At 36.4% G+C, this 72,089-nt stretch overlaps 6 protein-coding genes across 6 annotated transcripts; 2 read left to right on the forward strand and 4 right to left on the reverse strand.

Annotated features, from left to right (window-relative positions):
* The first annotated feature begins 10,887 nt into the window (after positions 1-10,887).
* Positions 10,888-12,104, forward strand: LOC110874956 (transcription factor TCP12). The gene is made up of 2 exons (XM_022123267.2): positions 10,888-11,849; positions 12,034-12,104. The coding sequence occupies exons 1-2, from the start codon at positions 10,923-10,925 to the stop codon at positions 12,088-12,090; spliced, it is 984 nt and encodes a 327-aa protein (XP_021978959.1). The 5' UTR covers positions 10,888-10,922; the 3' UTR covers positions 12,091-12,104.
* A 17,692-nt stretch (positions 12,105-29,796) lies between these two features.
* Positions 29,797-33,794, reverse strand: LOC110879614 (nuclear-interacting partner of ALK). Its single transcript, XM_022128113.2, has 6 exons — positions 33,582-33,794; positions 33,078-33,267; positions 32,433-32,556; positions 32,048-32,340; positions 30,792-31,559; positions 29,797-30,182 (listed from the first exon to the last, which is right to left on the reverse strand). Exons 1-6 carry the CDS (start codon positions 33,674-33,676, stop codon positions 30,099-30,101), a joined length of 1,554 nt encoding a protein of 517 aa, XP_021983805.1. The 5' UTR covers positions 33,677-33,794; the 3' UTR covers positions 29,797-30,098.
* A 5,478-nt stretch (positions 33,795-39,272) lies between these two features.
* On the forward strand, positions 39,273-40,137 carry LOC110879616 (early nodulin-like protein 1). Its single transcript, XM_022128115.2, has 2 exons — positions 39,273-39,525; positions 39,627-40,137. The coding sequence occupies exons 1-2, from the start codon at positions 39,348-39,350 to the stop codon at positions 39,977-39,979; spliced, it is 531 nt and encodes a 176-aa protein (XP_021983807.1). The 5' UTR covers positions 39,273-39,347; the 3' UTR covers positions 39,980-40,137.
* A 4,094-nt stretch (positions 40,138-44,231) lies between these two features.
* LOC110879615 (protein MIZU-KUSSEI 1) lies at positions 44,232-45,266 on the reverse strand. The gene has a single exon (XM_022128114.2). It carries the CDS (start codon positions 45,150-45,152, stop codon positions 44,403-44,405), a length of 750 nt encoding a protein of 249 aa, XP_021983806.1. The 5' UTR covers positions 45,153-45,266; the 3' UTR covers positions 44,232-44,402.
* A 5,471-nt stretch (positions 45,267-50,737) lies between these two features.
* LOC110876770 (protein Dr1 homolog) lies at positions 50,738-51,518 on the reverse strand. Its single transcript, XM_035977127.1, has 5 exons — positions 51,434-51,518; positions 51,246-51,340; positions 51,096-51,164; positions 50,852-50,986; positions 50,738-50,746 (listed from the first exon to the last, which is right to left on the reverse strand). The coding sequence occupies exons 1-5, from the start codon at positions 51,516-51,518 to the stop codon at positions 50,738-50,740; spliced, it is 393 nt and encodes a 130-aa protein (XP_035833020.1).
* A 1,661-nt stretch (positions 51,519-53,179) lies between these two features.
* Positions 53,180-55,268, reverse strand: LOC110879617 (protein Dr1 homolog). Its single transcript, XM_022128116.2, has 6 exons — positions 55,014-55,268; positions 54,842-54,904; positions 54,113-54,202; positions 53,918-54,012; positions 53,764-53,832; positions 53,180-53,654 (listed from the first exon to the last, which is right to left on the reverse strand). The coding sequence occupies exons 2-6, from the start codon at positions 54,894-54,896 to the stop codon at positions 53,478-53,480; spliced, it is 486 nt and encodes a 161-aa protein (XP_021983808.1). The 5' UTR covers positions 54,897-54,904; positions 55,014-55,268; the 3' UTR covers positions 53,180-53,477.
* Between the last annotated feature and the right edge of the window lie 16,821 nt (positions 55,269-72,089).

A 72,089-nucleotide genomic window follows, 5' to 3' on the forward strand; every position in this document is an offset into this window, starting at 1 on the left:
CCATACTGTAACTAACAAATAATCAGTTAAAAGCATATAATCACATAATCACATAATAGTAATCAGGAAAAATTAAGTATCGGTTAAATACTTAATTAGCTTAACTCAGTGGCTCTGATACCACCTTGTTTCTGTCACGGCCCCCGACCCGGTTTGACCCGTTTCCGGAGCCGCGGGACAGAAACCCCGTGATATTTGTTTAATTGAGTTTTAGCAGCGGAAAATTTTGAACATCAGGATCGTTGCAAAGCTAAATTTTTCCCGATTATTTTTTTATTTCACAATTCGGGATAAAACCCCGATAATTTATAATACATCAGTTTAGTGATAAATTCTTAATTTAAAACATCTTTATTCTTTTTACATTGAGCCACTATTTTAAGCTTGGAAATGCTCCTCAGCACTTTTTCCTGATTTACAGCAGATCACCTGAAACATGTTTGAAAAAGATTTTGTCAGCGGGGAAATACTGAGTGAATCATTCATTTTACTGAAAATGACACATTTGTTATAATTTACAGTATTAAGAGTTTTTACATATGTTTATTATCAACCAACATTTCAAGAATAGGTATTTGTCACAGACCAGCTCTGTGACTGTGGTCATATCACCATTGGCTGTCCCAATGAGTGACGTATGTCACAATTAGGCTCGCCCACCTAATGTGAAGGAAACAATAATAACAATACTGTGCACAATACCCCACATACCGGCTGTAATTTGGTGATTACATAAACTTAATCACTGTAATTATAACTTTGAAAAATGATTTGGAGTATTGTAAAACAGTTAATAAAAAGAGAATGACTCACATTGTAGATTTAGTACTGACAGAATATGATTTTATCCCTGTTAACCTAATTTCACAATAATGCACACAAAACAGAGTTAGTGATCAATACAGCAGTTACGATAATTTCCCGAGATCAAATATTCATAATGAATGACTAAGTGCGATACTTCAACTCATTTATCAAAATGACAAACGACAAAGTATAGTACTTCAACTCGTGTATCGAATTATCGACAACGACAAAGTACAATGCTTCAACTCATTATCGAATTATCGACAACGACAAAGCATAGCCCTATGTGGGCGGCACTTAGACATTCTTTGGGTATATTGATCCTGGAAACTGAATCGTAATAGCGATCGAATAATTACCCTGTTCTGCGGCAGCGATTCGATAATTGTGTGTGTGTGTTGGACTGTTTTGCTTATAACTCGACCTACGTAACTCCGATTTTCGTCGTTCAAGTGCCAAAATTCAAGTCCCAACCCCTGCTATTTATACTGAAATTTTGACACCGTCGCGTAGCGCGAGGGGGTACCCCCTTAGCCGTCGCGCTACGCGAGTGACCACCCTATTTTCATAGAGTAGCCCTTCGTGCATGTAGGCTTGCTGTGTCAACGGTTTTGTTAATTTCGAATTTTACACAGAGTTATGAGGATAATCGTTACTAGGGTTTTGCCCCCCCTGAGTTTTAGGGGCCCTGATCCTGATTCTGATTGTTCTGGAAATTTTAGGGTTAGTGCAGAATTACTTGGGTGTCTCAATTAGGGTTTTCTTAATAGCTAATTACCATCCTAATTATTTAATTTTAATAAGAGTTGTTACAGTTATCACGCGCGCGTGGCCGCCCACGCGCCTGACATAGGAGACGTTTACACTCTTTGCTACAGTGCATTTAATGCCTCGGGCAGTGCAAACGTCCTTTCATTTCAGCACATGCCAGAAAGATCTCACCAACTTCCACCAACTCACACGTGAGATCAGCCACGTATGCAACAAAAAGCGACTACCTTTATCCAATTACAAGCGACATGCGGTTTCTCTGGTACCGCACCATAACCCATACCGCATGTCGTTTTTTTTACATACCCCTAAAAATAGGCAAAAATACCTATCTCCAAACTATAAGGGGGTATAATACCTGTCCGCACTACCCACGAGCACACGTGGAATATGCGGAAATGACACACACGAGCCCGTTCAGGTGTGTCAGATACTCAGAACCAGCGTTGTTCTTTGGACTGAACCGCATCTCAGAAACAGGTAAACCGCATTGCCTTCATTCTCTTCAAGCTTCAAACCCCTCCTGTCCGGTTCACAACCACAGAGGGTGCATGAACATTTTCTTTAACAAGAAGAAGGAAGGGAATGTACGCGCGCGCACATCAGCAACCCTGACTCCTGAACCTTCAAGAGCCACATCCGAGCAACACACCCGTTTCGAGCGAATATGGGAATGCAAAACCGCAGACACTCATGAGTCACTGCGGACATAACCATAGCTTCCGCAAATGGTTGCTATGGTAGAGCCACAACTAACTCCACATCGAGGTGTAGGATCGATTGTCGACCCGAACGAGTCGTTCAGAGGTTGTCTCTTGCAATTCAGATGCGGAATGATAAGAAAAGCAAGTAGATATAGTTTGTTTTTCTTTCTAACTTCTTGTTTTACTGATTTGAAACGTTTTACAGTTCGATCTTCACACCGGCAGAGCTTCGGCGTGGAATACAAGGAATCACTATTAAGGATCGCTTCAAGCACATCTATATATAGCAGTTTGGGTCCGCTCATGTGGACATGTGATGCATGAGCGGTCCAGACTTGACCAAATAAGCGATCCAGATGCCATATAAGCGATCCAGGCATCTCAAGACCCTATAAGCGATCCTACCTCCTAAAACCTATACAGACTCCTGTTTTCTCGTAAAACGTGCCCTATGCTATACAATACAATGTAAGACCTGATCCTAGACACCTAGACGGAATCAACAGATGTAGTGCACCAACAGACTCCCCCTCAGATGTTGATGGAGTCGCCAACACACCTTGACTTCAAAGTTGTGTCTTCACATCTTTAGTCTAGATCAGTTTCTGGGCTTTCTCTTTCTTTCTATCTTCAGACTCCCCCTCTCGATTTACTGGCATTCTTTTGTTCTTCAGTAACATCTTCAGGATCGTTGTCTGGCTTTAAAACACTCTAATTCTCTTGATCAGATCTCTTGATTCCTTAAGTTCATCAGCATCAACAATAGACGTGATCTTCAGAAACAGAATCTGACTCTAAACAGAAATCTTCAGAATTGATTTCTAGGATCGAAACTTGGCTACCTGCACAATCTCAACCTAGAAATAAATTTCTTTCACTAACATTTCAAATCACTATGCACTAATAATTTTCTCTCAACTATTTATGATAAACCACTTGAAGAAGGTTAGACTCAACAAATACAGTTAGATTTACACAAACACTCCCCCTCAAATTTTGCTCATCATGTTTAGCATTCGGAATTTTGAAAATCAGTTTTCCAACATCAGTTGTCGAAAATCTTTTTGACTTTTTCAAAATTTAAGCTAAAACACACTAAAATCTTTTTGGATTTTCTGAGAAATATTTTCTGACACCACTTGAGAACAAAATTATACAGAAATATAATATGTACAGACAATATTTTTTGTGAGTTCGTGCAAGAGGATCATATCAGTTCATGAGACAAATCACCAACACCGTTAAGCTCGATTTCATTTTAAGCTTTAAACAATTTACATAGATTGTCAGTATGTTTGTCCTCTTAAATTCTCAACACAAATTTCAATCGATTCGAGATACGATACTAATGTTTTAGAGACTTAAACTTAATTGTGTATCACTCCACTTGAATATACTCCTGTATCCAGATCCCAAATATTCAGTCTTACAGGTGAGTATACCACAGCTGATATCTGTAAATGGGTTAGGTGCGAAACCGTGAGAGCTCAGGTCAGAACTTCCGTTCAGCAGAGAGATAACGGCTCGACTTTTGGTGGGTCCCCTTTAGAGGATCTTTTGCATTTCAACAGCAGCGACTATCAATTTTATTGTATCATCAGCATGCTGAGGGCGAAGCTTATGTTTCAAAGCTTTTGCAGAAAGTATTATCCAGGGACTAGGTCAGTACTTCCATACAGCAGAAGTCCCGGGATAATACCCCAGATATCACTGAGCATAAAGACCTAGTATCTCAGAATATGGGACCTTTCAAACAAGATTTCGGGGGTTACCCATATATTCAAGAATAGTTACCCACGAATCAAGCAAGTTTGAATTAGGTTTATATCTCGTTTCAATTTACTAAATGTGTGAAAATCTACTGACACATCCACAGTAAGATTGTTTATCACATTTTGACTTTACAATTCTTTAGCGTGCCGTGATAGTCCACTGATGTACTATCATTTCCTCTTTTTCGCAACAAAACTCATTATCGAATTTTATCATATTTTTGGCTTTTCAAGTTTGAATTAGGTTTATATCTCGTTTCAATTTACTAAATGTGTGAAAATCTACTAACACGTCCACAGTAAGATTGTTTGTCACATTTTGACTTTACAATTCTTTAGCGTGCCGTGATAGTCCACTGATGTACTATCATTTCCTCTTTTTCGCAACAAAACTCATTATCGAATTTTATCATATTTTTGGCTTTTTCAAATTTTCAAATGTTTTTGGATTTTCTGAAATTTACTACTCCCCCTAAAATGCAAATACAATTTAAAGAAAATTTGAAAACTTCTAGACTCTTGACCCACTAGAAACATAAAAAAGAACTGTACAGAAACTTGACAACTGACACTGAATCGCATCAAATCGCCATTCACTAGGCATAAACAATCTGAACTCCCCCTATCACAAACCATTTTCTCATTTAGATTTCAAAACACTTAAGTTTGTTTTAATCGAAATGACTTTTTCGGAAAATGAATTTGTGTTGATAACAACCACTTGTAGGATTATCAATTTTAAGAACGGGGATGTGGTTCATCATTTTGTCTATCTTTTGCCATGAATAGTAAATCAAGTACAATTTAATGTCCCTGATTTACCATTTGCATTTAATAATCTTCTGTACCACTTGTAAATGTAATTACTTCAAAGTATCCAAACATCTCAAAATTTAACCACAAATACCACTTGTGGGATCAAGATTACCACTTGTAGATATCCAAAAACTACCAATTGTAGGAATGTTACGTCTACATCACCATTTTACCAATCAAAATGCCGACTCCTGCTTCGCAATTAACCACCTGGAAGCTCCGGCGTAATCCTTTCACCTGCAAAACATTCAAAAATTAATCACAATCATTTAAACAAATACGTCAAAAACTAGAATGATGCCGATTCCTGATCCACGATATAAACTTGGGATCTCCGGCGTAGTCCTTTCAACTATTTTGGGAAACAAACTTCCCTCCAAGTCTTCTCAGACTTGAGGCCTTTCAACTCTTCAGCTGTAGGGTTGTATGTCGCCTTTTTAGTTGTGTAAAAATCTTTTACCCCTTTAGCTTTCCCACTCAACATTTTCCCAAATATTTTCTTAACATTTCCGTTGAATGTTTTCTCAACATCAAATTATTTTTCATCATCATAAAATTGATTTGAAATTTCAATTTTACCAATTTTCTTTTTAACCTCCTCAAACTTCAGTGATGGAAGAACATCATCATTTACTGAAATTTTCTCCACAACTTGTGGCTCTTCTGGCTTTGTGGAACCAGATTCATCGCCGACTTTTTCTTCTACCTTTTTTGCAACCCACACTTGGTTGTCTTTTCCTTTCCTTTGGTAAAAATGTTTCTTTGAACATTCCCCAACCTCATTTTTCGAATTTTCAAAAATTTTAGATTTTTCAACAACTTTTTCTTTCAACTTCTTAGAAGCTCCCTGTTTTGCTTTGATATCTTTCGGACAATTTGATGCAATATGATCAGTTTCATTGTTTTTAAGACAAGTTTGAGTATTTCTCGGATGAAACACTCCAGTTCCATTCCTTCTCATCTCAGCAAAAAACTCTTTGTTAGACTGTCTCCAAAATGGTTTCTTCTGTTCATCTTCCGAGCTTCCACCTGATACAAATTCAGTGTTTGATTTAGAATTTTTCTCATTTTTATGATTTTCTGGTGGAACAAAACCTAAACCTTTCTTTTTGTAGCTACGATTTTGGTTAAGTTTCTTTGAAAAACCAGAACCAGAATTGTAACCTTTTTTCTTGTTTAGACGTTGTTGAACTCTAGAAGTATATTTTTTAAGTTTATCAAAACTTTTCAAAACTTTTAATTCAGGAATATTAACCTCTATTAGTTTAAACGTTTTGTTGATTAATTCCGTTTTGATACTCATTATCGGAAACTCTTTGTTGTAATATAATTTGTCAGAACCATTCAAAGTATACACAACTTCGAATGTTTCATCATTCAAATCTGCCTTTGATAACAAAAATTATTTACTATAAGACCGTTTAACCGACGAATTTTGACTGTTGACTGACGATTTTGACTTTTCAGACTCAGATTTCGACTCTGTCTCCTCATCAGTATCCAACACCTGATCGACCACCTTTTTGATTAATTCAGACTCATGATCAATATCGGATGAGGTAAACGTCACATCAATGTTTTCTGGTAAGACATCAGTTGTGTCGGTTTTAAGCTTTATATTGACTGCTTTTGCAAGTTGCTCCTCATTTGGTTTCCTAGGTGAATACCCATTCCAAATTGGAGGCGGACACTTGTTATAGCTAACAGTTGTTTTCTTACCACAGTCTTTCTTTTCTTTCGGCTTCTCGTCTTGAAAAGCTTCCATACCTGCAACAGTCGGGTAAACACGATCAATGAGATAATCAGAGGTAGAATAACTCAACAATAACCTCCTAATTCTCTCATTTTCAATCTTTTCAGTTTCCAACTCTTGCTTCCATTTGGCACTCTCTTCAATGTAAAAATTTATAGCTTTTTGCTTCGACATTAAAGTTGCATTCATCATTGTCAGTGCCTGTTCTCTTTCTGAGTTTGTTGTTTGGAGACCAGTTACTGTTTTGTTCAACACGTCGTACGATTCCTTCACATAGTTGAGATTGAACAATAACTGCTCTTTCTTTTTCTCGTACTCAGCTATGATATCATCTTTTGCTGCACACTCTTTGCAGGCTTCCAAACACTTCTCACATGGCTTGACGACTTCAACAATTTTTTCAACTTCGACTGTTTTTACAACTTCGATCACTCTCTCTACTTCAATCACCTTTTCTACTTCTTTCTCTACCTTGATAACCTTCTCATCAACACTTTCAACATTCTGAACATCACCTTCAGATTCAGATTGTTGTTCTTTTGCAGCTTGTTTTTCCTTCAGTTTCTTCATTCTTTCTGCAAAATAAAAATGAAAATTTTCAGAAGACAAATGAGTTTTTGCAATATTTATGTGTTCCTCTTTCTCATCATCACTGCTGCTGTTATCAGGTGATTTATCAAAGTGTACAGATTTATCAGAATCACCATCTGATAAATCAGAATCAGACGGTGTTTTGTCAAAAACAACTTCCTTTTCTGGAACATTTTCATTTTGCTCAAGTTCATCTAAACTCTGTATGCTATCATCTGAGCTATCTGAAATATCTCCAGAGTGTTCTGAAAGTTTATCAGTACTGTCTGAACTTTCATCAGATGAAACAGACTTTTCATCTTCACTTTTCACATTCTCTCCGATAGATCTCATCCAAGTAGCAAACAAATTTGGTTCTCGGACAATTTTGGCAATGAAGGCTTTGAACTCTCCCTTCTTATCCACAAACATATCCCAACTGAAACCTTCAGGTAGTTTCTCATCATCTTGATCGATAATGCGTGCTTCTGTGTCTTCAGATGATATGTAATCACTCCAGCTGAAATCTACCAAACATGCTCTCTTAGGATCTTCAATCTTTCTCCCATGAGCAGTCTGAGGTTCTTGGGATTGTCCAACTTGCTGATAGATAGCTTTGCGATAATAATCATCTTTCCCGAATGGATTCTGTGCTCCACTAGCTTCTCTTCCTTTGCACTCCCGCTTGAAATGGCCTTTTTCCCTGCATCGAAAACAAGTAACTTTAGATTTATCAAAACCTAAAGTTGAAACATGAGCATCTAAAAAGTCATTTCTCCCGGTAATGGTTTTGAATTTCTCAGCCCGACGAAGAACACTTGCAAGACACCATTTGATATCCATAAGTTCCATTTCCTCAGCGTCTATTTGATCGTAATCCTCTTTAGTGAGCATAGGATTTCCGATCCGACCAGCAACTAGACCTTCATAGGATAACAGAACTGAACCCATAAGTGCCATATGATCTTTAGCAGTGTCTTCAGAAAAGCTTTGACCTTCTGGTAGGTTGAGAGCTATGTTGCATTGAATCACATATCCATTTCCAGTTTTTGTACACTGAGACTGAAAACTAGTGTTAGTCTCTTTTGGATTTACACTCGGAAACGATGAAAACCCGCTGCTACTCTTGTTAGAACCCTGATCAGCTTTCTCAGATGAGTCACCAGCACTGAAAGCGGTTTGAATTTTCGGACTTCTTTCAGACTCAGTCGCTGGAATACTACCACGCCTAGACACCTAGACGGAATCAACAGATGTAGTGCACCAACACGAGGAACGAAACTACTTCACGGAAAACTCCTCGGTATTGGAGCGTGAAGGAAGGTGCCTAAGGAAGAGATGCGGATGAGATCCCTAATGATCATACGAGCCCTTGTCGAACAACAAGCGATCGAACAAGCAGTAACAAGTCTGCTTATGACTTTGTTACCCTACTTGTAAGTTGGATAGAATAAACAATGGTAGGCATTACCATGCCTATGATCATGTTTATTTGACCGTTATCCAGAATCACATTGTTCGACCAAACATGGCCAACAATGACGCAAGTACCCAACGTTGTTCCCACAACCGTGGCCAACAATGTCAAGCAACGAGGTAACCGCAAAGGACGTGCGGTTACTTGAGAGCTAATGGGAAGAACATGAACACCCCACGAAAAGGAATCATCATTAGATATCCAATCATGGGAACAGCATGCTCTCTTCTTCATTCACCACTTCAAAGGTTGGTTCGAAGTTTGTGCACACCTTCAACCACCATCTCAGAGATTGGTTCGAAGTTTGTACACTTCCTCCAACTAATTCCTACAGTTGGTTCGGCACACCAACAGGTGGCAACCAGCCGAAGGCTGAGAATTTTGCATCAGACGAAACATTTTCACCGGTACGGAAGAGGCGTCAAATGACCCTTCCAGACCTCCAGCTTAATTTACAAAAAGAAAAGACCATCCACATGGTCTAGGATCTTCTCCAGACTCCAGACTACCTTCTAAACACCATAGTCCAGTACTCTTCCCACATACAACTTGTATGTGGCAGCAACACTAGACTGGGGGGACTTGAAGGGGTACTGTCCCAGATCTCGCGTCAGCATCGACCGCGAGTGACCATTACCCTTATCAAAACCCCCACCAGCTAACAACCTACGTGTGCCCATGCGAGAACGCGTCGACACAAGGGTTGAATCCATTCTATCTAGTGATGAAGGAGGACTTACATGGAACATGAGAACGGTAGAGTGATGCGACATAGCATCACATCTGATGTATGAAAACGGAAGTATTCACAGCGATGCGGCCTCGCACCGCGTCCAGTGAACACTTCTATCAATACAAGGAAGCTGGATAACAGCAACAGTCACTACAGGCGACGATGCGGCCAGTACCGCATCTCGCGTATTTCTTGATCACAAGCAAGAGACGCGATAACATCAGATGTTACCGCAGGCAGCGATGCGGCTAGCACCGCATCCTATACGCTAAACAAGTGGGACTGACACCACGGTGCAAGTGGAACCAATGGCAGTCACCTGTCAGGTCTACGTAAGCGACAGACTGACGTGGCGTCGTTTCCCCGGCCGACATGTCTGACACACCTGCAAAGGTGCAGCATGCCGTCAGTCTATCCTTCCACCTCCTCCTTCACTCCTCGGCTATAAATACCAACCCCAAACCAGGTTTGAGGTATCTCTTTACAACTCTCTCACTACTACTACTATCTTACTTTGCTTCTCAAGCAAACTACTGATTCTCACGCCGGAGAGTGGTAACAAGGAGCACCCCCCCACCCCATCCTCCTTGTTACGAGTCACGGTTTGTTTCCTTGTGCAGGAGATCAACCCACCGGTGATCCAGCCAGCGATCCTCGAGAGGAAGGGATTAACCCTTCTTGACGAGACCAGTGAGTTAACCCTGCCCAGTTAACCATTGTTTCATCAGAACCATGCACGGATGTGGATGTGTGAATGTAAAGCTCGTGATTTTTTTAACAAGTAGCCAATGAAATCACACCACTCAGTCATTCACCTTTCACTAAACATAACACCCGGAAGTTAATGTGAATGTGAAACTAGTCATGCCTCCGTTATATTACACCTATGTGGCATTACTTTTACATTCACATTCGCTACCCATACACATAGTCTTAGTTTATCTCTTGTTGCTTCTCTTTTTCTTCCAACGACTTAGTAGATAGCTAATGGAAGTGTTGCAGTTTGCCAAATAAAAAGGTTAGGCCAAGTCAAATGTTTAATATCTATACGGATCTGGTATCTTTAAGAAAAAAAAATCAAATAAAACAAGACACAAACAACAATCGCATATTTTGTTTTTATAATATGAAGCTAAATATCTTTTTTTGAAAAATAAAAATATATGTAAAAAGTAACATGTTACAGTCAGCAAGTAATGCCTTAAATAAGCAACCATCATTCCTTTTGTATTCGTGTGTATATGAAAAATAAGCATATCAATAAATAGTATCCTTTTCACTCACGTAGAATCATATACTTTATTGAGTATATATGTACTAATGTACTATGTAGTGACCTTTGGCTGTTTGTTTTCTTTCTTTCTTGCAGTGAGATAAGCCTTTGATTGCAACTTCAAACTAAGGTCTCTTTCACAAAGCTTCATTCAACTCCTCCAGATCTCTATCATACATAAATTAGTCAACATATATATTATATATAGCTAGAGAGACAGCTCTCCATATATAGGGTACTAAAGAGATGCATCCTTCCTACATTAACAGCAATGGCAATGGCATCACCACTTTCTCTACTATGCAGTCCATCTTGGAGAATTCTAGCTACAATAATGAAAATTTTCTTGCGGTTGATGATGGTGGTCGCTTCACCAGTCATGTGACTCTTGAAAAAAAGTGTCTAACTGGCAAGAGATCTTCCAAGAAAGACCGTCACAGCAAGATTGACACTGCTAGAGGCCCCAGGGATCGACGGATGAGATTGTCCGTTGATGTTGCTAAGAGGTTCTTTAAGTTGCAAGACATGCTAGGGTTTGATAAGCCTAGCAATACTATCGAGTGGCTGCTCATGAAGTCAAAACATGCTATTCAAGATCTCCGCCCCCAACAGTTGGACCAGAGCTGCAGCCTCATGGGTGTATCAAAGAGTCTATCTTCTGCTTCAGAATGTGAAGTAATTCTGTCTGGAATTGATGACCAATTCATGGAGAAAAGTAGAAAGGATCAGGTAATTACAAGAAACATTGAAAAAATTAATTCTTGCAGTGGTAACAAAGAGAAGAAAATTAGTCTTGAAAAAGGAGTTAGGAATATTGTGTATATTGATCACTCTCTAGCTAAGGAAACAAGAGAAAAAGCAAGGGCAAGGGCTAGGAAGAGAACAACTCAAAAGAGAAACTTCAAACTTGGTTATGATCATGGTGCAAGCATAGATCAATACTCGAAACTTAGTCCAAGTGTGGATCTGGTAATGGATCAAAGTACAAACCGATTACAGCCTTGGATCCCCTTTGGAGAAGACCAAGTTCCATTAACCGATCAAATTGAAAACTTGAACTCTCATTTGCAGTTTAAGCAACCAATTCTTGGCGATGATTCATCCGCGATGTCAAGCGATTGGAGCCCATCCTTCATGTTCAACTATGAGCATAATTTGGGACCTTGTCATGAGGTAATAATGTACTTTAACTTCACAAATAATTCCTAATTTATAACTGATACAAGTTAATGATCAAGCTAATTAACGAAGGTTGCTCCTAAAATAGGTATTCACAAGAAACGATATATGCATATCTTTGGTTGTCTTGTTCGCAATGTAATTTGTACATGATCTGATACATTTATCTTGTTTGTAGCCTCCGTTCAGTGATTTGCAAATTCTTGGTAATCCGTGGGAAGACATCAACAATTAGGTCAGTTTGCTTAATTCTTCATTTTGTTGCCATCACACTCCTTGATCAGGTTTATGGTCATAAAATTTATGCTTCATTAATTCTTGTTTTTTTGATATAAATTGATTTTTGTGGTTAAATTCTCCTCTCAGATAATGAATGATGTTATACTGTGAATCCGGCTTGTTTTCCTATAATATTTTTTACTGCGATTTTATGAACCTATGTACTTGTGTCATATACACGTACATATTTATACATACACACATGTATATGGGAGTTCATTTTAACATTTAACAACATTAGTAAAATGTTGAGAACTGTGAGAGCCACTTAATATACTTCACGTAATGTTTTGTGACATATAAGATGGTGACGTAACTTCCCCATGTTTTTTTTTTCTTACACTACTGTTTTAGTTAACTATGTACAAATGCATTTTGAAATGAATGTGCTCATGTATGTGTGCGCGCGCATGAGGGGGTTCATTATCGAACCAGTATTACTTATGTTGAGAACCGGATAACCTGTATAGTGCGCTTCAATGAAAATGGTATAATTAGAGGAAAACAGTCATTTTTCTCTTTCATCTTTCTTTGATTTGATCTCAACTATCTTAAAAAGAATTTAAACATACAGGAACAACACGGTGATGTTCATTGTAGAACCATAAACCGCGAGAACAAAAAGAACAAGCTTAAATTGTTAAAAAAATTATCAATGGTTTATAATTTTCAAAATTATTGTTTATTACATACAGATGTGTATGTTATGTATACACCAAATTACAAGTTTTGTCCTTTATAAGAGTTATTGTATAAATAACTTATTATTGAGAGATTAATTTAGACATGTGCCTTGAACATGAGAGCATACTTGTCTTTTCACCTTTTTAAGAGTTATTGTATAAATAACTTATTATTGAGAGATTAATTAATATATATTAAAAAATAACTCTCTCTCTCTCTCCCTCTCTCTCAACACCCTACTTCTCTCTATACCTGCAACAACCCTCCATGGCTATCCGCTCTTCCTTATCCACCGCCACCACCCACTAGGCCCCTCCAGTTCACCAGCAACCACCTTCACAAACCACCACTGCCACAACCGCCACTACCAGCAACCACCTGCCACCACCTGAACTCTCCCCTTCCTATCACCGGAACCACCACCGACTATGCAAATCTCTGGCGGTGCATTCACCGACGTCACGACACTTATCTATCCATCTCCGACGCCTCCTTCCTTCGCTAGGTCCTCTGACTTCGGCATCTGCACACCTTTTCCGACTCTAAACCCCTCCTTGGCTTTCTTAAAGTAATTCATTACATTTTTATTTTTCATTCATGTACCCTTTTCAACTCTTTGAAATTCATATCAAGTAATGTAAACCAACTGTTAGTATATAGTTTCTTTCAACTGTTAGATTAGGTGCATGCAATTGGGTGACCTAAATTGAAGCTCATTTATTTCAATTTCAGATTCTATAGCTCAAACTATAGTTTTCGATGCTTATTTTTATAGTTTATGGATCTAAATATTGATGCAAATTGTTTAATATATGCCAAGAGAATTGGTTTCCTTATGTTAATTAATTTAGTATGGTTTAGCACAGGGGGTAGTATTTTAAGTTAATCACTTAATATGCGTAGCGGATTTTCTTATGTTCATTTAGTACAGTGATCTTGAATCTTGATAATTCTTTCTTGTCAATGTTATCAACTGTCTGAGAACGTAATTACAGGGCTCTTGAATCTTGTTCTTGGTTAGCGGTTACATCCTCAACTAATGGTTTGAGGAGAAAGAGAGAAAGTGCAGAGTTTTTTAGAGAGAGAGAGAGAGAGAGAGAGAGAGAGAGAGAGAGAGAGAGAGAGAGAGAGAGAGAGAGAGAGAGAGAGAGAGAGAGGGGATGGAGAGGGTGAGAGGTTTATTTTAATTAAATATATTTTTTACTTTTATAAAATAGTCCTTGTATATAAGTTATTTACACAATAACCCCTAAAAAGGTGAAAATACAAGTATGCCCTCATGTGCAAGACACATATCCATGATTAACCAAAAAATCTACTGAGTTAGGCTCAAAGGACAAACCGTGCAAGATTTTGAAACATAAAGGACAAAACTTATCAACCTTTACGCTAAAGGACAGCGCCTACAATTTAGTATAAACATAAAGGACAAAACTTGTAATTTACTCTAAATATTATTAAACGAATATATGTTTTTTTTGAACATTTACCTAATGTGTAAACATCTAGTAGTGTTCCTTATTTATATTCTGTTATGAAACTAAAAAATAAGGATAACCTACTTAATTTTACACTATATTATATATGCTTTGTGTTGTTCTTCTTCAACCAATACTCAGCTTTTTTACATGGCATACCATGTATGGCTATAACCTATTCAAGAAGATATTTCTTAATAATTCCTAATCATTAAAAACTACTTCTGTTTGTGTTAATATATACGAAATTTGGAGTCTCTTTCCAAGAGGAAAACATTTCAATCTCAGTTCAAGTAAACGAAAATTTAATTGATAGCTAGGGATTGCCATCGCAACTAATAACATAAATCATGCCCTTGATCGTTGATGTGTCTTGTTTAATATGTGATGTTACACAGTGGCGGATCTAGGATTGCGACCAAGCGGGAACGTTTTATAAATAGGCGGTAACGAAATCGAAAAAACGTCAAATTTTTCCAAAATTTACACTAAAAACGTCAAAAAATTTCCGATCAAGCGGTAGCGGAGGCTACCCCTTGGTCCTCTATATGTCCGCCCCTGATGTTACATCTGCTATGTCTGTTATGACACTTTCTTATAAGTTTTTTCAACATATCTTGGTTCTATGCATTTGGAGAAAGACATGACTGACAGGATTGCCAATTGCTATTGACTTTGATTGGAGTCCTCTTTCATTTGGGATAGACACTTTAAGGGATAAGATGTGTGCCCTTACCCGGTCGTACCTTTTGGGCAAAAAAAGATTGCCACCATATCCATACAAGGATGAATGTGATTAAAAACACACAAAAAAAACATGAGTGATTTTTTAGAACAAACTAAGAAAAGAAGTGAGACAAAAATCTGAAATAAAAAGGATACAATATTAAAATACTTGATAAAAAAACAAAGTCAACAATTAATATTGTTGATTGTTACATATACTGTGCATTCATGAAGTTTCTGTCTAGCTAATACCATATGTGATGTGCTATGTTTCCATCTATCATTATAGGAATTAATAGCGTTGCTTATGGCTTAAAGAAGGGATCATGCCATTCGAGCCACTTTTTTCATGCTTCCCGCGGATATCTAGTCAGCTTCAAATGGTGTCTTGATCTCCTAATAGTAAATTGGCAATACCAATCCAGTATATAATTTTGAGGACCAACGATATGTTATTCAATTTTGTTTTTGAATTAAGATACCAGCTGCAAAAGTGATGATTAATAAGTAACTTTGATCATGATGGCAGCCCTCAGTCTTTTTAATTGTCAAACACAAAACTTAATTAAAGGTAATCACTTCATGATAGCTTATGTAAACTGTTTATGGTTTCAGTTTATTCCATCCAGTGGGATCATGATGAATGTGCAGGAAACCTTATATAAAAGTTATATCACAAGTTATTAGCAGTTCCAGCTACTGTCGGAAAATATGCGTCGTATGCCATGTTTTTAGATATGCTTTTACCAAGTTTAGGGATGGAACACTTTGTAATGCAATCTTTTCATGATCTTCCTTATAGAAAATTTTGTGGCTATGCTTCATCAAAAAGTTTCATCCGAGACTTCAAAATGGATTCTAGTAACTAACCCTTAAAAATCTGGTAATAAGCATCAAGTGAAATCTTAGGCAACCAAGTTTTACCTTGTTAAATCCGAACTTTTTTATCGAAAGAGTTAAATATCATTTTAGTCCCTGTGGTTTGGGTCATTTTGTAAGTTTTGTCCAAAGGTTCGAAACGTTGCCATTTTAATCCAAATAGTTTCAAGCGTTGCCATTTTAGTCCACTGGGTTAACTCTGTCCATTTTTTATGTCAGCTAGAAGGGTAATTCGATCATTTTATATGGTCGAATTGCCCTTATAGTTAACAGAATCACATTTAAAATGACCGAAATGCTCTTCTAGTAAACAAAATATAGGGATGGAGTTAACCTAGTGGACTAAAATGACAACGTTTAAAACTATTTGAACTAAAATGGCAACATTTCGAACCTTTGGACTAAATTGGCAAAATGACCCAAACCACAGGGACTAAAACGGCATTTAACTCTTATCGGAAAATAAGTGCTTTATATGTAGAATTTGGTAACTGTGAACCAGTACCTTGCAAAGTACCGAGGTGGAAATTTTATATATATGGATTTAATTATCGGTATGCATAAACCTAATAAGTAGGTAAATATCATGAAGGTAGAGTCAACGATTTAAATTGTGGATTAGAGCTAAGGGAATATTTGGCAACCTTTACGCCAGTAAGTCTTTAGCCATTAAGAGGTCTGATTGGGTAAGAGGCTCCAAAACAGTAAGAGGATTAGCTTGGCTTGGCCTGATTGGTTAGTGGTGGATGAGGTGGTAGCAGGTCTAGGAAGTGGTGCGTGATTGCCCCGTTGAGGGTTATGAACATAAGTGAATGGATAAAGGGTAAAATTTAAAAGAAATCCAGTAAGTGTTGAGCTATTAAGAGGTTTAACAGGGTAAGAGACTCCAAAACAGTAAGAGGATTGACTTGGCTTGACCTGATTGGTTGGTAGTGGGTGAGGTGGTGATAGGTCGAGGAAGGGGTGCGTGAGTGCACCGCTGAGGGTTGTGATCACAGGTGATGGATAAATGGTAAAATTTAAAGGATATTGTAATTTTTGTGTATTGGAAACTGAACCAAAAGATACAATATGTAGACCTCACACACTGCACTAAACTAGGTAACAAAATAACAACCTAACTAACTTAGCTCAATCACAAGGAAATTTACTAAATATACATAATACATAAATATGAACCGAATATATATTTTACGGATTAACAGTCTCCGGCAGTCGGATCAGTAGTGGAACAGATAAAGCGAATACATATTATGGCTATGACATTAAGTTTGGATTCAAAATTGACAGGAGTTGAGATAGGTTTGTAATTTCCATGTTTGCATGTATAGGATCTGTGAAGCATATATAGATTGAGATAAAAACAATCCCTCGTGCTTACGTTTGACATTGATGACAAGAAAATGGTGGAGCTTCCCAAGATCTGTCATTATGAATTCCTTAGATAAAGACTTGATAACGTGAGAAAGTAGTGCATCATGGGAAGTCGTTAAACTAATGACGTCAACATATAACCATAGGTATATCGTTTGATTTGCGCGTTGGATAAATGAAACAAATGTGGAGAATCATTGATACCACGCCCTTAATTGGTGCCTGTTTGAGTCTGTAAAATGATTTTCGTAATTTGCAAACATAGTTTGGATATGATTTATCGGCAAACCCGGAGGTTGGAACATATATACGATTTCATTTATATCCCCGTGTAATAATGCGTTTTTCACATCAAGCTGATGAGTGTGCCAAGATTTAGAAACCACAATGCTCAGTACCATGCGGATAAGTTTTGGTTTAACAACCAGGCTAAAGGTCTCGTCACAATCAATTCCAATCGTTGATTGTTCCCATTAACGACGAGTCGGGCTTTATACCTTTCTAACATACAATTGGCATGAAATTTGTGGCGAAATAACCACATGCACTGTATAACATGAGCGCACTTTGGTCGAGGTACTAGTTCCCAAGTTTTATTCTCCATTAGAGCTCTATGTTCAATATTCATGGCTAAATTCCAGTTCGGACCAGGAAGGGCATGTAGGTTGGATTTTGGTATTGGTGATATGTCGGGATGTTCGGTGGTGTGGATGTTTAATAGGACACACGGTATTGAGATTCCAACATGACCATGACTGATCATAAGGTGGGTTGGGTTTGGTTCGGACGTATGTGTGGTGGCATAGGTGATTAGTGATGCTGACGAAAGGTGGGTGAGTGGTTACGCATTTGAGTTGGGTTAAGGTGCGTGGGTGGAAGGTGATGTTGGAGTTTGTGTAGGAGTTGGTGGTGGAATTTCATGTTGATTTGAGGATGATAAAAGTGCTTGCGGGGATGCATGGGAAGTGGATGAAGTGGGTATGGAGGTGGCAAACGTGTTTGGGTTGGGTTTGTCAGTATGGTGTGAAGTGGTATTTTGTTGGGATTGGTGAATAGTGGTATGAAATGCATTTGATTGATGGTAGAGGATAGGTGATGGTTCAAGGTTTAAATAATCGATTGGTTAGATGAGTTAGAGTATGGGAAGATTGTTTCATCGAACATAACATGTTTGGGATAGAAAATATTTTCTCATGGAGATGTCAAGACATCGATATCCTCTATATTAGGTAGATATCCGAGGAGCACGCATGTAGATGAACGAGGATCTAACTTGTTTGGGTGGTTAGCATCAATGTTGGGATAGCACGCGCATCTAAAAACATGTAGGTGTTCATTGGTGAGGTGACAACGATATAGGACAGATATGGGGTTTTAAAGTGGTGGGGTTTCGTAGGAAGGATGCTGTGGAGATAAGCGGTCGTGTGAAGTGCTTCGACCCAAAAGGTTGGTAGTAAGAAAGCACGAGTGAATAAGGTGAGCACGATCTCATTTATACGTCTAATCATACGTTCGGCCTTGCCATTTTGTTGGGACGTATGAGGACACGAAAACCGGAATTGAAGAGCATTATTGTTTGCAAACTTTTTAAATGCATGATTATCAAATTCCCCACCCATATCGCATTGAAACGTTTTAATTTTAGTGTTGAATTGGGTGAAATATAGTTGTAAAAATCATACCTAAATGTATCCTCAAGTCATACGATTACATCTGATTGTTGAGTTTAAGTGGACAACAATATTGATAATCGTTATAGGATGCTTATCTAAATGCTAACTAATTGAACAACAAGTGTGTTTTGGCATGACCGTACACTGATATGATTCTCTTACCCTCGAAACTCGCAAAAAGAATGTCTATAAATATTTATTTATTGCTTTCCGTCTTTTCATTTGAAATATTCAAAAATACCAAAAATATTTCAGGTGTGTTTTAATATAAACTTTATAAAAGGCAAAAAGATTTTACTTCTATCTTATTTTGATTGACCTATATTTGGAACTCGAATCTATCCCACCTAAAGCCTGATTAAAAACCTAAAACAATTGCATCTTTATAATGGTCGAAGTTGACAAGTTTTGAAAGTTAAAGAACTAAAATTGAACAATTTTGAAACTTTCAAAATGTTGTCGGTTGGTAGTTGATTGGGATTTGGTCTGATGTGTGTCGTCTGTTAATATTGTCTGAAATCAACTCTTAGAGAGGTTTTCATTTGAAAATTCTCTAACACTGGTTAAAACCCTAGCGGTTGTTCTCATTACGCGTTTAGCTTGGTTGTATGTGCAGATGTGGTATTCAAGCAATCTAAAGGCAAAGAGAACATGTCAGATGACAGCTATGGAGTGACGACACGACATTGATGCAATCAAGATGATCAAGAGGATCAGGTTGCAGCTGACCACTCATCAACACCACGAAGATCGGAAGCCTTGAAGATCAAAGATTCACGAGCAACATTCAAGGGGGAGTTTCTTGATGAAACTACCTGATTGTGACATGTGAAGACATTTGAAGATCCTACAGCGTGAAGAACGAACCTTCACGAGCAACATCCAAGGGGGAGTTTTTTGATGCATTTTTGTGTGGATGTGGCTCGGTTCGATTCGGTTTGGTCAAGAGCAGTGTAGCAACATTCCTCCGTCGTGCGACCTGGAGTAGGACATACGAATGACGAAAACACAAGAGCGACACGGTTGAATATTGATGACATCATCATACATGATATCATTGAAATAGCCAATTGAAACTGAAAGTTATATTTTGAGCTATAAAATCAAAATAGATGGGATTGATTACATCACAAACATCGAAATAGATAAGGAAGTCTATTTCGATACATATGAGCAATGTCTATTTCGATATATTCTTGAGAAATCTATTTTGATACATGGACATCCTATTTTGATTATGCTTTAAGTGTTTCGTTCTATTTCGATTTGTTCTGTTATGTTTCGATGTAACTCTGTTGTATGGACTATAAATACAGCAGAGGCTCTTGTTAGAGCTTGAAGGACCTTAGAGAGAGAAACTAGAGAAAGATTTGAGAGCTTGATATTGTATATTGTAACGAAACTCTGCTTGATCTAATACACGGGCCTGTTAAACGTTGTATCTTTGTGTTTTGTTCACTCTCTTGCTTGGTTTGTGTCGTAATAAGGATTCCGCACTCGTTACGTCATCCGAAACAAAAAATCATCGCAGTCCGACGATCCGTATCGGGACCTACATTTTCCAAGACTCTTCATCTCCCCCTCAAGAAAATCTTCCCCGTATGGACTCTAATTTCTTTTTAATTGTCTTTAAAAGAAATAGAGAGAAATAATATATTTCAATCGATCCAAGAACTAATAAAATTAGTACAACATTGCAAATTATCCATATTTTCTCCAACATGGATACTTAAGTAAATAAAAAGGAATCTTCTTTACTTTTGCACTCCACAATCTCAGCAAAACTAACAAAATCTCTCTTATTAACACAAATCCTAAAGCGATTTGATTTATGAAAATTTAGCTATAAACCAGAAGCTAAATAAAAACAAGTAGGCTGATCACAATATTTTTTTTTATAAAATTAGCTAACGATCACTCCCTAAAACAAAATTACATCAATCACATAAAAGAGTGTGATAAAAAGAAATTACATCAATCAAACAAAATTATATAGCAACTTGTTTTATTAAAATCAAATATAACCGGTCCTTTTTAAAAGTTGATTTGATTTAAGTACGATAGCTTTCGATTGCTCATGAATAATTAAGTCATCTCGTGTTATTTCAAAAAATAGTTTATGTTACTGAGGGAACCTAATCTTTTAGACTGTTCTTATTGGAAATTGTCGTACGTTCTATATAGATAGATATAATCTTTAGATATGTATTGGAGCTTTTTCGAGTCAAATCCAAGTCATCGGAGATGAGCTCGAGTCCGCATCTTGCAAGTTTGTCAAGTTTTGTCATGAGTCAAACTCGAGTCTATCTAAGTTTGTCAAGCCAAACGCAAGCTTCTTGTTTGCGCGCTTCGTTTAAATGGTTCGAATCGATAGTTTAAACATAAACTCTATTTGGATTGAGTTGATGAGATCTGGTTAATGCGACCCGTTCATTTGAACGCACCTACACAAAGCAGGCCCATCTTAAGTTATAAAATTTTCCAAAGATTAAAATAGAGATTTTGTTTTTTTATAATAAATGGATCATATGTGTGCAATAAGTTTTAGTGAATAAATTAAAATAAATAAAGTCAAAGGTTTGACAAAATGGGGTTTTATGGAAGTGTTGAGTAGCATTTGCTTGAACGCGAAGGCAGGTCTTGTTGGACGAATGGTCGGCACGGCACCACCTCCTGCTTCCTCTCCGCATTATTTGCACCATATTACCCTCTCCTTTTTCTAAATATATTATATTATCATTGTTATTATTATTGCAAGATAGATACAACCCCATGTTTTAATATATTATATATATTACTAGGTTATTGACCCGTGTAATACACGGGCTGAATCACAATTAATAAAACCAATTAACTGTAGTTGAGAAAATATTATGTGTATTGCAATACTTTACATGTACAACTAAACCAAGGAAACATATTTATAGGTGAAAATAAAAACAAAGACATAAGACACTATACGACAGCTATATAAATCAAAATTTAAAAAAAATTATGATATTTCGAATGTAAATATACCTTTCACAAACCTCTACGTGTTAGTTACAGCTCGTGGTACATGTATATCATTAGTATATAATTACATTAAAAATATTAGGAAAAAATTCTGCATGTTAAGAGTTTATAGGGTACCTTGTTTTAAAACACATGTTAGTTACAGCTCGTGGTACATGTATATCGTTAGTATATAACTCGATTATTGGGGCAAATGGAGTTCCTTTGTAGATATGTAATTTTGTAGTTGTTTTTTTGGTCGGCCCGGTTTGGGTTGTCTTGTGTGTTTTAATGAAAGTTACCCTTTCAATTTTTTTTTTTAAATAACTCATAGTTTTCCTCCTTTGATTAAAGGGGAATAAATTATTACTTATTTGACATGGTAAATTTGTCTAAAAAACATGATCTTTTCTATGTGATCTATATGGATAATATGTATAGCATATGAAGAGCAAAATATTATACCAAGTATGTAGAATGAAGTGGAGTTGAATTCTAAGGGGTTGTTCGGCAACATCTGAATGGTTAAGTACTGAACCAGTAAGATGTCTGAACCACTAAGTGCTGAACCAGTAATAAAGTCTGAACCAATAAGAGCTAGTATAAAGTTTAACCGTTCAGAGACAAATGTCTGACTAATTCAGATAAGAGGTCTTAACCATTCAGACTCAGTATATTGCTTAACCATTCAGAGGCAAATGTCTGAACCATTCAGACATCTACTCGTGAAACAAACAGTCTGAACCATTAAGAACCCATTAAGGGGTTGTTTGTTTACCTCTTAATGAGGCTCTTAATGGTTCAGATCTCTCACTGGTTGATCACTTACTGGTTTAGACTGTTTGTTTCACAAGCAGATGCCTGAATAGTTCAAACATTTGCCTCTGAATGGTTCAAATTTATACAGAGTCTGAATGGTTAAGCCCTCTAATCTAATCTGAAACATTTGCAAGCATGAGGATAACGTAAAATATGTAATTTTTGGGACCTAAAACCATAGTTTTTTTTTCTTGTTTACTGAACCGGCCCGGATGTTATTTGTTAGTATTTTACTTTTGAATATTTCACAAAATCTAAGTTAAAAGATAATTACACGTTATATATTCTCAATACTATTTTGATAACTTTAAAAAATTTAAATTTATCCATTAAATCCTTTGTATTTAATGTTAATTAATTAATTTATATTAGGCAGAAAAATAAAATTATGGATGCCCTCTATGAATGACAAGTGTCCCAAAGTTGGTTTCTTTTATTATATAGTATAGATTAGTAGATAAATACTTAGTGTAATAAATTAAAAAGTTACATAAGTAAATATCAAATAGTTTGTTTATTTAAAAGTTATAAAACCATATTTTAATTTTTAGACACTAATATAATATATTATGTTTTAGTATTATACTCATTTTCAAAGAACTTTTTAAAATTGATACAAATAAGGTTTACGATCAAATACAAAGACTCCTAAATGTAAGAAGTCGTACAAAGGGTATCAAACAGACTATGATTGACCTTATTAGCGGTATTGGAATCATCTCATCGAACTCTATGATGTTAGATTTTAGGTTTTCACTTTTGAATTTATAAGTAGTAGATTTTAAAATTTATTTATTATCAATGTGTCTTTTATTTTTCATCGTGTCTTTTTATATATTTGTGTCAATTTGTCTTTTTTACAACTTATTATCTCTTTTTTCCTTAATATTAAGTTATATATTATTCAATATTGTGTAATCTTGTGCGATCAAATAATAGAAGTGACAAAAGCGAAAAAGAAAACTTAGACTCATTGAATAATAACCCCTAATGCAAATATCTACATATAGATATTACCTTATATTATACTTCATAATAAAAAGATTAAAAAAATCAAAATTATGTAATAATTATATATATAGTTCCATAAATGCAACTTTCGATGGAAGCAAAAAGCTCTATTAATTTGTGCAAAGCTATGGTCTACGTTCTCTCTCCCTAAATACCAAGTAAACCTCACCCCTCTTATTACAATATTACTCCCCTCCACCCTCCATGCTCCGTCCTCCCTCTTCCTCCACCTCCACCGCCACCGCCACCGCCACTGCCCGCTATGGTAGCCGGAATATCAAGATCACCCACCACTCTCATCTCTCTAATCTCTCTCTCCCTACTCCTTGTATGGTGCACCACAACCACCTTCATTCTACGATATCCACCACCTATTGCAACCACCATTCGAATTACAAAAGAAGAACAAGAGGATCAACATTACAAATCATTATCAACACGCCGCGCATTGAAAGACAAGGATAGGGTATCTCCATATACGCAATTCGACTTCACACCATTTGTTCATGATCATCAACACCACCATCACCATCATCCGGCACAAGGGTCAGAAATTGACCCGCGATATGGAGTTGAGATGCGGCTCGTCCCAACAGGTCCAAACCCATTGCACCATTGAGGTTTCTTGACCATATTATGTACTTGTAGCATATGTTTATATTGAAAAACCAAAAAGAGTACAAAATTATGACGGAATTATTCTTAAATACATATATATTTTTTCCCAACTTTCTTCTTGATCAATCAATGATCATTCACTTTGTATTATGGTGACTTCAGGGGTTAATACTTACATAACCGTACTCGATTAATTCTCTTCATTTTTTATATCTATGACTTATTGACTTGCATGCCTCTATGTGTCTAATTATATGTTTATGCATATTAATTTTTTTATTAGTTTATTTATTTATTTTGTATTCCATACAGTAAATTAAAATGATATATAATAATATTATAATAACAAATATCTAAGGGTGATATTTGGTTAAACTTGTTTAGTCTTTGAGTTTAATTGTTGGATCAAGATTTAAAAAATAATACAACATAGTTTCTTAAACGTCCATCAACTCCAAAAATGTAAAATCATAACGGATGAGTACGTAAACAGTTAATTAGTTAAGTATTTGTACACGAGTTTTGTTAAAGTTACAATCAAATATAAAATTATATGACTTATATATTACATGTATCGTCCATGGTAATTTACACTAAAAACTATGCTTAAAAAGGATTAAAAATATTTAATATTTTAAAGTTGTGTAAACAATAAAGCAAGTGGATTATTAAATAGATGTGATCATGCTTATTTGTAGCACTAAAATATAGGCAGGTCCTTAGATTCAGCGACGATCAAGGAGTGAATGTGACGGCACGTCGTCTCCACGTATCCGAAAAAGGGAAAAAGAGTAAAATAAACTTAAAACTTGTGTACATAAGATTTGTTTATTCTTAATATATTATTAATAAACTTTAAATTCGTTATAATGTATCATATTGTAGGTGTTGTTTAGGTTTAGATTTTATGGGTCAAGGGGTAAAATAAATAGCATATTAAAGAATAAAAGACTAGAATATTTTTCAAGAATATTATGTATTAACTTAATATATTTTTAATTTGTTATGATAAGTATTTACTTTGCTACCCATGACCTAATGGTTTAGTAGTATAGTGTTTGGCCCTCATAAAAATGATGTAAGTTTAAATTCTTTCAAGTATAAAGTTAAATGGTGTTTAAGTGTAAAAAATATTGTTAAGTCACATTTTAATCACACCAAAACCTTATTAGACACGTGCTCTCTATGTTCAAAGCGTATTGTGTGACTTCTTGTTTGAGTATGTTAAGTTATAAGTACAAGATTATTAACAGAATGTTGACGTGGATTTTATATATAATGCTAAATAAAAGTTCTACTATGTAGAATTGGTTTTATGTTTTGAGTACTTGTAATCATTTTAACAATAGGGATGACTTCATAAAGTTACTCATCTAGTCATTAGTGGCGAAAATACATTCAATTGGGAGCAATGTTGAGAAAACACATGATATTAAACCGTCTTTATACACACACGTAGGCAAGGTTTAGTTAACATGTTTACGATTTTCGGTTTAATCTATTTGGTTGGATGATTTGGTTTTTAAAACACCTCTTGTGAGTTGTGTGGTTGATGTTTATTAAAGGGTAGTTTCCCATCTAAACAAATTAATTGATGTTATTATTAACCATAGGGGAAGTATGAGTCTGTCAAATAAATACATTGTGGATGAATATTAATTCAGTTTTTACTTTTAGATTAAGTCTTTAAAGCTTATGAGAAAGTATAAAATAAATCAAGCAGTTTCTAGATACAAAGATAAATGGAAAATGGGTAGATGGATGGTATACAATTATTTAAGGCTTAAGTGGTATTTCAACATGGTTGTTATGACTATTTGTAGAGGGTAGATGTTCCTTAACCATCATTGACTTTCTTTAGTGAAAGGTGAGTGGGTATCACAAGCAAGTGGACATAAATTCATTTCCATATTATTATTAGTGCTTTTACTGTGCCTACATATTATTACACTACCACAAAACCCATCAACACACTAGTCATCTTTTATCATGCTACATAATAATAGAAAATGTGTATATATATATTTAAGTGGATTTACATATAACTATATAGAGTGACGGAACCAGCCTATTAAATTAGAGGTATCCAAAAAAAATTACCATGCAATCATACAATATTAAAAAAAAACGACAATAAATAAATAAAGTAAACAAATACCTAACATATTTGTCCTCTTCTTTTTTTTCATAGCTTGAAATCATTCAATCACATCGTCCACTTTTACTTTATAAAAAAAAAATATTTTTCGACTGCACAAATCATGACATTATTAAAAAATTTTGGGCCCATTCGATTGCGTATAAAACATGCCCATTGCCACCTCCACAATCAACATATAAATGGGCCGGTTTTATTATTATTTTGGGTCTTGTGCTAATTGTCTAGCTTAATAGGATATTAACAGTTATGTTTGAGCTTGTAAAAAGAATTAGATTTACACTGTAATACTATCCTATTTTTATGGTTAGGTGTATCCTCGTATTTTTTTAGGGGTATTCTTTATATAAAAACGAAAAAAAATAACACTACGAATACGGGGTTGAGTCGTATCCCGTGCTACGGCTGCTTATATTGTGGTTCCGCCCCTTACATACATGGATTGATCTTCTTTTTTTTTTTTTTTTTTTTTTTTGCATTATACTAAATTTGCACATTTACTAATTTAATTATTCATAAAATATAATAATATACTGTTTTTCAAAGAAATAAATTAAATATTACATGGATTGATCTTCTAACTTTTTATCATCCCCAATTTTGAGGTTTCATTGTTCGCAAACTTGCTAAAAGATATCTTTTTTTTCTTACAGTAAAACATCAACTTTTAGATTTAATTTAGACATTGGCTAGACAAAGACATTAAGACAACCTACTCTTTTCAAAAAAGAAGTTAAAACGATCTTTACCGCACGACATTTAACAAAGTTATAAATATCTTAATTCAAGGTTTTGATTGGAAAACCCGTAACCCGTCCCAGAGTATTCCCTAAAACAGGTTGACCTGATTAGTGGCCATTTGGGTTGACTGTTAGCCTATTTTTAAGGCAGGGGTGGACCTACCCTTTGGCTAAGGTGGGCGGCCGTACTCCTTGAAAAAAAAAAAATTAGTCTATATTTTAGGCAAAAAAACCCGACCGCACCCCTTAAAAATATAGTTGAACACCTCATCCGCACCCCTAACAAATAATTTATGAGTCCGCCGCTGATTTAAGGTTGACATGAGGCTAAGATCATGAAAGTTATTATTAACTATTTAAAAACTTTAAAGAATACTTTGTATTATTAAATAAAAGTCCTATTTAGATACGAACATTTCTTAAAAAAACTACTTGTACTAGTTATAAGAAAAAAAGTTGTAGATGTGCATAAACTAATCCAAAGGTATATATACCTTTGGACTTTAGTTGTGTTGGCGAACATTTAAATGTCATTTTATAGTTTTTATAGATTTTTCAGTTTCGATGAAGGTACAAATACTTTGATACAAACAAAAACTATAATCTTTATATTTGAGCCTAGTTTCTACCCGTTGTTAAACCCCCTAAAAAATAAAAACTTCAATTTCTTGTTGTAATTAGTTTCATCAAACATTCGCTTATATAATATATTAAACTTGATGTAGCAACAACATTACATTTATAGAGGTGATGTGATGGTAAACATTTGAGCCCCTTAAACTACACATGCGCGCCTTGAATTTAAACATAAAATGTCATAGTAACATTACCTACTTTTGAGCTCAAAAAATGTTACTCCTGCATTAGCTGAATACAATTTATACCATATGGTCCATATGAAATATAATTGGTTTTGTAATGTGAAACTAATGCAGTTTAATAATAGGTTACAACTTACAAGTAACAAAAAAATCAAATTGTGATTAATAATTTATATTGATGGTTTTAAAAAAGCAAACTAAAATAAAAGATAAGATTTATTTCTAGTCGACAGCAGTCTAATTTTATTCTACTATATTACCATTATAATTGCAATTGCTCAACCTCAGGGGGCAAGGTTTTGTTTTTGGTAGATTAGGGTTTGCAATTCAGAAAGGGGTGGCGGCGCAGCTTGTTACCCATCTACCTTCTGTTTTGATGTAACTTGACAAGTATAAATGAAATAAACTGAGATTAGTTTTTGAAAAAAAAAAAATATATAATCAGATCTAGTAAATTTCCAAATGAATATATACACTAAGATGAAAATTCATAAGTAAATTTCCAAATGAATATATACACTAAGATGAAAATTCATATTCTATTGAATTAAGTGTTAATTTATAACATTGGTTTAGTCCTCAAAGCAAAAGAGCTTCATAATCCCATGAATGATATTGTTCACTGCTATCTAAAATAAGAAAATTATATAGAAATTGGAAAGAGTGGCCGGCTGGAATGTTGATGGTGGTGGTCAGCTGGGATGAAGATGATGGGGGCTAGTTGTGGTGGCTAGGATTAGAAAGAGTAATTTAATAAATAAGTAATGGATTGGATTTTTGTAGATAATATAATAAATAAATAATAGATACTGATATGTAAAATTACTGAATTACCCTTACTTTTAACAGCAGAAATGAACAGAGTTAACGTTGGGGAGTATATTAGATAATCAATAGAAACACCAGGGAGTAAAATGACTATTTTTAAATGATTGGGGTAAAACCGTTAAAACGACCAAACCACAGGGAGCAAAACGAAAGTTTACTCTCTTTTAAATTAACAAGCTAATTAAACTTTTATGTTTGTACATGATCCGTAAGTGAACGAAAAAGAGACTTGTTGATGTGTTGATATTTGTTCATTTAACTAAATAGACAAAATCTTATTCATTCGCACATTTAATAAATAGAGGGTTATAATCAAACATCATGCGGACAATTCATGAATGGTTCACTAAATGTTGAGCTCATTTACAACACTACAAGGCACTCATAGAAACAAACATGAGGCGCTAAGTTTGTATTAACAATCCCTCTCTTCTTGTAAATGGACATTCCTGACAATTGTGAATGGGACTACAGATTACTCTCTTCTTATCCACGTAACTAATCTCTCTTCCCCCCCCCCCCCCTAAAAAAAACCAACCGAAGAGAAACAGTGGAGACTAGCACCACCACCAGTCCCGCCGCTGAAAACCCAGTTGACACTATCAGCGCCATCAGTCCCATCGAACAGAATCAAGCAGAAACTACTCAACTAGCAGCACTACCTAAGAGAATCAAGTTCACAACTGAAGCAGACAGTTGTATTGAAGAAGTTCTTATACCCTGTTGGACGAATGCGCTGGGTTATATGTAAAAAATGTATCCGCTGGGACTCCTAACAGGGCAGATAATAAAGTTTCTTGAAGACCAAAAATACCCGTGATGCCTAAATCTATTGTCATCTGTGTATATATCATAGGTGTTGAGTTACGCAGGAAAGAGTTCATAAATTCATGATAGTTGTACATCAATTCGAGTCCTTTCATATGTTTTAATACTGCAAAAGACCGACTTTTTGTCCATTGAAGTACCTAGAATATAAATCTTTAGTTTCTAGCTTATCCTAACCATGGGAATTGCAGTCAATAAAAGAAATCAAAACTTGATACAAACAGTTGTGATTATCCCTAAAAGGAAGCTTACTATTGCTTTAACCAAACAACAAAAAGATATTACTTCATCACGCATGTATAGTTGGCGTTTAGTGCCGATGATGGCGTTTCTTTAACTCGAACCATGAAAGATCTTCTTTCTTTTAGCTGACGGGGGCGTGAGAAGCTTTTTAACAGAACCGACAGGATCTTCCACCTGCACGGTAATCAACGATTAGCAGCAGATCACACTTTTTTGTTGCATAATCAATCAATTTAGAGATGTTTTAAATTACAAGAAAACGGGGCTGCAAACAAACGAACACGACCTTGTTCGTGATCGTTTGTAAAGAAAATATGTGTTCATGAACACCTACCGAACGGGATTTTATGTTCGTGTTCGTTCGCTAAGGAAATGAATATCTTCGTGTTCGTTTGTTAATTTTAGGTAACGAATGCAAACGAACGTTCATGAACACAAACTAATGTTCATGAACACAAATGAAAATAAATAAACACAAACAAGCGTTCATGAACATAATATATGATACACTAAAACTTATTAAATATTTTATTTGTCGAAATTTGAGGTATTTAAATAAAATTAAAAAACTAAAGACACTAATGAACTATCGTACATAAACGTACACATTACCAAACGTTCACGAACATAAATGAACGAACGTGCCCTCTGTTCATGTTCGTTCATTTATTAAACAAACGAACTTCCCGTTGAACTGTTCACTGAACGTTCAGTTCATTTGCAGCCATATGGGTGCATCAAGCATTCAAGCTATATACCAAAAATGAAGACCTCGAAGGTTACCTCAATAAGTGAAGATGAAGCTTCGGTTGTTTCAGACGAATAAACAAACTCTTTCTGGCGTTCTAGAGCAGAAAGCGTTTGTTTCCATCCAGGTGTCAGCTTCCCATTAGACGAAACCCAAGGACAAAAATATCTATGCTGCTTTATTGGATCAAACTTGATTTCTTTTCCGTCAACGTTTTCCGGTTGATCAGAAACTGCAGATTTCATAGCACTATCTCCAGTTGCCTCAACTAATCGATTAGTTGTAGAACTATGTTGACCACCGTTAACCACTCCAAATGCAGATGAAAAACGTGTCCTCAGGTTTTGTCCAACAACAGGGAAAGAAATTGTCGGCCGGAAATTCTGCTCGGCGGGTGGTGGCCCACCTGCAATTGTCAAACTCAAAACATTTTTGTTCGATGACGTGACACTACTATTACCATTACCGCTACTTGCTGTTTGTTCTCCCTTTTCAACACGAGAAGTTTCCAGAACATGATGATCACTTGGTTCCGCATGTCCAATAAGTCTAACAAACTCTGTGGGCCGTTGAGTCATCTTAAAAGCCCACAGACCGACCCTGGCCCCACAAAACCTACATTCTAGAATCACAGACGTATGATCGTATTTCTCACTGTCGTTAACAAAACCTTCGTTTTCCTCCACATTCTCAGATGTTCTAGAAGAATATACTGTAATACCAGCGTTTGGTGCATCGTTACAATCGACTATGTAAGGTAGTAACCTAGGCTCCCAACCACATAAACTTATAAGCTTTTGCGCCTGAAAATAGCAATTAAAAATCAACACTTTTTAACATTATTAAAACAACTTTGTAACCTGTATTCTAAGCAGTCAATAGCGGTGCTATACTGCTATAGCGATTAGCGGACCTCAGGGTGTGTAGCGGTCCAAATAGCGGTTGCCTATAGCGATACTATAGCGGTGGCCTATAGCGGTTATAGCAGTAACGGCGTTTGATTGTGTTAATTCTTAAATTAAATACTTCAAAGTTACTATTAGTATTTGATTTGCAACAGGTTTTTGATAATGGAATGATATTACTATGAATTTTGATATTACTATTAATATTTTTCAAAGATATATTTATATATATATAAATACATAAATTATGCATCGTATAAAAATTACCGCTATACCACCGCTATAACCTATATATCATATAGCGGACCTTGACCGCTATTCGATTTTGGACAGCTATAACTGCATAGCCTGTATTAGCATAACTACATAAGGCGGTGGTACGGTACCTGATAGTACAAGATGGGAGAAACTTGTTCAGATTCATCGAGAGTTGGAGGGCATTTTAGGAAATGTTCCAGCACAGGGGTGCTCATGTAATCAACGACTGACGATGAGATCACAGGGAGTTCCGAAAGTTGCAATAAAGAAGCACATCGGTTTTTGTAGTTATCAACCAAGTCCACAGGGGACGCAGGGGGGAACTGTGCTAGTTTTTCATCGCATGCGTTGTCAACCCACGGGCAGAGTAACTTGTGTCCGCTATTCAGCTTTAAGCTGAAAACCGAGGCTGCTTTCTCAACTATATTGCATATAATATAGTAAATTTTGGATTATTTTTCAAATTTGGGTCCTGAAAAGAATAATGATGGTGTGATAAAAAGCAAGTATTACCTTGTTCTTGTGCCCAAGACGATGGAGTAGAAAAGAAGAGGCGGGCTCCACATGATTCACAAGCAATGGTGTCCGTATCTACATTGATCCAACCTCTCCTGGCACAATTTACTGCACTGACTACCTGATGAAAATAGATAACATGACCCTCTTAAAACAATTCAACAAAAAGGTAAAAATTCATTGTAAAAAAATGATAAAGAAAACTGCAGCATGGTTATTCTTCATTCGTCAATGCTAAGTTAATTACATTCATTTTGTATGGTTATGATTAATTGATAGTCTAACTAGTATAACTGGTGCTATTATACATATTCGCCGCTTATTTAATGTATTTAAGACAGTATATAGCCAATTTGGATAAACCGTGAGGGGAGATTTAGGATATTGCTAAACAAACATCCACTAAAGACATGACTAATCATCAGTGAGGTATTTGCACTAAATGAAACATGGTATAAGAATATAAAAAGAATAAATGCCCCAATTGCATAACCAATAAGAAAGTAAAAGAAGCTCATGAGAACATATCTAATGAGAAGACAAAAATTCACGACTATTTGTCTATATCACACTATCTTACAACAAACAAACAGGCAAGTAAACACAATTAAATGAACATTTAGTAGTCGTATCGTATCTAACCTCAGGTTTAGCAAACCACGTCATGGACTTAAACGTAGCAAGCCGTTTAAGCAAGTCCTCTCTATCCCACGGTCTGCAAACCGGCGGATCCACAGCCCTACCAGAAGCAATTTTCAACTCCTCAGCCATACTTCTTTTAGACTTCAAATCAACTAAATCCAGCTTTGTAGTCATAGTATACGGGCGTTTCCTAGCATAACAAAAAAAGTAATTACTAACTAAATTTCCACTCTTCTTCTAACCCAAATTTAAATGACAAAATTAGCATGAAGACAGACATTAAGTTAGTTTCTAATTTACAAACAATACTTTCAATAGGAATCTGTATATAATGATGAACAGAACAGATTAATAAACCCTAATAACTGAATTTTTATGTGTGAATAATAAACATCTTGTTTCAAAGTTGATGAGTAAAATTGGATATGAAGAATGAATAAGAAGATTATAAACGCAACTCAGCGATTGGATTGGATTGGATTGGATGGGAAATTGTTGTTATACCTAGATGATGATGAAGGGGGTTTGGAATTGGGAGGAGAAGGAAGAAAGAGTTTATCCATGACGGCATGAAATCGCTTCTCTGATTCTTCCGCCATTCGATTGTAAACTGGAAATTCCTCTTCTTCGCTCGCTGCTATCAATCACCCGATGAATTCCGTCTGCTTGCTACTGTGAAAATAAAGAAATAAAAAGTTAAAAATAGGAAAACAATAGTGCTCCGTATCATATTTTTTTTGAAAGAAAAAAGTTTATATTGTCTTTTTTGTATTTTCAAAAATGATTTATGAAAATTACCAATGTTGATTAGAGTGTAAGAAGTGGTTAAACACCTTAGAGTAACAAACTAAAAAAACAACCAATTAGAGTGCGTCATGTCAATCAGTGAAAAATGTTTAAACTTTGCTGAAAAGTGTTGGCAATGGTTTAGACACTTGCTGAAGTAGTAAACTTTTTTTTTATTTTCTGTTTTTTTTAATTTAAGATAAAATGGAAAAAACATCAAAGTTTTATAAATAAAAATAAAGCATTACATTTAAAATAAAATCTAAGTTTAAACAAACTAAAAATCACAAGGCCATCCATATTTTTTTGTGATCTCACGTTTTCTAGCGAGTGTGATTTCCAACATCGCAGGGTGAACATTGTCGGTAGGCCGATTAAACGTCTCCAAGTCCTTGTCGTACATTGTTTGTCGCAACGCCTCTCGTTGCTCATCCGCCAAGGTCAAGTATTTTTCTTCTCGTATACGTTTAATTTCCATTATCTCTTTTTTCATGGTCTTGTACCCTTCGAATTTGTGTGTTATATATCTTGGATCTTCGTTTCTTGAAGATGACCCTTTCTCCTTTTTCTCCTTTCTCGTTTGTCGTCTTGGCGAGGGATCCTCGTTTATGTAGGGAATACCGAATCCGCTCGAGACTTAGACATTCGGTTTATCCGCTCTATAATTTCCCGAATCCGAAGACTTTCTTTTTTGACTCGAGTCGGAGCTTTCTTCACCCAACAAGGATACCGGCGACCACTTTTGATTTGTTCTAACGATCTCCCAAGCCGCAATATGAGCAAAATCCATTTTTTCTTTGCCTTTGTAATCCTTTAGCGCTTGCTTCATTACAAAAGCATCGTCACTCCCGCTAGGACGTAAACGATCCTAAAATAATAAATTATCAACAACTTAATCCAAATACTTCATTAAAAAATAAACCGTATATAAATAATAAAGTATACCGCTTGATGATATAGACTAGGGCTGGCAATTTTACACGAATACACGAATATACGACACGAACCTACACGAAGTTAACAGGTATCGTGTAGGGCCTTAACAGGTATCGTGTACCAAACAGGTAGACACGAGATTACTTGTTAATTTTCGTGTATAAACAGGTTAAATACCTGTTTACATGTTAATACCTGTTAGTACACGATAAGAAATTAAATTAAATAAAACTCATCAACCATGTGCGTGTGGGTTCCTTAATTCCTTTATATTTTCATTTCTCATTTAATTCAAAAAAAAAATAAAATAAAACCCTAAACTCCCTCTGTAACTCTCAGATAGCATGTGGTGTTCGTGTTTTTGTTAGTGTTATCATGTATTAACAGGTAATTTTCGTGTATAACAGTCGAATTGTCGTGTTCGTGTTTCAAAAAAAAAAGACATAATAAGTTATCGTGTCGTGTTCGTGTATGGGATTTCGTGTATCGTGTCTTATCGTGTCGTGTCTTATCGTGTACGAGTATACACGATATGCCAGCCCTAATATAGACCATTGAATGTGTTCAATTTTGTTTGCATCGTGATCCATTTTGATCGAACTTGGTGGTGGGTTCGGTTACTTCCTCCGACCGTTTGATTGAAGTGGTTTAGAACTTGCTTCCAAAACCCATCCGCCTTTTGTTGATTGCCTTTCTTTTTATTCAAAGTGCAATGAACAAAAACCTTTGCCAACGCCTCTTCTTGTTTAGGCGTCCAACTTTCCCGTTTCGCTTTTCCTTTTCTTTCTGGTGCGGCTTCATTTTCGTTCACGGGATTTTCTTCAACCGCAACATCTTCATCTTCATCAAAATGTTGTTCTTGGGTATCCGGCACGAACTCTTCATCGGAGTCATCTTGTATGTCTCTCGGTGATTGTGAGCTTGGGGTTTGAAAAGGTCTCGGTGATTGTGAGCTTGGGTTTTGAAAAGCAAACGGGTCAAAAGCATTTTGGGCGTCTAGGGAGTAATTATAATAACCGGGTCGAACCATCGTCGGACCGTGTTGCATCCAATTTTGGATGGTTTGGGTATCATAACCGAAAGGTTGATGCATGGGTTGGTTAAAATAAAATGGAGGAAACCCAAGGTGGGGATGAAACGGCACACTAGAACCACCCGAACTGCGTTTTTCTTGAGCCCTCGCCTTCGAACCGGACCCTACCATTTTTTTCTTGCCTTCACTTTTGTTTGAGCCTTCCATTTTTTTTGAAAAGATTTGAAAGAATGAGAGTGAAATGTAATGAAAATGGATGTTGAGTTTGTTTGGTGAAAATAGAAATGAATTTGTGTAATTTATAAAGGTAAAAAATGAAAATTTTTTATTAATGCCAACGGCATTATAGTCGTTTGAGTGATGATTCCCGAGCGGCAAACGGTCACCGCGTGACTAACCAAACCGATGCGGCAAAGGGGTTGGCGGCGGTGTTGCCGCGCGGTAAACCACTTTGCCACTTCCCTTTGCCGCACCACACCGTATACCCTTATATTTTGGCACTTTCAATTAGTGTTGTAAAAATTGTTGGATGTTGGTTAGACGGTGGACAAATGACTAGAGATTAATCATAATTAATCGGATTAAACTTTTTATGTATAATTTTACAAATTTATATATACAATACGTTAATTTTATACTTTTTATATAAAAATTTACAAATTAACTTATAAATAACCTTTAATTACTATATAAAAAGCTAAACATACCAAATATGGCATTCTAATCTCTAACACAAATTTAGAGACCAAAGGTAAACTACCACCATTCAACCCCCCCCCCCCAAACCCCTCTCTATCACAGTAAACATACCAAATTCTAATTCAACCAATTGGATTGGTCAGTTCATCATTTTGTGGTTGTAATCACGACCTAGGCTCGCTTGCGCGACCCCATGGATGTCATCAATTAGGTCAGATTGAATCAAGGGAGAAGGACAGGTGTGTTTCGGTTTGAATGGGGAGCTGCAAAAGTCCGAATCTATTGGATTTTGAGGTAGAAACTCATTTCGGGTATGAATTTTTGGCCGAATTGAACCGATTTTGGTTGTCTAGACCCGATTTTGACCCAGGGCCATGTAATGGGCCAATTAGAGAAAAATTACTCTGTGAATATCCTATTAGCGAAGAATCGGCGGCTAGTCGGAGGCTATGTGCGATTTTTACAACCTTGGTTATTAATAAATAACTAGTTATACTATCCGCATTTCATGACGGGGGTTTAAGTAGTTTATTCATAGCAATTGTTTATTTACCATTATACGTAATGTAGGTAATGATTTGACATTTGATATGTGGAGAGTAGGAGCATTCACATCCGAGTTCTAATTTGTATTCTTATAATTTAACTAAAAACACATTTACCTTATCAACTTAAAGATTTTTGAAAAAAAAATCCACATAAGATTCCGTATATTTATCTCTATTAAACTACACAACAATATTTTAATACGTTTTTACTATTTTTTCTCCCTCTTTTACACTCATTGCCGCCACCCACCACCATTGCTACCCATCACCACCACCACCGCTACTAACCACCGATTGTATTGATTTGTCTTTTTTTTTTCTCCATACCAAACGACACAAAGTAATAATTCATTTCATTCACACATGGTAACCAAACAAGACATAGAATGACAATGATCAGTTTCATTTATTTGCCCATTCCATTTCCTCCCCACCCATTCCATTCCATTCCCTCGTTCATATAATTACCCCCATACCAAACAATAATAAAATAATGGTGGGTGGTCGTGATGGTGGTGGTGGGTGGGTGGTGTCAACGGTGGTGGTGGCAGCGATGGTGAATATAATAGGTTGTGGTAGCCACATCAGTGGGGTGCGGTGGGGGTGATAGCGGTGGTGGATGATGGTGGTGGTTGGTGGCGGTGGTGTTGATGGCGGACGACTGTGGTGGATGGCTACGACGACAGTGGTGGCGCCCGCGGTGGGCGGCGGTGGCATGGTGTTGTTGAAGGGTGAAAGTGGGAATGGATTGAAAAATATATGAGGTGGATTAAATGATTTTGGGGTGTTAAGAGGGGATGGAATTACTCATATTAAGTGATTCTATTAAACACTGTTTTTTCATTCACTTACAATGGTCTATTTCATTCCGCTTATATATATATATATATGTTCTGTAGTAAACACTACCTTATAGTTAAAACACTTCACTTACACGCTGTTCTAAACTCCAATTATGTATTCGTTTTTTTTGTTATCATTTTCTATATAGTTTGTCATCTATTCTTTTCTTAACGAAAAAAACAACAAATAAAATTACTAATGCACACACATGCATTTTTTTTACAGGCAACGGAAATCGTTTTATTCAAACTCAACAAAACAATCCCAACCTAGCAAGAGACCTTGGGCATCAAACACATCGAAAAAGAAAAACAAATGTTACAAATCAGACGTTTAAATTAAGTCTTCTCCGTTCACTCCAAGTTATTTTCGACATCTTTGATCTATTCACCATCCACCCGAATGTCCTTTCTTTTATTTCCTCCACGATTCTGTAAGTACTTATCTCCTTTCCTTTGAATTAATTTTTTTTCCGTTTCTCGTATTCCAAATACTCCACACTGTATGCGAAAAAACTTCATGGATTGCTTTAGCCCGGTTCTTCGACATCCCCAATTCACCTACTGTTTGTATCAACTCTTTTTAGTGTATAAATTTGCTGGTTTATTGGAAGTTTAAGCCACCATAAAATTGGTCTCTATATAACGTCGGCCACTTGACAACGTACCAGAATATGTTCCGAGTCCTCAGCCAAACCACACATAGAACCTGACAGATTTATCTGGGCTTATTGAGCCCAACTCACGAGTTTGGAACTTGAAAGATTTATCTGGGCTTATTGAAAAACCTAAAATGTTTTCCTAACATTTCGTGAACACAATATATTTACCTTTAATATGATACAAACTGAATTGTTTAATAGTTTAATTAATACTAACATTTCGTGAACACAATATATGTACCTTTTTCCTAAAAAAACATAAGTAATAAGCCTATACTTGGAAGTCTATGTAGAGGGTGTTCATGAATATACAACCATTTTATATAAAAATACGAGAACTATACACATTTATAATTTTTGTATATACAACTATTCTAAATAAAAATAGGAGAATTGTATTTTTTTTTTTTGTTTAAAATGTAACTACTTCTATCTTCTTACATAATCAAAACACTATGTATGACTATATTATATAAACTATAAATAAATTATTATGTAGCAACCTGTATTATCCAAACACATAAATTAAAAATGACCTCTTTATGAGGAAAATTGTCACATGATTCAAAATAACCAATTTACTTTCATGAAATATCGTGGAAGAAAAAACAGAAGTTACCGAGTCAAAGATCGTATCCCCACTTCTCCTCAACCATCTCTCCCACTCTCTTCAAAATAACCAACTTCTTCGCACCAAACCCTAATATATAAACAACCCTAGGTTCTTCACTCCCCTTAATTAAACCACCATCAATCACTAAACCATGAAGAACACAACCCCCATTCTCATAGCATTCGCCTTCTTAACCATCCTCAAACTCCACACGGCTCATCAGTTCCAAGTTGGTGGCGACAAAGGCTGGGTCATCCCTCCCTCTAACGACACCGATCACTACAACCAATGGGCTACCCACAATCGCTTTAGCATAAACGACACATTGCGTAAGTACTTGTAATCTTTTCAAACCAAACATTAAGATTTTACAGCATGTTCTTAAAGTTGTTAATTGTAATGTTGCATATTTGCATGCAATGTTGTGTAGGTTTTGAGTACAAGAAAGATTCGGTGTTGGTTGTGACCAAAGAAGAACACGAGAAATGCAAGTCATCGCACCCTTTATTCTTCTCTGACAATGGTGACACTAGTTTTGAACTCAACCGGTCTGGATTCTTTTACTTTATTAGTGGTGATTCTGGTCATTGTGAACGTGGTCTTAAGATGATTGTTAAGGTTTTGGAAGCTGAAAACAACGTTGGTCATCCTGCAAACCATACATCTACTACTACTACTACTACGAGTGAAGCGGCTTCGGTACTAAAGATGGATAGTGACACGTTGTCTCAAACTCTTATGATCGTAGGAATCATCGCGATGTTTACCGTCTTTTATATGTGATTTTGTTTTTGGAATTTGGATGTATTAGTTTCTAACTACTTTAAGTAAGATTGTCTTCTTTTTTGTTGCAAAAATGGATTGTTTGTAAGCTGGTTGCAAAAGTTTTGGTCACGAAAACAGTTTTTGAATTTGTGACAGATTTACAACCGTTTTGTGAATACGTGTTGGTATAGTAATGCACTATAATGCATATGGGTCAAAAGTAAACCTAAATGGTAGGTAACGGTTATTAAATATATAAAGATTTATAGGGCAATCGATTAAGCGATGGGGTACTTAAAAACGTTTTTTATGTCTTTAAATCATGGTTTAATAAAATAATGATATTTGAAATGGAAAGATGGTTTCACTAATTCATTCCCATCCATTCAAGGTGCTTTCCGTTTCCATCATGTGGGTTTATTATTTTAATATTTATAACTATCATTACTAACTTGAAGAGGTGGCAGGTGCTTGCCTCGCTTAGATAATTCATATTTCTAAAGTATATAGTTTTTTAATTCATATAATGTTATGATTTAATACTAAATATTATTAATTTTGTTTGGTAACATTGACGTGCATATTCAACCTTCAAAAACAAAGTTGTCGCAAATTTAATGGGATAACCAAAATAAGTGCATGTTAATTCAATATTTAGGACGGTCATATGATAAGATAAAGTCTATCGATAAAAAGAAAATTATCAAGATAAAAATTTAATTTAAGTTAGATATATAATATTGTAATTCTATAATATATGACATTGGTGTATTCCAATTTTTATTAACTTAGATATACATAATCTATGACATTGGTGTTTTCCAATTTTTAAGAAACCTATATATTTCAAACAAATGCAATGCTTAAAATATTTTGGCATTCTATATTCCAACATGATCCAAAGTAGGGTTAAGCTGATGATTAGGGTCACTGATGCTAGGGGTAATGACAAGTGTAGAGGTATTTTTTTAACAAAACAATTGTAGATTTTCACAATAGCCTTTTAGAGAATCAACAACTTTAATTAGCCGTTCAAAAAAAAAAAAAAAAAAAAAAGAGAATCAACAACTTTCATTTAACACCCATATGATTTATATTCTCTAATAAACAACCCCCGTGGGTTTACATCCAAATTCATCGAAATTAAACATTAACCAAGGGTTCAATATGGTTATTCAATGTATAAAATCAAAAATTAAGGAATATTTGGTGTTTAAAATTCTAAACGGGACTAGTACGCGTGGAAGAAGATAATATCCTTGTGTAGTTGTGTGATCATGTTAATCCTTCTTTAAGATAATTTTACCCTATTCACATATATGTGATGATGGATTTTAGTATCGTAAACTAGAGAATCAACCAAACTAGTCATTATATATATGTGTGTATAGACTATGAAGGATGGTTTCTGACAATGACTAAACTTTGAAGGTGGTTTATTACATTTATATAAAGATATTTGGATTACTTTAGGGTTTAGAATCAGTGAATAATGATAAGTTGATGATGAAGGATATCTTGTTGATGCAAATATAATCTGATCTGTTGCCTGTTGGAGCGTTATTTTAGCACACTTTATTTCACATCATACCCCTCAAGAAAGGGCCACTCTCTACTTTACATTAAATTATAGAAAAGAATGACACCCTGGTAACAACCATAAAGATAGAACTATAATTGTTGGGCATTGCAAAAACTCTTGTACACTATGTTTTTTGTATATGTATTTGTATCTTAATTTCTATCTATGTGTATATTCAGAAAAAGAAATATTTAGTTTTTGGTGCGATTATCTTAAATAAGTTTTGATATAACATAGAACAAGAAAGCTATGTTTATACTTGTTAGTGTGGCTTTTCTATTTATATTTTGGTTGTATGATGTATATGTATTTTCAAACAATGCAGGTAAATGTAATGTAGCATTTGACACATCATGTCAATCAATATTGTTCGTTTTGTGTATGAAGAGTTCAAAAGTTTATTTTGTATTACCCGAGTTCCAAGCGTGTATTAGGGGCAGAGGAAATTGAGGCAACTAATGTGTTCGGAACATGTTTAGTTTCATCGCGCACTCACAATATCTCATTTCATAACTCTTTTCAATTCCTATAATTTGGAGAAAATTTTAAGGTTTTTATCTAATATGATACAATGTCCTATTCTCTAAAATGAGGATTAAATTTAGGAACTAACTTCTTATTATAGTATTTAGAAATTTACTACTCATTTCTAATTCATTTTTCTCTATATATTTTGAGTGAAAGAAAAATAAATAATACCAAAAAATAAGAAAATATAATAATTTAATTAAATAGATATAAAAATAAGGAATGATATTTGGGTGGTTTTTAAAAGTTGAAAAAAGTTAGAGAACAAATTGGTTTAAGTTATGCTCTAATGATGCAGAGCTGATTATGTCATCCCAATATTAAATCTCCTTTTTGCACAAAATGGTTTAAGTTATGCTCTAATGATGCAGAGATGTTTAACAGTGAGTTTAAAACATATTTGTAACCAACTAGTGGGACTCGGCGGCGGGATTTCCGTTGATATCAGTACGGTTTCTTAAAGGATCGGCTCGGTTCTTATAGTAGCCAAAATAAATACACCTAAAAGAATATTGACATGTGTTTTACATCGATCGAAAACTATCGAAACAAATATCGCTACCCGTAGCGATGTTTTTCGGGCAGGGCATCAATTTGGTCATCGACACTTGCTATAGCACAAGGTATTAAAAAAAACTATACTGCCAATACAACTTTATTTTCAATCACTTTTATAATGCCGCGTCGAGAAAACATCAAAACGCATACGATACCAATATCAATATAGTTCGAACAATATTGTTTCGGTTTGTCACGTTAAAGAACAAAACGAATCAACTATATTTACCCATTTCATTAAAAGATTTATCGAATCGTAAATAAAAATAAACATGTCGCAATAGTGTATTCAAAATTTTATATTATGTTATTCAAATAACAAAAAAAGTAAACGGTATAACTATATGTAAAATAAACTCAACGATTTTTATATCTACATGTCGAAAAAACAATAAACCAAATTTTGTAACAATTATATTAAAAAAACCATAAAACCAAATTTTATAACAATTATATTAAAAAAATGTTCAATAGACACCATACAATTCACTTTAGAGTATAATTAATAATTAAAAAAGAGTTAACTGTCATTTTCGTCCCTGTGGTTTGGTGAAAAATGACACTTCAGTCTAAAAAAAAATTGCACCAGTTTCGTCCTCAACGTTTTTAACTGTGCGTTATCTTTTTGGACTGAAATGACACGTTTCAAAAATGTTGAGAACGGAACTGACGCAATTTATTTATTTTTTGGACTGAAGTGTCATTTTCCATCAAACCACAGGGACGAAAATGACAGTTAACTCGCTCAAAAAGATAAATAAAAAATAAGTAAATGGACCAATTAAACAAAAAAAAATATTGTTCAAGTACTTTGAAAATGTTAGGATAGAAGAATATATAAGGTTAATGTTGATAGTTTTACTTTTCTTCATTAGTTATATGAAGAGAAAAACACATTTCTAATAAAATTATAACTCAAGGTTTGTTCTTTTACTCGTGAACAGAAGTGACAATATCTTGCAAATTAGGTAGTGGTGAAGTGGTTGGGGAAATGCTTTTGTAACCTAGGTTCGACTCTCACTCTCTCTATTATTTTCTGCGGCATCTAGGTGAAGGGCGATTACGGGTGGCGTCGGTTCGTGTTGGATGGGAGGTGAGGTTTTACTGATTATTCCACTGTAGTGCTTTCAGGCGGGTGGAGGTCGGGTTTCCGCGCATCTGGGAGAGCTAAGGCCCAAGGGGCTGGCGGCGGTCGAGTAGTCGACCTTGACTACAGCGCCCGGTGTCACGATGATTGGCACGTTTTAAAAAAAAAAAGAAGTGACAATATGTTCAATATGTCACTCAAAGATATGTGAAGTTCTGTAGCCATATTTGCAACTTAGACGGATGAAAATGAATCGTGTCAAAAGTCGCTTAAAGTATTTCAAATTCCAACAATCTTTGTAACTTTTTTTGTATAAAAGATACCATTTTCACCTTTATAAGCAGCTAAAAATAATATATATCGTTTTGTACCGCAATTCCAAGTCATCATAATCTCTACCAAGTATAACTAATAAAAGAACCTTTAAATGTTATAACGAAAATACTAAAAATTCTAGTGATCATGTGAAACTTTGTATACGGAAAACATGCACAAAATTAGCTGCAATGGTTATGTAACTAAATAATATATGTATATCCCATTCCACACTCCATGAACTACATATTACAACAAACAGGATCACCCTTTAACATTTCTATGAAAGAAATATCAAATTCAAGAAAACATTTCTTTAGCTTCAAACAACTTGAACTTGGATCCAAATTTTGCTTAATTAAATTAAACTCTCAAATTCTTAGCAAATAGATGCTTAGCTCAGGAGCACCATTGCTATCTGGATTCATCATATAGAATGCCTCAGAATCCCTTGATCCCACAACTCTTTCAAACTTAGCCCTCATGTACATGATCTCACCTTCATGATTAACCACCCCTTCATCTTCTTCTTCATCTTCATCACCCGGTTTTTCTGCTGGCAGCACACCAGCTCCCATGGATATCGGCTCAACCGCTTTCAAAACCTTCCATTCTTTCTCTCCACACTCTCTTTTCATCGCGAAACCGCACTTCTTTCCGTTGCAATAAGTCCTCCAAACAGGCTCTTCCAACATCCTTCTTGAGCTACCAACTTTCTTATCGCACTCGAGTGCGATTCTCACGAGCCCTGACGCCATTTCCTTCACCAACCCGCTGATAGGAGTCTGCAGCTCGATCAGGAACACGGGTTGGTGAGTTGGGCCTTTTTGAAAAGCGAAGTGGACGTGGCCTTTGCGAGAACCGAATAGGGTTCCAGTAACCCTAGTTCCTAACCCATGCACTGGGTTGGGACGGTTCTTGCTCAGTGCGGACAGTACTGAGCGAACCCTAGCGATCGTGATCGCTGGGAGCTTCTTTCTTGATAAGGATGAGGGTAATTCGTTATCTTTATCCTTTTCAGGACAGGAGTTGAATGAAGGAACATGTTCTTGTTCTTCATCTTCGTTGCTAACTTTGTTTGACCAGTGGAAGTGTTTTTTGTCTGGAGAGGGTTTTGCCATGGTGTTTGAAAGAAAGAAAGATAATGCCACAAGTGAAAGAATGCAACTACTTAAGTCTTAAACTAGAGAGAGAAAGATAGAGGAGAGAGAGTTATTTATTTTGTGGTTTTTGCTTCTTTTAAATCATTGAGATGGAACTTTTATGAACGGCGAGTCTTGAATACTTAAGTAGATAATCGGGTCGGATCTTGAAAAAAAAATGAAGTATATATAAACAACCCGACTAAGAGAGAGGTTGATTTCAAATTAAAGAATTAAAGTATGCAAGGGGATACACCCTTTACTCCCATTCATCAGCAATAATTTAGGTAAATATTTTTTTAAATGACAATAAGTAGAGATTTTTCTTTAGTGTCTCTAAAGGGAAAATCAAGTTAATAGTGATTTTTGTAAAAATATGTTACCATAGTATTCATTGAAGTTAATAGTGATTTTTGTAAAAATATGTTACCATAGTATTCATTGATACTTTTACTTAATTTAATAATTACCTTACAAGATCTTTTAATAAAAATAAACCGAATTAATACCAGACACATGAACTAGTTTTTTTTTTTTTTTCGTAAGTCTATAACACTTATCATTTTTATTGACCGATAAACTATAACACATTGACACGTCCTCTAATCAGCTCAAAACTTTCTACAATTTGCGTTGTTCACTTAATCTTGATACATAGTGATTCGATTTTAATTAAATGTAATCATTTTTAGCAATCAAATTGTTAAGTTTAAAATATAACTAATCATCATTTAGATAGCATGTGACTTTTTTTTCTTTATATCTAATAATTAGGACATCCTTGAAAGACAGTTTTTCTTTAAAGTTTAAAACATACATATTCCAATGAATCACATAATTAAGTTGTGATATCACTGATTTGAAATGGGCATAGATTCTCATTCAATTCAAACTTCGACCCGATTTCCTTGGATTCCGGGTCACATCAATGTTCACAAACATACCCACAAGTCCTTTTTGGTAATTTCACTAGAGAATAAAGGGAAGGAAACAAAGTAAATATGTAACCTCACTTTCTTGGTGGGGTTAGAGATAGAGAGGAGAATGCTTGACTCACCTTTTTTGTGTTTTATTGACCAGAAGGATTTCAGAATCACCAACACAACACCAAAGAATTACAGATGCACTCAGACAGCAAAAAGAACACTCTTTTTCCCAATACAACCTTTACTGCATACTGTACAAGCTATGTTTCTAGTTTACCACAAAAAAACATCATACATGATCACTAAAATAATACTGCCCCTCTGAGTTCTGGTGGGTTCTGGTGGCTTATGGCTTATGGATCCAGCAATCCATTATTGGCTGCAAAAGGAGCACCCCAGCTTTTGTTAGGTCTATTCCATGAGCAACATTCTTCAAGACTTGTGTTTAATATTCGTCCCTCGTTTAAAAAAAATTACGCTTAAATGATAATCAAGTGTCTCTACCATTGTTCCTATAGTCAATTTTGTAACATCTGGCCAGTCATACCAATCAATATTGTGTGTTTCGTTCATAAGAAGCTTACGGCTTTGTATTTTTTACCGGAGTCAAATTAAAATTAAACTTCCAGAAGGTCACACATTATATAATCACTCCAACCCAAACACGATTAAATATGAAGTTTTATCTCCTTTCTTCTTCAATCCAAGTATATCTTTCTCGTGCACGAGGTGATGTAAGATAATTCTAAGGTGTTAGATATTTATTTAAGAAAAGAGGACTGATTTAGAAATGAGCTATAACTTGTTCTCATATATCTATTTTTTGCAGTTAGATTTGTATATTTGTAGATTTGTTTTTTATAGTTTCAAATTCGGATTTTTGTAGTTTCTTGAGTTTTGTTTTAACACTTTGTGATTTGTTTTTATGACTGGATTTGAAGAAAAAGATAAAAAGAATAAAGGAATAAAGGGTACATATGGGTCTCTTTCTGTCACATAGTCCATTTGTAGACAGTTTATGTCAAAGTTTCACCAGCCAATGCCCTAAAACTAGGCATTTCTGGGCCTAGAAATGGCCCGCTTTTCAATAACATTATTTTCAGAAATTCCAAAAGTGAAGAGCTTATTACGTAATCATTTGTAATTATATGCACATATAGTGGATGTACCAACAGTACCCAATAATGTTGTATCTCATTTTGTTTCAGGAAAGAAAATGTTTAGCTTTCTAACAAAATTACAAACAAAAGGGCTTGTAGGCTAACTATATAAGGTGTGTTAAAAGGTGTTTATTCTTTATTAATTAAAGATTTTAGTTTTATAATGAATAAATGTATTGATTGAAAAGTAAAATTAGTATGTGAGTTAACTGTTATAATAAAAATAATAAAACTGCAAATTAAAAATATTAACTTCCTTTTTTGAACGACGTACGATTAGAACGTTGTTAACTTGGTTATTAGTTAGTATCACCAAGTTAGTATTAAAATCTTCCTTGGATTCGAACCCAGTACTTTCAAGAAAAACAAAGTTTCCCACCTCCCTGCCAAGAGATCATTGTAAAATCATTAACTTCCTTATTTTGTAAAAAAGAAAAAAACAATCAATCATTTGTAAAGAAGACATACAAGACATCTCCCACGCCGTTAATATGAATTTGTAAATATAAAATAAAATTGAATCTTAACATTTAAAAATATTTTTTGATTATAGAATTGTTTTAAATAAAAGAAGAAAGATATAAAGATAGTAAGGAAGATGTTCAAATAGAAAATATAGTTTGGGTAGAAAAGATAGGAAGTAATATGGTTGTAACATGTGACAAAATTGAAAAATAAAGGAGAATGGTATTTTAGCCAATCGTATCTCATTTTCTCCCTTCCTCTTTCCCTGCAACTTCAAAACTCATCATTTTCAAAAACCCACCATCTTCAATCTTTTCTTCACTTTCTATCCAATAATCACAACATTATAGTGCGATTTTCGTCATCAATCAATGATTCAGATACTCAATCAACGTGTTTTTCAACTTTTTTGAAGAAACCAAGTTTAGTTTCATACAGTTTCTCATTTTTTCCCATGATTCTGAACTGAATCACTCGATTCGTTCGATTCGATCGTTGATAAGTGTTCTAAACATTCAAATTTCGTCAATCGCATAAAGAAATCCGAATGAATCGGCTTTAATCTGTGTAAGAATTTTTTTAATTGCGTTTTACGATCTGGATTTTTAAATAAGTCATTGTGTTTTACAAAAGAATGAAAAAACACATTTTTGTGTTTCTAGTCGATTGCGTTTTCGAAACAACACATTTATTTGTTTTAGTCCATCGTGTTTTAGAAAAAGAAAAATATTTCTTTGTGTTTTAGCTTATTGCGTTTTAGAAAAAAAAAAAAAGACTTTTTTTTGTGTTTTTAGTCTATTGCGTTTTAGAAACAAAACATTTCTTTGTGTTTTTAGTCTATTGCGTTTTATAACATAATAAAAAAAAATTGTTTTATGCTTTTAATCCATTGCGTTTTATAACATAATGAAAAAACACATCTTTTTGTGTTTTTAGCGCATTGCGTTTTAGATTTGGATTATACCGGAGTGGTGTTGGAACAAAAACATGACCATTTTAAAACAGAAACATGACCATGTGAAACCTCGTTGCATTTTAGACCTGGAATGTGAGGTACACTAAACTGACATGATCATGTTAAAACAAAACATGATCATGTTGTGAAAGCCAACCCATTACATTTCGTTTTAGACCTGAGGTATAGTAAATTGACATGATCATGTTAAAACAAAACACGATCATGTAACCCAACCCATTGCGTTTTAAACCTGGAAGTATACTAAACTGACATGATCATGTTAAGACAGTAACATGATTATGTTGTGAAACCCCATTACGTTTTAGACTCAGACTGAAAGAACATGATCATGTTTAACAGAAGCATGATCATGTTAAAACATGAAACTGGGTGTACACTAAACTGACATGATCATGTTAAACAAAACATGATCATGTTGTGAAACCAACATTGCTGGTTAGGTAACTGACATGAACATGTTAAAAAGAAACATGATCATGTTGTGAAACCAACATTGTTGGTTAGGTAACTGACATGAACATGTTAAAAAGAAACATGATCAGGTTGTGAAACCAACACCGAGTTTTAGGGCAGACCTGCAGTAACATGATCATGTTAAAACAGAAACATGGCCATATGAAACCCAATTGCGTTTTAGACTTGGAAGAGGTGATGTAAGTTCTGTGAACACGATCATGATCATACTAAAATAGAAACATGATCATGTTGGAACAGAAACATGACCATGTTAAAACTCTGACTATGTTAAATAGAAGTCAAACTCTATTACGTTTTAGACCTGGAGTGTACGTTTTAAAGACCTAGAGTGCAAAATGTTGGAACAAAAACATGACCATGTTAAAACATAAATATGACCATGTTAAAACCCATTGCGTTTTATAACCTGCAACTGCAAAATCTTTGTTTTAGGTTTCATTGCGTTTTACGTATCCGGGTTTTCAATTTTTTTTTTTCAAAAATATAATAATAGTATACTCGTTTCAAAGATAAAAAATGCTCGTTTTCATGGTGTAATTTTTATAAAAAAAATAATGTAGTATGAAAGAGTAATTAACGTTTAAAAAACGAGGGGAATTGGAGGAGAGAGAAGCTATTGTTTTAGATTGACTAGAATGCCCCTACACAAACTCACGCGCCTCCTTTTTTTGTTCAATTTCACTCATGTAATCTTAACCCTTGATTACTAAAGAGATGGACAAAATTACTTTCTATCCTTTCTACCCAAATAAACAAGAAGAAGGTAAGATACATGGGTATTGCTTGAAAGTCAAAGGTGAAGAAGAAGATATTTTAAATCAATTAAAGGGGTTTTTTGTTATAATAACTCATAAAATGACCTATTTGCCCCTAAACAAGATGACAAAGCAGGCAGCTTCCAACAGTCAAATAAGAGGGGTTTTTATTTTTAATTTTGGACTAAAATGACAATAAAAGTGAAATCACAGGGACCCAGATTTATAAGGTTTGAAATTTGGACTAAAATGGCAAAAGTGCACAAACCACAGGGACCAAAATGACAGTTTACTCAAATTTTAAAATTATAAGTAGAGATTAAAGATTTACACTTGTAGTATCTAAAACCTGATATGATATAGTAAGAACAAAGTTGTCCTTAACAGTGCAGATGTTTTTTAGTTTTTTTTTTTGAAAAGTAAACTTCATTAAAACAAACATTCAACCTAAACGGGTAAAAGGTCAAACAACAAACAACACCCTCCACCCAAACGGGCAAAGGGCAGATAATTACAACATATACATCGGATATTTACACCAATCCACCCAACTCATACATTTATAAGGAGTTCTAGTTCGAACCCACCCATACCCCCTCGATTTAAAACATGATAATGTGTATTCTAAAACAACAGATAAAAAAACTGAAACTTAAGAAAAACTAGATCAGATTAAATCATAAAAACTAACAAAAGTTATCAATTCTTCCTACCGCATTTCCTTTCAACAATAAATCATTCATGCTGCTGCAACATGCCTAACAAATAAGATGCAGCTTTGTCTTTAACTAACTCTTACTAATCAGCAAACCTATAGACATCAATTAGAAGTACAAAATACATTGAGATTCAAACAGGTGGTAGTTAACCAACCCAAATGGACTTTATACATGATAGGGTGGTAGGTAAGAAACACCGTTGCGGTTGTGGTCGCGGTTGCAACACCGTTCATTCTAGCACGTGCTTCTGCAAACATCCTTTGCTGCTCGGCTAATGCTTCTTCTTCAGTCATCTCAGCTCCATTCGTGCACTTTCCACCTTTAACAGTGTCCTGTAAAATCATTTCGGTTAAAGTTATTGCATTACAATAGTGACTACTTATTTAACTCCAAACCAAAAACACAAAATCTTATAATAAATAGCAAGAAATAAACGCTTACGGTGGTTTCGACTTTGTGTTGTTCGTATGCAGCATAAACGTCTTCTATGTAATCCCCAAAACCAAGAACCTGAAGAAACGAACGAATTAGTCATAATTAGTTAAAACAAGAAAAACAGATACGGCTATCAAGATTATGTAAGTAACAAACCTCTAATGCCTTAAGAACATGTTCGGGTGCGATTGTTCTTTTGTCTTCTCTACTACACACTTCATTTGATTCTGATGATACGAGATTAATAAACTCTGCAAGAGGGAGAATAAACGGCCTTATACGAGAACTAAAGTTTAAAGCCACTATTTTTAACACACGAACTTAAAGTATAATAAGGGTCTCACCTACACAACACTCGATCAAAAGATCTTGAGTATCTCGCGCAACACGTACATCTGGAGGCAACATCTCCTTAATTATCTTAGTCATTGTATGCTCACCTTTACATTTTATGTATTGACATTATTTTAACGTATGTGGCAGGCAATTAGGATGCTTATCTGCTAGGATGGCGAGCTTAGAATAAGCATCTAGAGGATAGTTGTCTGTGGATCTTGCAGATTGAGTCTCTAGAAGCATTTAAACAATTTTTTATATTTAAATCTGAGTTGTCGGAACAGAATATTTGACTTGATGTTATCTGTAATAATTTGTTTGCTATTTGAGGTACGGTATGGGACGTATTACATAAATTGAATAGTGATAATAATTGTTATGGAAACTTCTGGACAACCTGTTTCGCTCAGTGCCATGCCCCGATGATTCCGCCATCGGTTGGGGTGTGACAGCGCCGTTCATAATTTCCAACAAGGGAATGCTAAGGGAACATAGCGGTGACTGACTGACACACTCCACCTCACCAATCTCACAGGCGCCATGTCACAAGTATGGGGAATATGCCACGTCGTCGGTTTCGAATGATAAAACAAAAACTTTATCAAGTCCAGACTTGAACTTGATAAACTGGGGGACCTATAGATGCATAACCGGGTCTGGACCTTCTTCACAAGGTCGGACCACAACAAAAAGAATGCACATCTTTAAGATCCTTCCCCTCGCCACAATAACAGACGCACATCCCAAAAATGTGTCCTGCCGAATGACGTCATCAAAGTCAACTAGTATAAATACCTCCACCAAGGACAATACACTACAAGTACGATTTTCTGAACCTTCGTCCCAACTTTCTCTTTCTACTTTCTCTCTCTAGCAAATACTTATCCTCACGCCGGAGGGTGGTCGCAGAGTGGCCCTCCCACCTCTGCGACGAGCCTAACGGTTTGTTCAGCGTTCAGGTTCAGATTTTCAAGCTATTTCAAGGTCTAATCGTGGTCTTTCAGTGTCTGGCCACCTTTTGGATCTTCACGTACGATATCCTAATGATGCCGAAATAGACCAAAGGTATCATAACAAACGAGACTATCCGCGTTTTGGCCGACGAAGAGTATGATACAGACTCAGATTTGGACTGGTCAAACGATGATAGCCGTTGGATGTAAACCACGTAATTAACCTGTGTAGTTTTTATTTTTAGGTGGTTTATGTTATTTTTTTTTTTTAATTTTAGCAGATCTATGTTTTTTATTTTTATTTCATAAATTTTTTAATTTAATTTATAATAATTTTTTAATTGACATAAAAAATAAACTATTGTAAGAATAATAAGATTTATATCAAAACTAAATGATTTATTTACAAATTAGTTGTAAAAGTAAGTGATAAGTGAAGTGTGAGGTTGTAGAAAAAATAAGGATTTCTAAGAAAAGTTTGAAATTTAATTTGATATCATGCAGTTGTACTATTATCATCAAATAATTAAAACTTGAATTATGTAAAATATTATATATAATTTTAAAAATATCAACGAATAATTTAATATAAAATTGTTAGAGTAAAAAGTGAGTATTCGTTAAAATTTTAAAATTGCAAGTAGAGATTAAAGATTTACACTTGTAGTAATTAGTATTTAAAACCTGATATGATATAGTAAAAACAAAGTTGTCCTTAACATTGCAGATGTTTTTTTAGTACAACTCTTATTTAAAACATGATAATGTGTATTCTAAAACAACAGATAAAAAAACTGAAACTTAAGAAAAACTAGATCAGATTAAATCATAAAAACTAACAAAAGTTAGCAATTCTTCCTATCTCATTCCCTTTCAACATAAATCATTCATGCTGCTGCAATATGCCTAACAAATAAGATGCAGCTTTGTCTTTAACTAACTCTTACTAATCAGCAAACCTATAGACATAAATTAGAAGTACAAAATACATTGAGATTCAAACAGGTGGTAGTTAACTAACCCAAATGGACTTTATACATGATAGGGTGGTAGGTAAGAAATCCTGCCTAATTTTATATTTTAAAACCGGATCTAAAAGTTAGCAGTTGAGACTTGGTTCAGCATCAGGCGGTTTAGGGGCGGTTGTGGTTGTGGTCGCGGTTGCAACACCGTTCATTCTAGCACGTGCTTCTGCAAACATCCTTTGCTGCTCGGCTAATGCTTCTTCTTCAGTCATCTCAGCTCCATTCGTGCACTTTCCACCTTTAACAGTGTCCTGTAAAATCATTTCGGTTAAAGTTATTGCATTACAATAGGGATTAATTATTTAACTCCACACCAAAAACACAAAATCTTATAATAAATAGCAAGAAATAAACGCTTACGGCGGTTTCGACTTTGTGTTGTTCGTACGCAGCATAAACGTCTTCTATGTAATCCCCAAAACCAAGAACCTGAAGCAATGAACGAAATGGTCATAATTAGTTAAAACATGAAAAACAGCTACGGCTATCAAGATTATGCAAGTAAGTAACAAACCTCTAATGCCTTGAGAACATGTTCGGGTGCGATTGTTCTTTTGTCTTCTCTACTACACACTTCATTTGATTCTGATGATACAAGATTAATAAACTCTGCAAGAGGGAGAATAAATAACCTTATATGAGAACTAAAGCTTAAAGCAACTACTTTTAATACACGGATTTAAATTTTAAAGTATGATAGGGGTCTCACCTACACAACACTCGATCAAAAGATCTTGGGTATCTCGTGCAACACGTACATCTGGAGGCAACATCTCCTTAATTATTTTAGTCATTGTAGCTGCACATAAATATAAAATTCAATACGGCAATACCATGAAACAAATGTTTTTACGAACAAGATTTAGCATATTCTACAACAAACCAACAACAGATAACAACTAGACTTAATATTCAAGATACAAGTAGACCTGCAGCCAAACAGGTTTGGCTGGCTGGCCCATGTGCCCATACACAAAGTTGCGTAAAATTCAGACATGTTATACAACCAATCATTATGCAAGTTGTACAAATCAACAGATCAAAACAGTAGTATATGAAGTTTCCCCCAAATTAGTTACTCAAAGTGAAGAACATGCTTAAACATATTTATGCATCATGATCACAATTTAAAAATCAAATAATTATAATAATAATAATAAGATTGATTTTACAACATAATCTGACACCAAGATCTTGCACAGATAGATTAAACAAAACTAAATTCCTAAAGTCATCACAGCAGAATAAAATGAAATCATCCAACGAGATATTTAATTATTTACCACGTTGCTAATTATATTATTTAAAAAAATAAAAAAAAATAAATAAATAAAAACACTGCAAATGAATCTAAAAGTCGCATGAGATTAGATAAATTAACCACAAAATCAAAATCAAAGCTTATTATCAGATCTAAACATGAAAAAATCAAACAAACCTTTCGGTAACGAAGCATCCTCTTTCGTCTTACCAACAATATCCATAGGCTCCATCTTTGACTCTTCAAATTCAACCAAAAAACACACATAATCATCAGATCTAAACCAAATTTCAACAAAAACAAACAGATCCAAACAATAATTGAAAAAAATAAGAATCTGAAAACTCACCGAGAAGATCTAAAACAATGAACAGAACAACCACAATTTCCAGATCGAATTAGAACAGAAACACAGGGATCGGAGGCGTGAACGATGGAGCATGATGGTGCACGATATAGGGGTAGGGGGAGGTCGCAGGCGATTAGGGCAAAATTCTCCAGGGCGCGTGGGGGAGTGAGGGTTGACGCGCGTAACGGCGCGTGGGATGGGGTGAGAGTGGGGGGATTCATGGAGTTTGGGATTATATAAAAATGAAGGTGTTTGGAGTAATAAAGGGTGGGGGTTAATGAACGAACAGGTGGTGTTTGATGAACGGTGAGAGTGATATGAGGACCGATGCGACTGGATCACCTGCCACTCGTGTGGGAGTCGTTCAATTATGGGCTCAGAAGTTTGTGGATTTTGAGCCCAATATACAAAATGTGAAGTCCAAAAGCTTGGCCTTGGCCAATTTATGCTAGATCCATCCATGGGGATATGGGATGGGGTGATGGAAATGTCTTCAAAATTATCGTGTAATATTAACTACTAGATCTCTCCCGCGTGTTGTGGCTTTGTCAAAACGTAAAGTAACGCGAATTTATACTGTATAATGAAAACGTATTATATTTGGACTAACTCATTTCTAAACAAAATTTACGTCAAAATATCGACCAACTAAAAACGTACATAAAAATATGCGCGAAAACGTTTTATATTTGACCCGACTTATTTCCTTATAAAAATTACGCCGAAACATAAGAAAATAATGTTTTTAAGTTAAAGGATGGTACCACGTTACAGATGTATCGAAACGTAAAGTAACTCGAATTTATACGGTCTAATGAAAGTGTATTATATTTGATCCAACTTGTTTTCAAATAGTATTTACGTCAAAACGTAGACCAACGGAAAACGTACATAAAAATATACCTGAAAACATATTATATTTGAACAAAAAAAGTTTACGTCGAAACATAAATCAACTTGAATTTATACCGACACGTACATATATACAAATAAGCACTTAAAACTCAAGGTGGTCAAATGACATTTCATAAAGTTTTTAGATGGTTAAGGGAGTGTAAGTGTAAAAACTAAAAGTTGAGAGGTCAAAGTAAAAGAAGAAAAAAACAGTTATTGTAGCTCCGATGTGACAGACGCTACAATAACTCATGTTGTTCTTTTATAATAGAGTAAACTGCAATTTTACCCCCTGGGGTTATATGTGATTGGCACTCTGACCCCCTCCCAGGAAAATTTCGCTGTCTGACCCCCAACTAATGAGAAACTATGCAAGATTACCCCCTGGTACATGAAACCGTTTATAGTCCACGTTAGTCTTTAACGGTCAAAGGGTATTTATGTACTTTCGCCCTAACTTTACTAAACCAGGTCCATCTTTATCTTCAAATAAACCATCTAGAATCATCTTCCACACAAACCACCTTCCACCACCTGCACCATCTCTGCCACCCCTAACAACCAAAGTACACCACCATTACTAGCATCCATCAAAAATCAAGAGACTCACCGCGGTAGTGTTTTGTACTTTTCCACGCGTGAAGAATTTGTATAACGTGCAAACATTGCACTGCCCCGGGTGCCCTTATAAAGAGTTGCCATAAAAATATTATGTTTGAACTTTGAACAGGGGCAGAAGAAAGGGAATATGCCACAGAATAGTAATAAAGTTTTAGGAGTGTTCCAATTAGGTCACTAATAAAATTTATTATTTCAATTAGATCATTCTACTTTATTTTGGTGTTCTAATGCTAGATATTATACCTGAATAGCAGGTCATAGTCCTAACATTTATTTATTCAGATTTTTCTTTCTAATGATAAATTCATTTACACGTAACATAACTTGTTTTTCTCAACTTTATAATGTTAATGATCATGTAAATTCCTCAAGCATATCGTCTTCTGGTTCATCGGTTTTGAATCCGGTTTTTGTTTGGTACTTTTTGTTTGGCACTTTTTGTTTCACTTTATGATAATACATGTATAGTGTTTAGCGTATAGTTTCTACTGGCCTTCAAGTTACCAAATCCAACACATATATTCCTCAAGCATATCAAAAGGCAACTGTCAACATATTTTGGTCTTATGGAAGTGGGGCATCGAATGAGTCTCAAGATTCAAGATATGGTTTTGAGGGAGTTCATGCACCAATAGAAGAGGAACGGGAAACGAGGGTGGCGGCCGCCATGGCTTGCTACGACTTCTCCGAATGCTACGGGACGAACCGAGTGGTGCCCACCATGGGACGAGCTGAATCACATTTTTAATTTTTTTTGCATTTCTACAATTTAAAAAAAAAATTTAAACCTATTTCACATTTTTTTTCTAATCCATTTGGCATTTATGTGCTATGTCAAGAATTTTTTTAAATAAAAAACCTAAATAAATGCCATGTAGGATGGATGACCTTCTATTTAGGTAAAATATCTAGGATTGAAACATCAAATGATACTTGAATGACCTAATTGGAACAAAAAAAAATTATGAATGACCTAGTTAGAACACTTTTGAAACTTGGTTACTATTGTATAAAGTTAACCCCGGAAGAAAATACTAATTATGCAAATCACAACCTAATTAACCGATAAAATTGTATCAAAATAACCTACTCTTTCTATTTTTTTTAGAAGAGCAATCGCTAGATTTTCTTGGATAGCTGCATCACAACCTGTTTTTTTACAAGATTTGAACTCCTATGTTTTTCATTGTAAGACATACAATTTAACCACCAGGTGTGCCGATGAGGACAACCAACCCTATTTAATAACTAACAAGTTGTTTTTGTTTTAGAATTTTAAATCTATGGTTATACCTCATTCCAAAATCGAACCAAACCGAATTTGATGATCTAAGTGCACTGAACTTGTTTGAATCTTTGTTATTGGATTTATGGTTCAACTTCATATTTTTAAGTCAAAACTATCAAGCCAAAATTCACTAATAAGTGGTTAGCAGCAAGACTAAACATTTCACAATCCAAATGTAAACAATCATTGCCTTCGTAGCAAGATGCCAGTTATGAATGATTGTTGAGAAGTCTCCATGAAGAACTCATATAGCCTCTCCTTGTCCCTTGATTCAATTAATTTCTTACCGATTTCACACTTGCAACCCGTACTAGTGCACCTTGGTGTCAAAAAGACTAGTCTATTGTTGGTTTAGTTCTGTTTATACATGAAGGAAAACATTAAAACATACCTGTTATAGCAGACAGTGCGTTGGAGAATCCAGTAATGGAGTTCGACATGCTTGTCATCGTGATCTGGTTCCTCCTTAGGGTGCTGACTAATGATGGGGACTTAGAAAACCGAAAAGGGATATCCGCTAGGAGAGGTCGAACGTAATGATGTTATGGCTAATGGGGTGTGTCTAATTGTGTAACTGAGCAACCCCTTAACCTCCACATAATTCTCCTTTTATAAGCACCCAGGAGGAAACCTAATTAGTTAATAAGGGTAATATGGTCCATCAACAATTACCAACTAATTATTTAATAGGTTATAATATATTTTGATATCTATCATGTAAATGATTATAATGGCTATAGATTAAATATTATTACATAATATATTTAATCTTACATTCTCCCACTTAGCCGAGTAATCATTTACTATGAGTATTAGATAAGCCTGATCAGGAGTTAACACTCATTTTAGCCTTAAACAAGTACTATAGCAGAAAAATACAGCCGTTGAATCATTATGCGACTCAGGGACCTCATTAATCATACTATAGCCTTAATTTAAAACCTAATCGTCATGATCAAAATACGCGTAAGCCCTTTGTTTGACTTGTAACTTTATTTGTCTATATGCCATTATACCGGTTGAACATATTCTAACAGACATACAAAATCAAACTGAGGAAATTTCATTAATCATAAAACATAAGCTAGTACAATATGCTTAAATAAGGTCTTTACTAAATCCCATATTCCGAACATGTTCTTCGTAAACCTTAGGAGGGAGACCTTTAGTCATCGGATCCGCAAGCATATCCTTAGTACTAATATACTCGATACAAAGATTATTTTCCTCAACTCGTTCATGTACAAATAGATATTTTGTATCGAGATATAAACCAGCTCCAGTCGAACTGTTACTGTTCGAGAAACTAACGGCAGCTGAATTATCACAGTAAAGCTTCAATGGTCTAGAAATGGAATTAACAATTTTGAGTCCAGTGATCAGATTTCTAAGCAACATTCCATGACAGGTTGCGTTATAAACAACAATGTACTCTGCCATCATTGTGGAAGTTGTGGTCAACTGTTGTTTGTGACTCTTCCATGAGATAGGGTCACCTGCTAACATAAAGATATAGCCCGAAGTGGATTTCTTGTCATCTTTGCATTTGGCAAAGTCAGAATCAGAATAGCCCACCACTTCTAAATGATCACTTCTTCTATAAGTCAGTTTATAGTCTTTCGTCCCTTGCAGATATCGAAGTACCTTCTTAGCTGCTTTCCAATGATCTAAGCCAGGATTAGTCTGATAACGGCCTAGCATTCCAGCAATATAAGCGATATCTGGGCGAGTACAGACTTGAGCATACATCAAGCTCCCGACTACTGACGCATAAGGTATCTGGCTCATTTGCTCCTTCTCAACCTCTGTTGTCGGACACTGGAATGAACCGAAAACATCTCCCTTAACTACTGGAGCGACGGAGGGTTTGCACTGTTGCATGTTGTAACGTGTAAGGACACGATCTATGTAAGCCCTTTGGGACAATCCTAAGATCCCTTTGTTTCTATCTCGGTGAATTTCGATGCCAATGACGTAAGAAGCATCTCCGAGATCCTTCATGTCGAAGTTATGCGAAAGTAACCGCTTCGACTCATGCAACATGTCTAAACTATTACTTGCCAATAGAATATCATCTACGTAAAGGACAAGTATAGCGAAGTTACTCCCACTCATCTTGAGGTAGGTGCATTGATCCACTTGATTCTTCATAAAACCTTGCTTCTTCATGACTTCATCAAACTTGAGGTACCACTGACGTGATGCTTGTTTTAACCCGTAAATGGATTTCTTCAACTTACAGACTAGATGCTCCTGACCTTCAGGTTTAAAGCCTTCAGGTTGTTTCATGTAAACATCTTCGTCCAAATCTCCGTTAAGGAAAACGGTTTTAACGTCCATCTGATGCAGCTCTAAATCGAAATGAGCTACTAGGGCCATGACGATCCTTAATGAATCTTTACGAGAGACAGGTGAAAACGTCTCTTGATAATCAATTCCCTCTTTCTGAGTGTAGCCCTTTGCAACCAATCTCGCTTTGTAGCGTTCAACGTTCCCATTTGGATCCAGTTTTGTTTTGAACACCCATTTGCATCCTACGGGTTTGACTCCGTTGGGTAATTCTACCAAATCCCAAACGTCATTTTTCTTCATGGATTCAAGCTCATCAATCATCGCTTTATTCCATTCAGAAGACTGATCACTGCTAATGGCTTCATTGTAAGAGAAAGGATCATTGAGCTTTCCGGGATCCATTTCAGTCAGGTAGGTAACATAATCATCCCAATTAGTAGGCCTTCTTTGCCTAGATGACCTCCTGAGTGGATTATCGGGTACAGCGTTGTCTTGGTTATGAGTGTTTGATGTGCCTTCGTCATGAGGTATAATGGGTTCTGATTGTAGAGGTGAATTTGGAGTTGGTGCAGTAGCTTTAGGTGCAGTAGTTGCATTGGGTACAAGAGGAGTAATCGGAGTAATGGTAAGCGACGAGTCTCTCCCCCCCGCGTCTTGTACTTCTTGCAATTCTTCGTAAGGGTTGGTACTGCTCCCACTGACCTTGAAATCCTCCAGGAACGTGGCACGCTTGGTTTCAACAATACGGGTGACATGGGAAGGACAATAGAAACGATAACCCTTAGAGTTCTCAGGATACCCGATAAAGAAACAGGTAACTGTTTTAGGGTCAAGTTTCCTTAGGAAAGGATTGTAAAGTTTTGCTTCAGCAATGCAGCCCCATACTTTCATATATTTAAGACTCCGTTTCCTTCCTGTCCAAAGTTCATAAGGAGTTTTAGGGACATACTTAGAAGGAACTCTATTGAGTATATGAACAGCTGCTTTTAACGCTTCAGTCCAGAGGAATAATGGTAAATTAGTGTTGGCTAACATACTACGCACCATGTTCATAAGGGTACGGTTTCTTCTTTCAGCGACACCGTTCTGCTGAGGTGTATCAGGCATGGTGTATTGGTTCACAGTCCCCTGGCCCTTACAAAACTCATAAAATGGACCAGGAGCTTGACCCACATCAGTATGTCTTCCATAATATTCACCGCCTCTATCTGATCTCACAACTTTAATCTGACAATCTAATTGCTTTTCAACTTCAGCCTTATAATCTTTAAAAGTTGTAAGAGATTCAGAGTTCTCCTTAATAAGTGTAACACCTCGAATTTTCGTGTCCAATAATGTGTTAACACGTGTCATTTGATTACACGTGGCATTGGTATTAAATAAAGGACTAATATTGACAAACCTTGAAAGTATATAAATTCGAGGGTTATAAATGTCAATCAAGGGTAAATATGCTGTAAAGTAACCCTAAATAATGCTTGTACCTTCAAACGAATAAATCATAGATCGTACGGAAGTGAAACGCGGAAGAAAGTGAGAGATTACAAACCACAGGGGTTAACTGCGTCAACATGTTTAATTATACCTCTGAGTGACCCTTTAACGTTCCCAAGGCTTTGTAACAGTATTATACGCTCACTAGAATATACTGTATAAATTCCGCGAAGTTCCATTTTAAAACGAGAAAGATATGATCAGACTCGTACGAGAAGGGTTAAAAGCGTCAATAATAAAATTTAAGGCTTTCCGGATAATAAATAAATTAACCGGGGGCTTAACAATGCGGGTAAATAACGAGGGGTCCTTAACTGTAATTAATCGAGGGCCATATCGCAAAGTTACCCCTTCAAACCCGAAAGGTCAGGTTATTAATTACCGAAGATACGATATTAATTATAAAGATTTGATAATCATTTGAAAAAGATTTATTTTTAACCCCTTACGGACCGTAAAGGGTATGCCTTACGGACCGTAAGGAGGTGAATGATTAAATTTGATCCGCCTATGGCTTACGGACCGCAAGGCCGAAGCCATACGGTCCGTAAGCAACGCCCAGCGACAGATTGTTGGCTGTTGGCTGTTTTAAGCGCCAAAACACGAATTTATGGGTTTCTCAGAGTCATGGGTGCCCCCTACTCGACCCATAACCCTCTAGGACACATGCCATCCATCCATGATCAGTTGTAGGGTGTTGTGTGATGATCTTAGATGCCTTCCTTGGCTATAAATAGAACCCTTGTGCTCATAAGTTTCATCACAACACAACAACACTTCTCTGGTCATTCTAAAGGCTCTCAAGTGTTCTTCATTGCTCTCTAATCAAGTCTCAACTTCTGTAAGTCCATTAAATCCTTTGTGGTTTGATTTATACTTAGTAAATAGCTAAAAACCAAACCGTCGTAAATACGGTTTGACTTTAAAATAAATCCGTGATGGTTCAGTCTTATGACGAATCAAAAGTAGTTATGAGTTGGTATTTATGTGGGTAATAAACCCCTAAAAGGGTTCCCTCTGATCACCAATCTAACTATGTCAAATGTCGAGTCAAACGTGCACTTAAAAAGTCAACAGAAAGCTACTTTGCCGTTTTATACATAATCTGTAATGTATATGCTATGAAACCTGTTTTGACACTCATAAAACATGATATTAAGTATATAAACTTGTTTACGCTCGTTTGAATCGACCATTTGCTATATTGACCTGGTTCGGAACCGAATGTCGCAAAAGTTTGACTTTTGCTTTGACTTCAGTTCTGACCCGTTTTAGTAAGGTATAGATATGCCTTAGGACCCTCTCAGGACCAGGTTACATGATGGTATAACCCTCTGTGACCGGTTCATGATTTGTCCGAGTCTTTTACGCATTTCCGTTAATCGCCTAAAAGTTGACCGTAACGGCCTTTTAAAAATAAAACGAGTATTTCGGACACGTGAACGGACCATAACCTTGCTTACTAAATTATAAGCATGTCCTTAAAGTTTCACGTCAATCCGAGGTCTAGAATGAGAGTTATGCTAAATAGCGCAATTAAAGTAAACTTTTGTAATAAACGGCGCAATTAGCATAACGCATATCTAAACCAAGATTTCGTCACCAAAACTTTTACCCACTGTTGTAAAATAATATTTCTGGAATTTTAAAGATTTTTAATAATTTTTACCTTGCTCATAACCTGCGGTTATGACTACGGTTCGGTAAATACCGAATATGCCCTTTTCGGCCAAAACATGAGTTCTACAAGGTCTTTTGACCCGATTCCAGTTGCTACTGATTTTAAATAATAAATAAAGTATTTTAAACTTTATAAACTGTTCGGGAAACTCAGATTTCCTGTAGAACTCGAAAAGCTCTTTAAAAGTCTTTAAAATGACCGAAAAACCCCTACGGGGCGATATATTAACTAAAACTCGTTACGGGCATCACGGAAGGTATCCTACTGATGCCACAACCTCTTAAAGGCACATTGACTTAGAAAATAAGCGTAAGACTCTCATGGTTAACCGTTTCGCCTATTGCGCGCACGGTTCGGCTTATGGAACTAGTTTCCATAAAATAGCCGATACGGGTCAAACTATATTATTTTGACCCCAAAATACAGAGTGTGAACATTGAACCCATATAAAACAAGTCTCTGAACTTGTTTGGGGCAGAATCACATTCCATTCTCGGTTTTCGCCTTTCACGCGATTAAACCATATCTATATATCGGAACCAACCGGTCTAGGCTACGGCTAATATAAGACCCGTTAGGATTCTAAGAGGTTAATTAAAACCTTCGTTCCAGATTAGGAGCCCCAGTAAAAGCTATCGGTGATTTAATCAAATTAAGGAATATACTTGCAAAGGTAAATACTTTTAACTTATTTCCCCTATACGGGCTTGGGATACGGTATAATAATACCGCTTGATTGAGCATCATATCTTCCATCGCTGAGGTGGTTAAATTGTGTAATGTGATCGGCTCATTTAAACAGTTTTGTTTCTTAAAAGCCTTTGGGGGGTTAATGACCGTTGTCCCGGATATCCTTGGCATCATTTTACGAAATGGCCACGACCTCGACATCCCGGTGTAGGCGTACACCCGGTATATATTGTCGACACTTAATTAAAAGACGTAGCCGTTGGTTTTTATACTACGGTTTTACTCAATGTGGTGTGTCTATTAATCTTTAACCCGGCACGATCCGGGCTACTGAACGCATAAAAGAACATGTAATACGTTCACAAGATTTTTATAATTTTCCCAAGTTATAAAAGAGTTTGTGCCTTGTGCATTCAAATCAATTTATAATAAGCATTTTCAAATATGTCAGTTGAATGTATTTACCAGTGTAAACTGACGTATTTTCCCCAAAAAGATTAAGTGCAGGTACTATACGAAATTGGCTGGTATTAGCTTCCTAAGCATCACGAATAGTCTCGCAAACTCGATGCCGTATCTGAATGAACAATATTTTATTAATTTGATCCGCTGTGGATACATTCGACTTCTGTAATACATTTGATATTACAACCAGAGGTTGAAGTATATATTTATCTTTAAGCTTCCGCTGTGCATTTATATAATTGTGTGGTTTGACTATATTGTTGCCAACTACGTCACGGTAATCCCCCACCGGGCCCACCGGTGATACACGTGGAAATCGGGGTGTGACAGGTTGGTATCAGAGCCAACGTTGAGCGAATTAAACGCTATCCTATTGTGTTTAATCTCAATGACACAATTGCACATACTTGAGTCTAGACAATAACTTAGGACAAATTCGGATTAATACTCCTTTTTGTCTTTATTTTCATTTCGATTTTTAATAAGTTTTGGAGCAGGAAAATGCCACCTGTTATATTTCTTGGAAGAGGAAGGGGAAGAAGAGGCAGAGGAGATATCGTGACACATCACGATCACGAAGCTGGACCGTCAGGTACAAGACCTCCTTCAATGACAAGGAGCGAAGAACCACAACGACGAAGAGACCTTTACGAACCTGCGAGGCATTCCACCTCGCACAGCTCGACGCCATCATACCGGCACTCCTTTGGGCCAAACTCAGAGAATGATCCCAACAACCCACAACCTTCCTTCATACCTCTACAACGTTCGGTATCGCACCGGAATTATGACGACCCTACTCCATACTTCATAGGTCAGTTTAATCCAGCTGATTACATACAGGAACCTTCAGGCTTTGTTCCATTAGGGCCACAAGATCACTTCTCCGAGGATCATATGGACGAAGATATTGATCCGACAGAACCTGCTCGTGGTACGCCCACGCATCCGATAGAAGTCTCTGATGGGTCATCCTTCCATGGCACACCCTATCAAGGACCAGATAGTTTCCAAGCGTTGTTTGACCGACATGAGTGGTACTACACACCACCTCAAGAGACATCACAACAACCGCGACATCCGCAGGATCCCTCTGAGGATTCACGCTTGGTGGCAGTTACGCCACCACCTCCGCCACCGGCGCAACCAGTAATGCCTGATCCGCCAAGGCGTAGGAGGACGAATGCTCGTATGTCCACACGAGGAGGAGGGGGTATCCACTTCAGCACCCCTCGACACTCTAGTAGTAGCCACTATCCGCCACTACAAGAAGAAGGACCTTCAAGTCCTATACAGGAGGCGAACTCCGCACTAGCTGCACCAAATTCGCCACCATTTGGGTACGCCCAACCCATACCTGCTTACACGGGTCCAACGGCTTACAACCCGTTCGAACCGTCTCAGGCACATTACAACTACAATTATGAGCGCGACCCATATGTGGTGTCGGCTAGATATAATGCACGCTACCCTGACGGAGCTCATGGGAACATGGGAGCACCGGACTACTCAGCTCATGGGTATCCAATACCTCCCAGACCTCCAGTTCCGCAACAAGCGCCACGACCACGTTTCTCTCCTCCTGAACAGGAAGAGATACTCCATCGACTAGATCGTGTGGAGAGAGAGTTCGAGGAAGAGAAAAAGAGCCACCGAGGATTTCTCAAAGGCTTGGCAAACCTACTAAAGGGCAAAAAGAAGAAACGTGACCACTAGCCCTTAATAGTTGTACTAATTTCTATTTTGAAATAAGTCCCTGCGTAGACACTTATCGTATTTCAGTCCCTACGTGGACTTATCTTTTAGTCCTTGCATGGACACTTATTTTATGTTAGTCCCTGCGTGGACTTGTCACTTATTTTAAACCTCTATGGAGGTATGTACTATTTGAAAGACCCGTTTAGGGCAATATGTAATTGTATTTGAGATTATGGAATGTATGTTATGAGTTTTGTTTTAATATGTATAAAATAAATCAAAACCATTCCTTTTAAACTGATCTGCCTAAATAAAGAATCTTAAAGAGTGAAACCTAGCCTGGTGTCTTTTAAGATCCGGCCAAGATGGTAGGACTTAATTAAAAGATTCAGATTCCCTGTTAACCGCTGCAAGCATGTTAACAATCATGGCAGATGTGATTCGTTAAAATCACGCGCGTCATTCTTATACAATAATCCTTTAAGGGATTACAAAACCCAAAGAAATGAATTATAAATCATGGGTTAAATCACCAATAAAGGTGATCAAATTAATAAAGCATCCATTAGAGATGTAGTGCCTACGGGCCAATCATGTTAAAACATCCATTAGAGATGTAGTGCCTACAGGCCAACCTTATTAAGACATCCATTTGTGATGTAGTGCCTACGGGCCAACCATATTAAAACATCCATTAGAGGTGTAGTGCCTATGGGCCGTAATAATTGTCTTATAAGGACAAAAGACAGTGGTGGTCTATGACTCCCTGTCAGAAAGAGATAAAAAGAACTACGGTTCAAATCTCTATGCCTTTGATTCTCTGAAATCTCGGCTAATATTATAAAACATCCTCGTGATTAGGCTTTACGCCGCCAATATTATTGATATAGCTAAAATAGGATGTATTCAAATCCCAAAACTAAGTGAGTAATAAGTTAACCAAATATGGTCTCTGTTACCATGGCTAACGAATTGTCATAAAAGACAATTCCATAATAAGCTTCTAAATAAAATTTTGTTATCTTCTGTAACAGATTCAAGTTACAATGGCGGATCCCAATGGAGAGAATAGCCATACAAATGAAGATGACTACGACAATGCGCCAGTGCATTTGACAGGCGCACAGTTAAAGGCTCTAATTGACAATGCTGTTCAGGCAGCTCTGGATCGTCAATATACTGAGTCCCAAGGCAGAACCGTATCAAAACCACCCTCCAAACCAAAGTCACAATCCAAACCACTCTCCAAACCCAAGAAAGATGATGATAACCACTCGTCCGCTGAGAATAGTATTCGTCGTGAACGAGAATATACTGATGCGTCCGGTGCCAAGGGTTGCACCTACAAGTACTTCGTGTCTTGTAAGCCCCGGGAATTCACAGGGGAGAAGGGTGCTGTTGATTGTATCACCTGGCTGGATGAGATGGACACTATTGTGGACATCAGTGGGTGCGCAGAGAATGATGTGGTGAAGTTTGTGTCCCAGTTATTTAAGGGCGAGGCCCTGGCATGGTGGAGAGCGTTGGTGCAGGCATCAGGTAAGTCTGCTTTGTACAAGATGACATGGGAGGAATTTATTGCTCTCATTAAGGAAAACTACTGCCCTCAGCATGAGGTTGAGAAGATCGAGGCTGACTTTGTGTCACTAGTAATGACGAACCTGGACTGCCAGGCTTATTTGACGAGCTTCAATACGATGTCTCGCCTGGTTCCGTACCTTGTGACACCAGAGTCTAGAAGAATCGCCCGTTTCATTGGGGGCTTGGAGCCTGCGATAAAGGCTAGCGTGAAGGCCTCTCGGCCGACGACCTTCAGGTCAGTTACTGACCTCTCCTTGTCTCTCACTTTAGATGCTGTCCGTCTGAGGACGCTAAGGAGCAAGGAGGCTGAGAAGAGGAAACATGAGGATGATACCTCACGAAGGTCAGGAAAGAAGCACCATGGAAACGGTGATGGCAAAAGAGGGTCGGAGACGAAGAAAGATGGGCAAACTGGTGAAAGACCCAATTGCAAAATCTGCAAGAAACCCCACTCTGGGAAATGTAGGTTTGGGTCGAATTCACAGTCTCAGCCAAAGACTTTTTCCTGTGGACTGTGCAAGTCCAAGGATCATAAGACCGTGGATTGCAAGAAGATCAAGGATGCAACCTGCTACGGTTGCAATGAAAAGGGGCATATCAAGAGCAACTGCCCTAAGAATGCCAGGAAGGCGGAGGAGACCAAGAAGACTAATGCTAGAGTCTTCCGCATGGATGCAAAGGAGGCTGTGCTGAACGACAATGTGCTTACAGGTACTTTTCTCATAAATAATATATTTGCAAGAGTACTTTTCGATTCAGGCGCCGATAAATCCTTTGTAGACCAAAAATTTTGCCAACTATTAAATATGCCTATCAAAACCCTAGATGTGAAATACGAGGTAGAGTTAGCAGACGGCACGATAGAAACCGTCTCCACTGTGCTAGAGGGATGTGAAATGTCCATTAAGAACCATTCTTTTTCTCTATCTCTACTTCCTTTCAAACTAGCGGGTTTCGACATTGTTCTAGGCATGGACTGGTTATCCCGTAATCAGGCCCAAATCGTTTGCAACAAAAGGCTTATAGTGCTAAAGACTCCGGGTGGCGAATCGCTCACCCTTCGAGGAGACACGCAGTATGGATTACCCAAGAACGCAGCTATGCTCAAAGCTTCTAGATGTTTGAACAGAGGCTGTGTCATTTACATGGCTCAGGTGATAATTGAAGAACCCAAGCCGAAGATAGAGGATCTTCCTGTCATTTCTGAATATCCTGAGGTCTTCCCCGAAGAACTACCTGGTTTACCACCAGATAGACAAGTGGAATTCAGAATAGATATCATACCAGGAGCAGCTCCTATAGCTAGAGCACCTTACAGGCTAGCTCCTACTGAAATGAAGGAACTAAGGACCCAGTTGGATGAACTGTTGGCAAAAGGTTTTATCAGACCTAGTTCGTCTCCCTGGGGAGCACCTGTCCTATTTGTAAAGAAGAAGGACGGATCGATGCGGTTGTGCATCGATTACCGTGAACTGAACAAAGTTACCATAAAGAATAGATATCCTTTGCCAAGGATCGACGATCTGTTCGATCAGCTGCAAGGAGCGAGCTACTTCTCAAAGATCGACTTGAGGTCGGGCTATCATCAGCTAAGGGTCAGAGATGAAGATGTACATAAGACTGCATTTAGGACTCGCTATGGTCATTACGAGTTCCTAGTGATGCCTTTTGGGCTCAAAAATGCACCGGCTACATTCATGGATCTCATGAATCGCGTCTGCAAGCCGTATTTGGACAAATTTGTCATCGTCTTCATCGACGATATTCTTATATATTCCAAAAGCCAAGCTGACCACGAGAAGCACCTCCATTGCATTCTCAAATTACTACAGCGTGAGAAACTCTACGCCAAATTCTCGAAATGTGAATTCTGGCTACGAGAGGTTCAGTTTTTGGGTCACGTTGTAAGTGAGCGTGGTATCCAGGTGGATCCCGCTAAGGTAGAGGCAGTCATGAACTGGCAAGAGCCAAAGACGCCTACCGAAATTCGTAGTTTCCTGGGGTTAGCAGGATACTACAGGAGATTTATTGAGAATTTTTCGAGGATTGCTGCGCCCTTGACTTCCTTAACCAAGAAGAAAGAAAAATTTATTTGGGGCCCAAAGCAGCAAGAGTCCTTCGAAGTTCTGAAGCAGAAGCTAAGCAACGCACCTGTGTTGACACTACCTGAAGGTACAGATGAATTCGTAGTTTACTGCGATGCATCACACACAGGCATGGGGTGTGTGCTTATGCAGAAGGGCAAGGTGATTGCCTATGCTTCGAGACAACTAAAGGTGCACGAAAAGAATTACACCACCCACGACTTGGAACTGGGTGTCGTTGTATTTGCACTGAAATCATGGAGGCATTATCTTTATGGTATTAAATTTGTGATTTATTCTGATCACAAAAGCCTCCAGCACCTGTTCAATCAGAAAGAGTTGAACATGAGGCAGCGCCGTTGGATGGAGACCTTGAATGACTATGATTGTGAGATCAGGTACCATCCCGGCAAAGCGAATGTAGTCGCTGATGCCCTGAGCAGGAAAGAAAGGGTAAAACCTATTCGAATCAATGCCAAGAGCATTGAGGTCAAGAACAATTTAATTGAAAGAATATTAGCTGCACAGCGAGAGGCTGTGTTGGAAGCTAATTATCCTAATGAAAAGTTAGAAGTAACTGAGGAGCAGTTGACTCTTAGCAAGGATGGAATCCTTAGATTGAACGGACGTATATGGGTTCCAATTTATGGAGGACTACGAGATGTTATCCTCCAGGAAGCCCATAGTTCCAAATACTCAATCCATCCTGGTGCAGACAAAATGTATCAAGACTTAAAGGCAAACTATTGGTGGATAGGCTTGAAAAAGTCTGTAGCCGCCCATGTAGCAAAGTGCTTGACTTGTGCTCAAGTCAAAGCCGAACACCAAAAGCCGTCTGGCTTGCTACAACAGCCTGAGCTTCCCGAGTGGAAGTGGGAATGTGTAACGATGGATTTTATTACCAAGTTACCAAAAACCAGGAAGGGAAACGACACAATATGGGTCATAGTCGATAGGCTGACTAAATCAGCTCATTTTCTACCCATCAAGGAGACGTACAGCTCCGATATGTTAGCCCAACTTTATGTTGACAAGATTGTAGCCTTACACGGCATACCTGTGTCTATTATCTCCGATAGGGATACTAGGTACATGTCTCATTTCTGGAAGAGTTTCCAGCAATCTTTGGGCACGCGTTTGAACTTCAGTACGGCTTACCATCCACAGACGGACGGTCAGAGTGAGCGTACTATTCAAACGTTAGAAGACATGCTTCGTGCATGTGCGATCGATTTAGGTGGTAACTGGGATAAGAACCTACCCCTAATCGAATTCTCTTACAATAATAGCTACCATACCAGCATAAAGGCTGCGCCTTTCGAGGCATTATACGGTAGGAAATGTAGATCGCCTGTTTGTTGGGCGGAAGTAGGAGAGGTCCAATTATCAGGACCAGAGATTGTTTTCCAGACAACGGACAAGATTATCCAGATTCGGGAACGTCTCAAGGCTGCCAGAGATAGGCAGAAAAGTTACGCTGATCCAAAGCGTAAGGATTTTCACTTCGAAGTGGGTGAAAAAGTGTTGCTTAAAGTATCACCCTGGAAAGGGGTGATGCGTTTCGGCAAGAAGGGCAAACTGAGTCCGAGGTACATAGGACCTTTCGAGGTCATTGAATGTGTCGGATCAGTTGCCTATAAATTGAACTTGCCTGAAGAGCTCAATGGAATTCACAATGTGTTCCACATCTGCAATCTCAAGAAGTGCTTCGCCGATGAATCATTGGTGATCCCACACACAGATGTGCATATAGATGAGAGCTTAAAATTCGTAGAGAAACCGTTGTCGATTGAAGATCGACAGGTGAAAAAGCTTCGCAGAAAGCACGTACCGATTGTAAAAGTCAAATGGGATGCTCGTAGAGGTCCCGAATATACGTGGGAAGTCGAAGCCACAATGAAAGAAAAGTACCCCTATTTATTTGAGTAAATCTCGGGTCGAGATTTATTTTAAGGGGGTGAGGATGTAACACCTCGAATTTTTGTGTCCAATAATGTGTTAACACGTGTCATTTGATTACACGTGGCATTGGTATTAAATAAAGGACTAATATTGACAAACCTTGAAAGTATATAAATTCGAGGGTTATAAATGTCAATCAAGGGTAAATATGCTGTAAAGTAACCCTAAATAATGCTTGTACCTTCAAACGAATAAATCATAGATCGTACGGAAGTGAAACGCGGAAGAAAGTGAGAGATTACAAACCACAGGGGTTAACTGTGTCAACATGTTTAATTATACCTCTGAGTGACCCTTTAACGTTCCCAAGGCTTTGTAACAGTATT

Source organism: Helianthus annuus, chromosome 9 (assembly GCF_002127325.2).
Source record: "Helianthus annuus cultivar XRQ/B chromosome 9, HanXRQr2.0-SUNRISE, whole genome shotgun sequence".
In the NCBI taxonomy this organism is placed as follows: Eukaryota; Viridiplantae; Streptophyta; class Magnoliopsida; order Asterales; family Asteraceae; genus Helianthus; species Helianthus annuus.

Excerpts from the sequence above, each read along its gene's own strand:
- LOC110874956 (XM_022123267.2), top strand. The coding sequence starts at position 10,923 with ATGCATCCTTCCTACATTAACAGCAATGGCAATGGCATCACCACTTTC. Across the intron at positions 11,850-12,033 it reads ATTTGGGACCTTGTCATGAG|CCTCCGTTCAGTGATTTGCA; the intron begins GTAATAATGTAC and ends TCTTGTTTGTAG.
- LOC110879614 (XM_022128113.2), bottom strand. The coding sequence starts at position 33,676 with ATGGCGGAAGAATCAGAGAAGCGATTTCATGCCGTCATGGATAAACTC. Across the intron at positions 32,557-33,077 it reads CGTGGTTTGCTAAACCTGAG|GTAGTCAGTGCAGTAAATTG; the intron begins GTTAGATACGAT and ends TATTTTCATCAG. Across the intron at positions 30,183-30,791 it reads CTTCATCTTCACTTATTGAG|GTGGAAGATCCTGTCGGTTC; the intron begins GTAACCTTCGAG and ends ATTACCGTGCAG.
- LOC110879616 (XM_022128115.2), top strand. The coding sequence starts at position 39,348 with ATGAAGAACACAACCCCCATTCTCATAGCATTCGCCTTCTTAACCATC. Across the intron at positions 39,526-39,626 it reads TAGCATAAACGACACATTGC|GTTTTGAGTACAAGAAAGAT; the intron begins GTAAGTACTTGT and ends AATGTTGTGTAG.
- LOC110879615 (XM_022128114.2), bottom strand. The coding sequence starts at position 45,152 with ATGGCAAAACCCTCTCCAGACAAAAAACACTTCCACTGGTCAAACAAA.
- LOC110876770 (XM_035977127.1), bottom strand. The coding sequence starts at position 51,518 with ATGACTAAGATAATTAAGGAGATGTTGCCTCCAGATGTACGTGTTGCG. Across the intron at positions 51,341-51,433 it reads TTTGATCGAGTGTTGTGTAG|AGTTTATTAATCTCGTATCA; the intron begins GTGAGACCCTTA and ends TCCCTCTTGCAG. Across the intron at positions 51,165-51,245 it reads ATGTTCTTAAGGCATTAGAG|GTTCTTGGTTTTGGGGATTA; the intron begins GTTTGTTACTTA and ends TCGTTTCTTCAG.
- LOC110879617 (XM_022128116.2), bottom strand. The coding sequence starts at position 54,896 with ATGGAGCCTATGGATATTGTTGGTAAGACGAAAGAGGATGCTTCGTTA. Across the intron at positions 53,833-53,917 it reads ATGTTCTCAAGGCATTAGAG|GTTCTTGGTTTTGGGGATTA; the intron begins GTTTGTTACTTA and ends TCATTGCTTCAG. Across the intron at positions 53,655-53,763 it reads AACACAAAGTCGAAACCGCC|GACACTGTTAAAGGTGGAAA; the intron begins GTAAGCGTTTAT and ends ATGATTTTACAG.